Raw genomic sequence first — 71485 nt, 5'->3', positions numbered from 1 at the left:
CCACTCAAACCCACGTATCCACCCTATACCCGTAACCCAACAACCCCCCCCTTAACCTTACTTTTATTAGGACACTACGGGCAATTTAGCATAGCCAATCCACCTAACCCGCACATCTTTGGACTGTGGGAGGAAACCGGAGCACCCGGAGGAAACCCACGCACACAGGGGGAGGACGTGCAGACTCCACACAGAGAGTGACCCAGCCGGGAATCGAACCTGGGACCCTGGAGCTGTGAAGCATTTATGCTAACCACCATGCTACCCTGCTGCCCCTATGTTGACTCTGAACTCCTCTCGAGAGAAACGAGGGGAGAACAGCCAATCCTGATGCTGCTAATGATGCCCACGTCCCAGGCAATATTTGGTCCAGAATCAGGGGAGGGTTAGTCATCTTATTCCAGAGTGAACAGGCATAAGAGGTAGAAATCGTGCCATACATTCTGGAAATGGTGGGTTGGAGGGTGGGTAACGGTTGGGGCACGAGTTCCCGACCGAGCGGGGGACGTGTGGCCTCAGCGGTCGGTAACCCGGCGTGGCGGCTGCGGACTGTGTCCAGCGCTGCCACACTCGGCCGGGGTTCCTGCCGCTGGCCGGGAGATCATCCGTGCAGTTGGGGGGGGGGGGGGGAAGAGACTGGTGGAGGATGGCCAGGGGGCGGCCAGAGGGTGGCCCGAGGATTCATGGATGGCGGGTCGGGTCCGTTGCACACCTGGTACCATGTTGTGCGGCGCGCCCACTGCCAGTCGCCAACCTGCGCATGCGCGGCCAGGGACCCGCCCATTCGCCAACCGTTTGTGGCACAAGAGCCGGGAGTTTCACCCGGCGCGGCTGCTAGCCAGTCCTGGAATCGGTGAGGATTCGGCACCGATTTTCGGGTTGTGAATCCTCTGTTTGAGTCGGTCCTTAGCTGCTGAAACAGAGAATCCAGCCCCGTGTCCGGCTCATTCCCCATCTCAGGGTGTTCACTCACTCATCCTTCAGCGGTAGCAGCGAGAGCAGTAACCAGGGGGCTGTCGGGAAGGTAAGTTTGCCGTTTTAAAAACGTACCTTACAGGAGAAGCGGCCTTTGTTTTTGAACTAACTTTTTTTTCCGGAGTTGTTTTTTTTTGTTTCAGAGCAGCAGGAAACCGGAAGTCGGCCGTGGGGATTTCTGGGAAGGTGTGTAGTACCTGTATACAAGTTGGGCGGTTGAGTGAATATCAGGTAAGCTCTTCCTTTCTTTTTCTCGTTTTATCTAGAGGGGATGGCAGGGAAGGCAGTGCAATGTTCCTCCTGCAGAATGTTTGAGGTGAGGGACGCCGATTTCACCTGTGGGAAGTGCACCCATCTCCAGCTCCTCAGAAACCGCGTTAGGGAACTGGAGTTGGAGTTGGATGAACTTTGGATCATTCGGGAGGCAGAGGTAGTCAGAGATAGAAGCTTCAGGGATGTAGTTACTCCGAAGAATGAAGATAGATGGGTGACGGTGAGAGGGGCTGGGAGGAAGCAGTCAGTACAGGGATCCCCTGTGGTCGTTCCCCTTACCAAGAAATATACTGCTTTGGATACAGGTGGGGCGGTGGGGGGGGGGGGGGGGACTTACCAGGGGTAAGCCATGGGTACAGCTCTCTGGCACAGAGGGGAAGGGGGGAGAGGAGTAGAGCATTTGTCATTGGAGACTCCATAGTTAGGGGGATAGATAGGAGATTCTGTGGGAACGTGAGAGACTCGCGGTTAGTGTGTTGCCTCCCAGGTGCCAGGGTCCGTGATGTCTCGGATCATGTTTTCAGGATCCTTAAGGGGAGGGGGAGCAGCCCCAAGTCGTGGTCCACATAGGCACCAACGACATAGGTAGGAAAAGGGATAGGGATGTAAGGCAGAAATTCAGGGAGCTAGGGTGGAAACTTAGAGCGAGAACAAACAGAGTTATTATCTCTGGGTTGTTACCCGTGCCACGTACGAGTGAGACGAGGACTAGGCAGAGAGAGCAGTTGAACACGTGGCTACAGGGATGGTGCAGGAGGGAGGGTTTCAGATAACTGGATAATTGGGGCTCATTCTGGGGTAGGTGGGACCTCTACAAACGGGATGGTCTACACCTGAACCAGAGGGGTACCAATATCCTGGGGGGGAAATTTGCTAATGCTCTTTGGGAGGGTTTAAACTAATTCAGCAGGGCATTGGGAACCTGAATTGTAGCTCCAGTATACAGGAGGTTGAGAGTAGTGAGGTCGTGAGTAAGGTTTCAAGGTTGCAGGAGTGTACCAGCAGGCAGGAAGGTGGTTTAAAGTGTGTCTACTTCAACGCCAGGAGCATCCGGAATAAGGTGGGTGAACTTGCAGCATGGGTTGGTAACTGGGACTTCGATGTTGTGGCTATTTTGGAGACATGGCTGGAGCAGGGACCGGAATGGTTGTTGCAGGTTCCGGGGTTTAGATATTTCAGGAAGCTCAAGGAAGGTAGTAAAAGAGGGGGAGGGGTGGCATCGTTAGTCAAGGACAGTATTACGGTGGCAGAAAGGACTTTTGATGAGGACTCATCTACTGAGGTAGTATGGGCTGAGGTTAGAAACAGGAAAGGACAGGTCACCCTGTTGGGAGTTTTCTATTGGCCGCCGAAAAGTTCCAGAGATGGAGAGGAAAGGATTGCAAAGATGATTCTGGATTGGAGCGAAAGTAACAGGGTAGTTGTTATCGGGGACTTTAACTTTCTAAATATTGGCTGGAAACGCTATAAATAGAGTAATTTAGATGGGTCCGTTTTTGTCCAATGTGTGCAGGAGGGTTTCCTGACACAGTATGTAGATAGGCCAACAAGAGGCGAGGCCACATTGGATTTGGTACTGGGTAATGAAACAGGACAGGTGCTAGATTTGGAGGTAGGTGAGCATTTTGGTGACAGTGACCACAATTCAGTTGCGTTTACTTTAGTGATGGAAAAGGATAGGTATATACCGCAGGGCAAGAGTTATTGCTGGGGGAAAGGCAATTATGATGCGATGAGGCAAGACTTAGGATGCATAGGTTGGGGAAGGAAACTGCAGGGGATGGGCACAATTGAAATGTGGAGCTCGTTCAAGGAACAGCTACTGCGTGTCCTTGATAAGTATGTACCTGTCAGGCAGGGAGGAAATGGTCGAGCGAGGGAACCGTGGTTTACTAAAGCAGTTGAAACACTTGTCAAGAGGAAGAAGGAGGCTTATGTAAAGATGAGATGTGAAGGTTCAGTTAGGGCGCTTGAGAGTTACAAGTTAGCTAGGAAATGAAAAAAAAATGAAAATCGCTTATTGTCACGAGTAGGCTTCAATGAAGTTGCTGTGAAAAGCCCCTAGTCGCCACATTCCGGCGCCTGTCCGGGGAGGCTGGTACGGGAATCGAACCGTGCTGCTGGCCTGCTTGGTCTGCTTCAAAAGCCAGCGATTTAGCCTGGTGAGCTAAACCAGGAAGGACCTAAAGAGAGAGATAAAAGAGCCAGGAGGGGACATGAGAAGTCTTTGGCAGGTAAGATCAAGGATAACCCTAAAGCTTTCTATAGGTATGTCAGGAATAAAACAATGACTAGGGTAAGAGTAGGGCCAGTCAAGGACAGTAGTGGGAAGTTGTGCGTGGAGTCTGAGGAGATAGGAGATGTGCTAAATGAATATTTTTCATCAGTATTCCACAAGAAAAAGACAATGTTGTCGAGGAGAATATTGAGATACAGGCTACTAGACTAGAAGGGCTTGAGGTTCATAAGGAGGAGGTGTTAGCAATTCTGGAAAGTGCGAAAATAGATAAGTTCCCTGGGCCGGATGGGATTTATCCTAGGATTCTCTGGGAAGCTAGGGAGGAGACTGCTGAGCCTTTAGCTTTGATCTTTATGTCGTCATAGTCTACAGGAATAGTGCCAGAGGACTGGAGGATAGCAAATGTTGTCCCCTTGTTCAAGAATGGGAGTAGAGACAACCCCAGTAACTATAGACCAGTGAGCCTTACTTCTGTTGTGGGCAAAGTCTTGGAAAGGTTTATAAGAGATAGGATTTATAATCATCTAGAAAGTAATAATTTGATTAGGGATAGTCAACACGGTTTTGTGAAGGGTAGGCTGTGCCTCACAAACCTTATTGAGTTCTTTGAGAAGGTGACAGGTGGATGAGGGTAAAGCGGTTGATGTGGTGTATATGGATTTCAGTAAAGCGTTTGATAAGGTTCCCCACGGTAGGCTATTGAAGAAAATACGGAGGCATGGGATTCATGGTGATTTAGCAGTTTGGATCAGAAATTGGCTTGCCATAAGAAGACAGAGAGTGGTGGTTGATGGGAAATGTTCAGCCTGGAGTTCAGTTCCTAGTGGCATACCACAAGGATCTGTTTTGGGGCCGCTGCTGTTTGTCATTTTTATAAATGACCTGGAGGAGGGCGCAGAAGGATGGGTGAGTAAATTTGCAGATGACACTAACGTCAGTGGAGTTGTGGACAGTGCGGAAGGATGTTGCAGGTTAAAGAGGGACATAGGTAAGCTGCAGAGCTGGGCTGACAGGTGGCAAATGGAGTTTAATGCAGAAAGGTGTGAGGTGATTCATTTTGGAAGGAGTAACAGGAAGACAGAGTACTGGGCTAATGGTAAGATTCTTGATAGTGTGGATGAACACTGGAAGGTTGCACTGGAAGTCCAGGCCTAGTAGTAGGGCAGCGCAGAGCTTAGGGAGGACGTAGAGGCGGAAGCCGCTGAATTCTACGCCCTGGATCGTGAGTGTGACCTTACAGTACCCCTGGATCGCCACGGAATGGGATCCGGAGGCCAGGGAGATTTTTTGGTTGGCGGGGTGTACCACGAGTGTTGGCGGGGTTGGCGGGGTGTGCCGTATCCAGGTGGGTGAAGCTTTCGGTGCTCCCGGAGTCCAGCAGGCAAGAGGTCACGTGTCCGTTGGTTTTAACGCTGGTCAATGCGGTGGCCAGGTTGTGCGGACGAGACTGGTCGATGGTCACTGAGGCGAGTCGTGGTCGGCCTTCGCTGGTGTCGGATGATGGGGAGCCCGGGGGGGGGGGGCACAGGTCCTGGAACGCTGGCGGTGCCCATGTGCCGTGGGGGAGACAAAATGGCGGCATCTGAAGATCTTGAGGAGGACAAAATGGCGGCACCGATGGGCCGCATGTGGCGGGGGTTGAACAAGATGGCGGCGCACATGGGCCACACGTGTTGCTCGGAGGGAAAGATGGCGGCGCCCGCCGGCCGCGCTTGGTCTGAGGGGGGGAGAAGATGGCGGCGCCCATTGTCCATACACGAGGGGGGTGGGAGCGATAGTGGCGACTGCGCGGGCCTGGCACACCGTGGCGGTGCCCCTTCCTGCCGCAAGCCTTACAAAGGGCAGTGTCCGAAAAACAAATTCCCGTAACAAACGTGTCCCGCATGAGGAGGTTGGAATGTTCAGTGCCCGTAACGGCCTGGCAGTCACAGTCCCGGACGAGTGGGATTAGGGCCCACCAGAAGTCTTCTATGGACTCACCAGGGTGCAGAAGAGAGTTACCAGGATGTTGCCTGGTATGGAGGGAAGATCGGGGCAGCAGGGTAGCATGGTGGTTAGCATAAATGCTTCACAGCTCCAGGGTCCCAGGTTCGATTCCCGGCTGGGTCACTGTCTGTGTGGAGTCTGCACGTCCTCCCCCTGTGTGCGTGGGTTTCCTCCGGGTGCTCCGGTTTCCTCCCACAGTCCAAAGATGTGCGGGTTAGGTGGATTGGCCATGATAAATTGCCCGTAGTGTCCTAATAAAAGTAAGGTTAAGGGGGGGTTGTTGGGTTACAGGTATAGGGTGGATACGTGGGTTTGTGTAGGGTGATCATGGCTCGGCACAACATTGAGGGCCGAAGGGCCTGTTCTGTGCTGTACTGTTCTATGTTCTATGTCTATCTTATGAGGGAAGGCTGAGGGACTTGAGGCTGTTTCCGTTAGAGAGAAGAAGGTTAAGAGGTGACTTAATTGAGGCATACAAGATGATCAGAGGATTAGATAGGGTGGACGGTGAGAGCCTTTTTCCTCGGATGGTGATGTCCAGCATGAGGGGACATAGCTTTAAATTGAGGGGAGATAGATATAGGACAGATGTCAGAGGTAGGTTCTTTACTCAGAGAGTAGTAAGGGCGTGGAATGCCCTGCCTGCAACAGTAGTGGATTCACCAACATTAAGGGCATTCAAATGGTCATTGGATAGACATATGGATGATAAGGGAATAGTGTAGATGGGCTTTAGACTGGTTTCACAGGTCGGCGCCACATCGAGGGCCGAAGGGCCTGTACTGCGCTGTAATGTTCCATGTTCTATGTTCATTCTCACCCACTGGGTAACTGGGTGTGATTGAGTGTTGGTGTGGGGGGGGGGGGGGGGGGGAGCGATGAGGGTCAGTGGGGGAATCAGGAAACTGTGATTTAAATGGAGACATAACCAATCTCTCTCTCTCTCCCCCACGCTCACTCACTCTCTCTCTACCCTCACTTCTTCAATAAGCCCGATGGAAGCTCGCTGATCCAAAAGCCCAGATGTATTTCACGGCCAGACGCCGGATCTGTGCCGTGTCTGAAGCGATGGGGATAAACTGATGAAAGCAGGTGGGGTGGGGGGGGGGGGGTCACATCAGCTGCTGAACGGCTCCGACACACGACTTGTTCATTTAATTTTAAAACCGCCCGTGCCCGTGTGTGTGAGATCTCAGCAATGTGTGGGGACTGACAAGCTGCCATGTGTCTGTTATTACTGATTCCAACTGACGCACCGTGCTGTCTGGCTCTCCAACACACAGCATTTAGGCATTTTCCAAACTGTGCACAATGTTGGAATGAGCAATATCGCAACATCTGGTCAAGCAGAAAGAGACGAGTGTAACTGCATTGGAAAGACACCTGGCTGAATCGGACGGAATGATATTCGGAAGTGTCAAGGGGGAAAACATTAACAAAGGAATAATGGACACACTTCCATTTCCACAGTGCCTTGGCTGGCCCCACGACATCCCAACCTGCTTTCCACCCAATAAAATACTTTAAACATCTAGTCACTGCTATCCAATGGGAAACATGGCATTAATCTTCAGGCTACAGGCCTGGGAGGGTGGTCATGGCGGGTAGGAAGGGCAGGGAGGGGGTGAGAGACCCCCCCCCCCCCTGTCAGAGTGGTAAGGTGGCACATACCAGGGTTTGGGGGGGGGGGGGGGTACTGGTGGAGAGAGCTTCCTCGCATTTAAAGAGCCTGGAAGTGGACTTGCAGCTGTGACAGGAGACCCGTCTGAGGGGGGGGGAAGGACCACACCAGGCCGAGGAAGGGATGGGTGAGCCACCAGTACGTGCGGTGCACCCGAGGATCGGCTTTTCTGTGGTGGGGAAGGTGGAGGATTCGGCGATCGCGATATCGGACCGTGCTCCTCACTGGGTGGATGTGGTTTTGGAGAAGGGTCCAGTCGAGAGGCTGGATGTGGGCTTGTTGATCCAATGATATGTATCTTGGCAAGCTAGTGAAGGGTTAATTATTACATCTCTGTCTAATTCAAACACTAGAGGGCACCACCATATCTCTGTATATAAACCAGACCTCAGGGAATGCTGGGTGAAGGAGAAATCCTGGGAACAGCACCAGGAGAGTATTAGATTAGAGAGAGTTAACTCAAGGTTATTAGTAGTGACTATTTATATTATTTTTTAAAACATTTAAAGTACCCAATTCATTTTTTTCTTCCAATTAAGGGGCGATTTAGCCAATCACCCTCCCCTGCACATCTTTAGGTTGTGGGGGCGAAACCCACGCAAACATGGGGAGAATGTGCAAACTCCATACAAACAGTGACCCGGGGCCGGGATCGAACCTGGGACCTCGGCTCCGTGAGGCAGCAATGCTAACCACTGTGCCACCCTGCTGCCCTGTCTATTTATATTATTGATTACTGCCAGACAGATTCACAACTACTTTAGTATTAACTATAGCTCAGTAGAGTGCGCGGACTTCATTTAATTAATTGTTATCCAATAAATTAGTTTTGTTTCAATCTAATCATTGGTGGATTCTTTGTCATCAACTCAGCGGACCATTCTGGATCAAAAGACAAAGGACACAACATATTACCACCAAGTGTAATATAACAGACCTGAAGTTTTGCATTAAGAGTGGGAAGGTGATGGAAGAGTATGTGGAGTCACTCTGAAATGGGGAGGTCTCGGGCTTGGTGGTCTGGGAGGCATTGAAGGTGGTAGTGAGGGGCGAGGTCATCGCATTCAAGGGGAAGGTGGATCGGGAGGCACGGGAGGAGCGGCAGCTGCTGATAGAGGAGATGTTGGAGGTGGACGGAAGTCATGCGGAGGATCTGCAGCCAGGGCTCCTGATGAGGGGGAGGAGTTCCAGGCGAAGTTTGACCTCCTGTCTACGGGGAAGGTGTGTGGATAACTGAGACGAGGGCTGTGTCCGAGTGTGGTGAGAAGGCCAGCTGGGATGGCACGGTGGCGCTGTGGGTTAGCCCTGCTGCCTCACGGTGCCGAGGTCCCAGGTTCGAATCCCGGCTCTGGGTCACTGTCCGTGTGGAGTTTGCGCATTCTCCCCGTGTCTGCGTGGGTTTCGCCCCCACAACCCAAAGATGTGCAGAGCAGATGGATTGGCAAAATCGCCCCTTAATTGAAAGTGAGAGAGAGAGAGAGAAAGAGAAAGGGACTGAGAGAAACAGAGGGAGAAAGAGAGAGAGAAAGAGAAAGGGACTGAGAGAAAGAGACAGAGAGAGAGGGAGAGACAGAGAGAGAAAGAGAAAGGGACTGAGAGAAAGAGAGAGAGAGAGAGAGAAATAGAGGGAGAAAGACAGAGACAGAGAGAGAGAGAGAGAGAGAGAGAAAGAGAAAGGGACTGAGAGAAAGAGAGAGAGGGAGAGACAGAGAAAGAGAGACAGAGAGACAGAGAGAGAAGAAAGAGAGACGGAGAGACAGACAGAGAGATGGAGAGACAGACAGAGAGAGACAGACAGAGAGAGAGAAAGAGAAAGGGACTGAGAGAAAGAGAGAGAGGGAGAGACAGAGAGAGACAGAGAGAGACACAGAGATGGAGAGACAGACAGAGAGATGGAGAGACAGACAGAGAGAGACAGACAGAGAGAGAAAGGGAGAGATGGAGAGACAGACAGAGAGAGAAATAGACAGAGAGAGATAGAGAGAATGGGAGGTAGAAGCCAGATCCCAAGGTAAACAGAAACAGACAGCACAGTTTCACGTTACAATATTCCCCCCGGCAGGCCCTGCCTGTAGCCGCCGTGATTGAAGAGTTGGCTCATTGCGAGAGGTTGTGTGTGTGGGGTGACTATCTCACACAGCCAAAGAAAGGAGCTTCCGAGAAATACTGAGGATGCACTCACAGCCCAGAGCATTCAGCCTTTTAAAAACCCAATCGATCAGCAGGAAGGTCAGCATCCCACATCAAAGGAGAGATTGACACACGGTCAGTAGCCCAGGGGACAAAGGCAACGGTGGCAAATGAGTCACATCTCAATTGCAAATCAGATGGAGATGCTGAAGGAACTGGGCCAAGCCAGAACTCACTCACTTCCAACAAATGGCTTTTGCTCAAAGTGGGACAATTAGAAAATGATTCATTTCATTTGTTACCATTGACAGCAGAAGCAGTTAGAGAGTTTGAGGGGGACCAGATGACACGATCAAGCCACAAGACCGCAGTTTGAATGGGTTTCCAGTAACAGTTGAACCCAGAGATTTAGTCACGGTGGTTTATATACATATATATATATATATATAATTGTTAGTCTGTATTTAGTGTCTCAATCCGTGTCAGGCCTGCAGGGAATCCATCAAATTCACTGGAATTCTTTTCACTGGTTACCCAAACGTGGTGGTGGGGGGTGGGGGGGGGGGGGGGGGGGGGGGGAGAGAGTTAAAGTGGTACCACCTTGAAGAAACAGTGCTTTGTAAATTTTAAACCCAGCAAACTGTTCATCGGCCATGCTTGGCTTTGCATCTTGCTCAGAGGGACTGTAGAGAGGCTCAGGCTTTTAAAAACAATTATTTCCACTGTGAGCAATATACACAAGGTGCGTTACTGAGTGGGCACATCTCCTCCGAGTGCTGGCCGGACAAAGTCCCTCGAGCACCTGAGTGCTGGTGCCAAAGATACATCATTGGGGCAGCACGGTAGCATGGTGGCTAGCATAAATGCTTCACAGCTCCAAGGTCCCAGGTTCGATTCCCGGCTGGGTCACTGTCTGTGCGGAGTCTGCACGTCCTCCCCGTGTGTGCGTGGGTTTCCTCCGGGTGCTCCGGTTTCCTCCCACAGTCCAAAGATGTGCGGGTTAGGTGGATTGGCCATGCTAAATTGCCCGTAGTGTCCTAAAAAAGTAAGGTTAAGGGGGGGGGTTGTTGGGTTACGGGTATAGGGTGGATACGTGGGTTTGAGTAGGGTGATCATTGCTCGGCACAACATCGAGGACCGAAGGGCCTGTTCTGTGCTGTACTGTTCTAATTCTAATCATGGTCCGCATCACTCATTGGCAACATATCACACGACACAAATTGTCATGGTATGCAGGCACACACGTAATGATACACAGACAAGCAGCTAATGGACACAGAGAACAGGACATGACCAATGAGCAGGCAGGAAACTCAGGGCTGGGATCGGACTATAAAAGGCACGAGGCCTCTTTCCACTGATGAAGATCTAGAGAGTCAGTCAAGGGTGTTGTTACAATCTCACACCTCCAGCACGTGGATAAGAGCTAGTCTGGTTCAGTCTGACAGAGTAACCACACTTGGGTTAGCAGAGAGTCGAACTCACAGAGAACTGTGCTAACTGTGCTACTGGTTCAATAAACCTGACTGAACTAACTTCAAGGTCTGGAGTATCTTTCTGATCTAAGCTGCATCCAGTTGCAGCCAGTGTTAGACCAGTGTACCTAACACAACACAAATGACGCCATATTTAAAGTTTTAAGACTTTTACTCTTAAAACAAAATCCTAAAACTAACGTTGATGAAGCATTACTTAGCCAACCACCGGTACGTACACTGACCTGCAGAAAAGGTTCTCCCGCCATTGAATCCGCGGGAAGCGGGACGCATAGACGACGAGATAGAAATTAACAAACGAGATTTATTGAGACAAATCCAAACTTCCCCACTCCCCGAATGGCCTGCTTCCCCGACCTGCACACAGGCCCAGTTTTTTTATGAGAGTTGGGGCTCTCCTTGTTAAAGGGATGCCCCGCCCCCGTAAAGGGGAAGTTCATATCCCGGGGAGGTCATGGCAAACCGCACGATCCTGATATCGGGATCTCCTTTGGGGTTACAACACCCGGTAACTAATTGACACAACTGGAAATCCCAAGCCGCACTTATACATTCCGCCACATTTTCATTCATGTTGCAATCCTGGCTCTTGTTGCCGGTGAGGGTAGCTCTTACCAACTGGGGAAAAGTTTGGGCGTTTTTCTTAAGTATGTATAAAAACTGGTTTCACCTGCTGGGTTGGAAGTGGGAGGGAGGGAGAGAAAAAGAGGGAGACAGACAGAGAGAGGGAGAACAGAGAGAGAGTCAGAGACAGAGAGAGAGACAGACAGACAGACAGAACGAGAGAGAGAGAAAAAGAGAGACGGAGAGAGTGACAGAGAGAGCGAGAGAGAGACAGAGTGAGAGAGACAGAGAGAGAGAGAGAACAGAGAGTGAGTCAGGGCGAGAGAGAGAGAGAGAGAGAGATACAGAGACAGGAAGAGCGACAGGAAGAGAGTGACAGAGAGAGTGAGTGAGAGAGACAGTGAGAGAGAGACAAGAGAGAGAGAGAGACAGAGAGACAGAGAGAGAGACAGAGAGAGAGCAAGACAGAGAAAGAGAAAGAAAGAGACAGAGAGGCAGAAAGAAAGAGAGACAGAGAGAGAGAGACAGACAGAGAGAGAGAAAGACACACACAGAGAAAGAGAGAGAGAGAGGGAGAGAGACAGAGAGAGAGAGTCATAGAGCGAGAGAAAGAGAGAGAGACAAAGAGAGAGAGAGAGAGAGAGAGACAAAGAGAGAAAGAGAGAGAGAGAAAGAGAGAGAAAGAGAAAGAGAGGGGCAGAGATAGAGAGAGTGAGAGAGACTGCCTCCACATACCTCTTTTGGCCAGTTAGCAAGCAATGAATTAGGACATCCTCAGTTGTCTCGTGGATCAAGTCCCAAACATCTGCCGCCTCTTCCACAGGCTTAACTCTCTCTGTCACATGAGCACAGGTATTCTCCCAGCGCACCTCAAAAATCCATCACTCAATCTCTTCAGCCTCAAGGAACCAGCAACAAGGCGCATTCCTAAAATTCTCTACAATTCCCACCTCTTCAAACAGGATGTCCGTTCTCAACACCAGGTGGTTAACACACACACACACACACACACACACAAAAATCTTCCCTCGACCTGCAGCCGTTTCTGCTCCTTCTCTCGAGGGCTCTCCGTTTGACTGAGAGTCAATGTCCATCAAGACCAACGTTCCCTCATTCCTGGTCAAAACATGAAAACTGGCTGTTCGCTTTCTCTGGATTCTGCGCCCCCCCCCCCCTCCTCCCCCCTCCCAATAGCAGCCAGATCACATGGGCCTGTCTCCATGTTCAGGAAAATCGCCCGCAGTCAGGGCTCATAAAGAATTTGTTGGCGAGTGACATCAAATCGACCCAACGCACATTCCGCGAACGATGAAAAAGGAATGGACGATGGATATGGTTAACCGCCCAGACTTCGAGTGCTGGGGCCTTCCACCAGGCTTGGCAAAGCCTCAGCAGTTTGAACAACAGCGAGTCAGGATTTGGGGAGCGCTGTCTGAAGGGCGGTGGAGGGAGAATAAACTTTCAGAAAGGAGATGGCGGATAATGTTTTTTAAAAAAGGAAAGTTTTGCTGGGCTACCGAAACTCAGCAGGGAAGTGGCATTAATTAGAGGTGTCTTGCAAAGTGCTGACACACGATCGATGGGCAAAATGACCTCCTTCTGTACTGTGTGAATGGACAGGGTCACAGCGTCCAATGAAATTAATACTTCAGCCAACCGGGGGACATGGAAAGGTGCAACACAAACTAATGCAGTTCAACGTGCAAAGGGAGAGAGAGATAGAACAGTACAGGGGGCCTCACGGTAGCATGGTGGTTAGCATCAATGCTTCACAGCTCCAGGGTCCCAGGTTCGATTACCGGCTGGGTCACTGTCTGTGTGGAGTCTGCACGTCCTCCCCGTGTGTGCGTGGGTTTCCTCCGGGTGCTCCGGTTTCCTCCCACAGTCCAAAGATGTGCGGGTTAGGTGGATTGGCCATGCTAAATTGCCCGTAGTGTAAGGTTAATGGGGGGATTGTTGGGTTACGGGTATACGGGTTACGTGGGTTTAAGTAGGGTGATCATTGCTCGGCACAACATCGAGGGCCGAAGGGCCTGTTCTGTGCTGTACTGTTCTATGTTCTAGTACAGCACAGAACAGGCCCTTCGGCCCTCAATGTTGTGCCGAGCAATGATCACCCTACTCAAACCCACGTATCCACCCTATACCCGTAACCCAACAACCCCCCTTAACCTTACTTTTTAGGACACTACGGGCAATTTAGCATGGCCAATCCACCTAACCCGCACATCTTTGGACTGTGGGAGGAAACCGGAGCACCCGGAGGAAACCCACACACACACGGGGAGGACGTGCAGACTCCGCACAGACAGTGACCCAGCCGGGAATCGAACCTGGGACCCTGGAGCTGTGAAGCATTTATGCTAACCACCATGCTACCCTGCTGCCCTTCATGATGATTCACACTTTGCTCCAACGTCGCCGGGTCGAATAAATATCTGAAATTAAGTGCAGCGAGTGCGTTCAGGTGGAAAGGGGGGCCGTTTTGAGCACAGGAAGATCCCGCAAAGAGAAAGCAAGAGATGGAAGAATGAGACCTGTCACGGGTTGAGATTTAGTCCCTCGTCTGTTGGTCGAATGTTGTTGGCCGGCGCAACTGGGAGACGGGAAGAGCAATCACAACGCAGAAGGAGGCTATTCTGCCACTCCTCTTCGCGCCGCACTCTGGAAGACGTCGCATCCATCAGACGGACTGCTCCTGCTCCAAGGGCTGGACCTCTGACAAGACTGCCCGCCCTTCGAGTCCCTCTCGTTCCAGGTCGAAAGAGCTTCACCGATCAAAACCTTCCAATTTCCAATGGGCCCCTCGACACCACTATTCAGGAGGGTGTTCCAAATTTGTACCCCTCCCAGACCTTCCCTTCTTGTTAACGGGGGCAACCCCATACAAACATGCCCGATGGCCATCGAAGCGTGACTTGACAAATGCAGCTCACCCGGTTTGATGGCTAGTGAACTGTGACGACATCAAGCAAAGTTAAGAGAGGGAGCAAGTTCCTGAAGAGCAGGTTGTTGGAGACTCAATACACTTGGCCTGTCTCAACCCCTCCAGAGGCTTGGGTAAATCGGGAAGGCCTCAACGAGGTGAGGTTGCTCGCATTTCTTTGATCAGCGCCTTCATAAGTGTTGGTGATTGAGATACATCCCCAGCAATCTCTGACTTTAGACAACCTGTTCACTCTCTCCGAACACTTGCATAGATTCGGAAGATAAAACAGGCCAGGGAGATGTCCACTCGTCACATCTTGCCTGTGTTCTGCCTTGGGTTTTCCTGTCTAATTAATCCCCTGCACTTGCCCCATCCCCATCAATGATTCCCCTTCACCTTCCTTTTGAAGTTTACCATGGAATCTGCTTCCGACAGTGCCTCCCAGCTCTCAAAAAAAAACCCCCCTCTTTGCTCATATTGCACCTGTCGTGTTTGCCAATCTTCTTAAATTTGTGCCCTCTGCTCACTCGCCCATCTTCCTTCACGCTCTAGTTGAAAGAGAGAGCAGAAACCGTGGTAAACGAGAAACAGCTTCACCCCATTCACTGATTAGACCCCCCCCCCCCAAACCTCAGGCAATTTGAATATCTTCAATAAAATCCTTCAAAGATTGGGTGGGGTTACGGGGGGGAGGCGGGGGTGTGGGCCTCGGTAGGGTGCTCTTTCCGAGGGTCGGTGCAGTCTCGATGGGCCGAATGAACACCACTGTAGGGGTTCCATGATTCTGTGAACCGTTGCTATTATTTGTTCTCTTCATGGCATGTGGGCGTCGCCAGGCTGGGCCATCATTTGTTGCCGTCCCCAATTGCCCTTGAACAGAGCGTCTTGCTCGGCCTCATCCAAGGCTTTGACATCTTTGCCAGAGTTCAACCCAAATTGAACTCCAGCAGAGGCCTCCCCTGTGCTGTATAAAGGTTTTAGCTCTTGGACTTGACACCACCCACTGAGCCAAAGATGCCAGGCTCTCTAATTCAAAGCTGTCTCAATCGGCATCTCGAAAACCCCCTCCCAACGCCCCTCCCCCCCACCCAGAGCGTTCCTATTCATCAACACTTTCTACAATTGTATTGTGCCGTTTATACTGAGTCACTTCGCTCCTCAAATCGAGATGTATTTATTCAGATGGCTGCACCTTAAAAGACGTGGCGAATATAAAATACAAGGTGTAGTCTGCCCAGAACACGGTTTCAGGACTGTTCAATGAGATAGGCAACACCGTGAAGCACTCCATTCATTTGGACATCTGAGTATCCAACTTTTAGCCTTCAGCTTAGAAATTCCTTCCCCCCATTGACGCCCTGCGCACCATCCAGAGACAGACACTGCAGCAACATGCCAAGTCTCATTCAACAGCACCTTCCATACCCACCACCTGGAAGTACTTCCAACACCAGGTTAAAGTCCAACAGGTTTATTTGGAATCACGGACTCTCGGAGGGCAGCTCCTTTATCAAGGGCCAGGGGAGCAGATGATTGGGAACAGCACCCTCCCACACACATACTCCCCTGTCTGAGACAGGTGCCAGCCTCATTGTGGCTGGGCGAGGGTGCTGGAGCTTCCCACCATCTCGGCACGGTGGTCCACCACCCATCCTTCAAGGGCATTCCAGGATGGGCAGTAAACGCTGGCCTCGTCAGTCACCCTCGCACCCCGAGGATCACTTTGTCCATCGCTGGTGGGCGCCAATAACGTTGGGCTTCTTTCCCGCATCAGAAAGCTGCCTGCTTCCCGAAACAGAAGTGAAATGAAGCCACTTTGAAGTTGGTAGTAGTTGTACGAAGCATTCTTTAGGTTACAAGGATTGGAAGTCGAGCTGAGAGCGGCAGTGGTTCAAAGATCAAGTCTGTCCTTTCTCAGTCTGCTGACGAGGACGTTGGCACACGGGTATGACCGTCCCCAATAAAGGTGGTGGATTGTGAATAAAGGTTTGAGTGAGAATCGAGGCGAGGGTCGAGCATTCCGAGCCCCCTACATTTCGCAGTGACCTCTCCATCTTGTGCCGAGTGATCAGATACAGATCCAGCTCGCCCGTTGACGCACCCGCCAAGTGTGCGACCTCAGTGATGACATCGAGACGGAAAGCTGCAAAGAACTCAGGCGTTTACTTCATAACAAAGAGGCCCCGGGGGTATAGGATGTATCAAAGCGGGAGTTGACATGGATAAAAAACTTTCTCACATACTGTTGGGAGTTAAAACTGAGTCAGGCACCTGGAAACAAGCTGGCCGACCATCACTTGGAGAGTGGGAGTGGGAAGAGAGGGGAAAAAATGACGCAGACTTGGAGCTAACGAAAATCCAAGGGTCTCCTGTCAGAATTGTTCAATCAGGATACATTCACAGGGGAAGTGCAGCCCATTGCCTGGTTGATTAATAATGAATGGAGCGTGCTAAGAAATATTTAGTGTCGACACGGATACAAATGGGAATGGAACAAGTAGATTTCTCAACAGATGGTGCTCATTCTTTGCCATTATGTGGCTTAGGGTTTGTATCGTGCTGCAGTGTTTTACACGGAATACTGAGCTCTAGTTTCAATGTGGCGAGATCCAAGGGCATTGCCTGCAGTGGAAGCAGGACGCCAGAGTTCTACCTCTTTGCTGTTTGCATTGAAGGAACACTTTCAGCCTGCGATCCCCTTCCTCCCTCATCCATACAGATAACCCAAGACACACTGCACCCGGAGAGAGAGGGCAGGAGAGGGCGAGGGAGAGGGCAAGGGAGAGAGAAAGAGAGAGAGAGATAGTTACAGCACATCTCATAAACGTGATACCACATGACACACTTTGCACCACTTCAGGCTGTTGTGACATTGGCAAATCCAGCTGTCATTGCGCACAGAGAGATCCCACAAACCGCAAGACTGAACATAGAACATAGAACAGTACAGCACAGAACAGGCCCTTCGGCCCTCGATGTTGTGCCGAGCAATGATCACCCTACTCAAACCCACGTATCCACCTTATACCCGTAACCCAACAACCCCCCCTTAACCTTACATTTTAGGACACTACGGGCAATTTAGCATGGCCAATCCACCTAACCCGCACATCTTTGGACTGTGGGAGGAAACCGGAGCACCCGGAGGAAACCCACGCACACACGGGGAGGACGTGCAGACTCCGCACAGACAGTGACCCAGCCGGGAATCGAACCTGGGACCCTGGAGCTGTGAAGCATTTATGCTAACCACCATGCTACTTCCCACATCCCCTGCAAACTCACTGCTCTTGTTCAAATAATACAGTGGAGGTGTTAGTACATAGGGACAGAGGAATTAAGAGCAGAACTCAGCAGTTCGGCACTTCGAGGCTGCTCCGCCGTTCAATCAGATCATGGCTGATCTGCCTCCTGGCCTTAAATCCAAACCTTTCCACTTGTTCCCCATATCGCTTTAACCCTTTTTCGATCAGAAATATATCCGTCTCCTTCTTGAAACCATTTAATGACTCAGATTCCACCGCACTATGGGGCAGGGAGTTCCACAAACTCACCACCCTCAGCGAGAAGCAGTTCCTCCTCATCTCAGTCCTAAATCTACCGCCTCTAAACCGACATCTATGGCCTCTTGTTCGAGATTGCCCCACAAGTGGGAAATCAAACATACAAAATAGGAGGAGAAGTAGGCCATTCGGCCCCTCAAGCCTACTCTGCTATTTAATAAGATTATGGCCGATCCGTCTGTGTTTCGAATTCCGCATTCCCATCTACCCCCGATAACCTTTGATCCCCCGCCTCACCAGAATCTATCTACCTCCGCCTTAAAGATACTCAGTGACCCGGCCTCCACCACCCTCCGAGGGAGAGAGTTCCAAAGTCACACAACCCTCCCCGAGAGAAACAAATTCTCCTCATCTCTGTCCCCGAGGGGTGACCCCTAATTTTAAACCAGTTCCCCCGGGTTCTGGACTTACCCACAGGAGGAAACATCCTTCCCACATCCACCTTGTCCAGGATCTTACACACTTCAATCAAGTCACCCCTCACTCTTCTAAACTCCACTGGAAACAGTCCCAATCTGTCCAACCTTTCCTCCCAGCACAACCCGCTCATTCCGGGTATCAGTCTGGTCAACCTCCTCTGAACCTCCTCCAGCACATCTACATTGTGTAGTCTCACCAACGTCCTGTACAACTCAAGCATAACATCTTTACTTTAATGTCCAATTCCTCCGGTAATAAAGGGCAGCATTCCATTAGCCTTCTGAATACTTGCTGCACCTGCATACTAACTTTTTGTGACTTGTGCCCCAGCCTGTTCAATCTGATTACATTCTGGCTCCTTATAGAAGAGACGTCTATAACTCTGAGCTCCGTTCTCCGTCTCTCACTCTAAAGATTTGGCAGCAAAGGCAAGACAGTACTGAGGGAGTGCCGCACTGTCAGAGGGTCAGTACTGAGGGAGCGCCGCACTGTCAGAGGGTCAGTACTGAGGGAGTGCTGTACTGTCAGAGGGTCAGTACTGAGGGAGTGCCGCACTGTCAGTGGGTCAGTACTGAGGGAGTGCTGCACTGTCAGAGGGTCAGTACTGAGGGAGTGCTGCACTGTCAGAGGGTCAGTACTGAGGGAGCGCCGCACTGTCAGTGGGTCAGTACTGAGGGAGTGCTGCACTGTCAGAGGGTCAGTACTGAGGGATTGCTGCACTGTCAGAGGGTCAGTACTGAGGGAGTGCTGCACTGTCAGAGGGTCAGTACTGAGGGAGTGCCGCACTGTCAGAGGGCCAGTACTGAGGGAGTGCTGCACTGTCAGAGGGTCAGTACTGAGGGAGTGCTGCACTGTCAGAGGGTCAGTACTGAGGGAGTGCTGCACTATCAGAGAGTCAGTACTGAGTGAGTGCTGCACTGTCAGAGGGTCAGTACTGAGGGAGTGCTGCACTGTCAGAGAGTCAGTACTGAGTGAGTGCTGCACTGTCAGAGGGTCAGTACTGAGGGAGTGCTGCACTGTCAGAGGGTCAGTACTGAGGAAGTGCTGCACTGTCAGAGGGTCAGTACTGAGGAAGTGCTGCACTGTCAGAGGGTCAGTACTGAGGGAGTGCGGCACTGTCAGAGGGTCAGTACTGAGGGAGTGCCTCACTGTCAGAGGGTCAGTACTGAGGGAGTGCTGCACTGTCAGAGGGTCAGTACTGAGGGAGCGCCTCACTGTCAGAGGGTCAGTACTGAGGGAGTGCTGCACTGTCAGAGAGTCAGTACTGAGTGAGTGCTGCACTGTCAGAGGGTCAGTACTGAGGGAGTGCTGCACTGTCAGAGGGTCAGTACTGAGGGAGTGCCGCACTGTCAGAGGGTCAGTACTGAGGGAGTGCTGCACTGTCAGAGGGTCAGTACTGAGGGAGTGCCGCACTGTCAGAGGGTCAGTACTGAGGGAGTGCCGCACTGTCAGAGGGTCAGTACTGAGGTAGTGCTACACTGTCAGAGGGTCAGTACTGAGGGAGTGCTGCACTGTCAGAGGGTCAGTACTGAGGGAGTGCCGCACTGTCAGAGGGTCAGTGCTGAGGGAGTGCCGCACTGTCAGAGGGTCAGTACTGAGGGAGTGCTGCACTGTCAGAGGGTCAGTACTGAGGGAGAGCCGCACTGTCAGAGGGTCAGTACTGAGGGAGTGCTGCACTGTCAGAGAGTCAGCACTGAGGGAGTGCTGCACTGTCAGAGGGTCAGTACTGAGGGAGAGCTGCACTGTCACAGGGTCAGTACTGAGGGAGCGCTGCACTGTCAGAGGGTCAGTACTGAGGGAGTGCTCCACTGTCACAGGGTCAGTACTGAGGGAGTGCTGCACTGTCAGAGGGTCAGTACTGAGGGAGTGCCGCACTGTCAGAGGGTCAGTACTGACGGGAGTGCCGCACTGTCAGAGGGTCAGTACTGAGGGAGTGCCGCACTGTCAGAGGGTCAGTACTGAGAGAGTGCCGCACTGTCAGAGGGTCAGTGCTGAGGGAGTGCCGCACTGTCAGAGGGTCAGTACTGAGGGAGTGCTGCACTGTCAGAGGGTCAGTACTGAGGGAGAGCCGCACTGTCAGAGGGTCAGTACTGAGGGAGTGCTGCACTGTCAGAGGGTCAGTACTGAGGGAGTGCCACACTGCCAGAGGGTCAGTACTGAGGGAGTGCTGCACTGTCAGAGTGTCAGTACTGAGGGAGTGCTGCACTGTCAGAGGGTCAGTACTGAGGGAGTGCTGCACTGTCAGAGAGTCAGTACTGAGGGAGTGCTGCACTGTCAGAGGGTCAGTACTGAGGGAGAGCTGCACTGTCACAGGGTCAGTACTGAGGGAGCGCTGCACTGTCAGAGGGTCAGTACTGAGGGAGTGCTCCACCGTCACAGGGTCAGTACTGAGGGAGTGCCACACTGTTAGAGGGTCAGTACTGAGGGAGTGCTGCACTGTCAGAGGGTCAGTACTGAGGGAGTGCCGCACTGTCAGAGGGTCAGTACTGAGAGAGTGCCGCACTGTCAGAGGGTCAGTACCGAGGGAGTGCCGCACTGTCAGAGGGTCAGTACTGAGGGGGTGCTGCACTGTCAGATGGTCAGTACTGAGGGAGTGCCGCACTGTCAGAGGGTCAGTACTGAGGGAGTGCCGCACTGTCAGAGGGTCAGTACTGAGGGAGTGCTGCACTGTCAGACGGTCAGTACTGAGGGAGTGCCGCACTGTCAGAGGGTCAGTACTGAGGGAGTGCCGCACTGTCAGAGGGTCAGTACTGAGGGAGTGCAGCACTGTCAGAGGGTCAGTGCTGAGGGAGTGCTGCACTGTCAGAGGGTCAGTACTGAGGGAGTGCCGCACTGTCAGAGGGTCAGTACTGAGGGAGTGCCGCACTGTCAGAGGGTCAGTACTGAGGGAGTGCCGCACTGTCAGAGGGTCAGTACTGAGGGAGTGCCGCACTGTCAGAGGGTCAGTACTGAGGGAGCGCCGCACTGTCAGAGGGTCAGTACTGAGGGAGCGCCGCACTGTCAGAGGGTCAGTACTGAGGGAGTGCCGCACTGTCAGAGGGTCAGTACTGAGGGAGTGATGCACTGTCAGAGGGTCAGTACTGAGGGAGCGCCGCACTGTCAGAGGGTCAGTACTGAGGGAGTGCCGCACTGTCAGAGGGTCAGTACTGTGGGAGTGCCGCACTGTCAGAGGGTCAGTACTGAGGGAGTGCTGCACTGTCAGAGGGTCAGTACTGAGGGAGTGCCGCACTGTCAGAGGGTCAGTACTGAGGGAGTGCTGCACTATCAGAGGGCCAGTACTGAGGGAGTGCTGCACTGTCAGAGAGTCAGTACTGAGGGAGTGACACACTGTCAGAGGGTCAGTACTGAGGGAGTGCTGCACTGTCAGAGGGTCAGTACTGAGGGAGTGCCGCACTGTCAGAGGGTCAGTACTGAGGGAGTGCCGCACTGTCAGAGGGTCAGTACTGAGGGAGTGCTGCACTGTCAGAGGGTCAGTACTGAGGGAGTGCTGCACTGTCAGAGGGTCAGTACTGAGGGAGTGCCGCACTGTCAGAGGGTCAGTACTGAGGGAGTGCTGCACTGTCAGAGGGTCAGTACTGAGGGAGTGCCGCACTGTCAGAGGGTCAGTACTGAGGGTGTGCTGCACTGTCAGAGGGTCAGTACTGAGGGAGTGCTTCACTGTCAGAGGGCAGCACTGTCAGAGGGTCAGTACTGAGGGAGTGCCGCACTGTCAGAGGGTCAGTACTGAGGGAGTGCCGCACTGTCAGAGGGTCAGTACTGAGGGAATGCCGCACTGTCAGAGGGTCAGTACTGAGGGAGTGCCGCACTGTCAGAGGGTCAGTACTGAGGGAGTGCCGCACTGTCAGAGGGTCAGTACTGAGGGAGTGCCGCACTGTTAGAGGGTCAGTACTGAGGGAGCGCTGCACTGTCAGAGGGTCAGTACTGAAGGAGTGCCGCACTGTCAGAGGGTCAGTACTGAGGGAGTGCCGCACTGTCAGAGGGTTAGTACTGAGGGAGTGTTGCACTGTCAGAGGGTCAGTACTGAGGGAGTGCCGCACTGTCAGAGGGTCAGTACTGAGGGAGTGCCGCACTGTCAGAGGGTCAGTACTGAGGGAGTGCCGCACTGTCAGAGGGTCAGTACTGAGGGAGTGCTGCACTGTCAGAGGGTCAGTACTGAGGGAGTGCTGCACTGTCAGAGGATCAGTACTGAGGGAGTGCCGCACTGTCAGAGGGTCAGTACTGAGGGAGTGCTGCACTGTCAGAGGGTCAGTACTGAGGGAGTGGCGCACTGTCAGAGGGTCAGTACTGATGGAGTGCCGCACTGTCAGAGGGTCAGTACTGAGGGAGTGCCGCACTCTCAGAGGGTCAGTACTGAGGGAGTGCCGCACTGTTAGAGGGTCAGTACTGAGGGAGTGTCGCACTGTCAGTGGGTCAGTACTGAGGGAGTGCTGCACTGTCAGAGGCTCAGTACTGAGGGAGTGCCGCATTGTCGGAGGGTCAGTACTGAGGGAGTGCTGTACTGTCAGAGGGTCAGTACTGAGGGAGTGCCGCACTGTCAGAGGGTGCTGTCCTTCAGATGAAACTTCAGATCAATGCCCAGTTTGTTTTGCGGTTAGAGTATACTTTGACGATATTTTCCATCTGTGACCGCGTTTGTCAAAATGTCCTCATCTATATTCAATGTGTGTGGACCTTCATGGTGACTTCCTGCATATCCTGAGGAGGAAGATGTCATTTCAAAAGTATTTCTCCTGATTAGTCCTGGCTTTGGCACCTCTCCAAGGCAGTCCCACAGCTCCAGGCAGGGGTAGAGGGAGAGGCTGGGGGGTTTGGAGGGGAGAAGGGGGGAGGTGCCTAGAAAGTAGCTTGTCACGAGGCATAATAATAATAATCTTTGGTGTCACAAATCGGCTTATGTTAACACGGCAATGAGGTTACTGTGAAAATCCCCTAGTCACCACATTCCGGCGCCTGTTCAGGTACACGGAGGAAGAATTCAGAATGGCCAATTAACCAAACAGCACGTCTTTCGGGACTTGTGGGAGGAAACCGGAGCACCCGGAGGAAACCCACGCAGACACGGGGAGAACGTGCAGACAGACAGACAGTGACCCAAGCCGGGAATTGAACCCAGGTCCCTGGCGCTGTGAAGCCACAGTGCTAACCACTTTGCTGCCACGTCACCCCAAAGTATGATACATTAAAGTAACACTGCTGGCTGGTGAAATGTCACGTGTTAGGCAGTGACGTCGGCGGAGCGTTTGGCGGGCTTTTGGGCGAGTTCACCATTTTCCCCATGCGGAAGCAATGTCTCTGAATAAACCCCCCGCACTGCCTTTTTACCCACTCCAAGCGTGTCCCCTCTGCTCCTTTTCCCACTTTGCAGCAACAACAAATATATAACACTAAGTTTTGAGCGTGCTGAACGGACTAGCGGAGTCTTTTCCAGCCATTTACTCTCTTTTCCTTTCCCTCAGGTCAAGCCGTGGTGATCACCGACAGGGCTCCGCTGCTCCTGTTAAAGATTTCACAAAGCAAAATGCGAGCTGTGTACCAGAGCATCTCAAAGTGCCAGCATCATTTTGTTCCCCTTTGAGAAAGGACACGACTGGATGTCAGTGGACATGGACGACAATGGGGCAGCAGGGTAGCATGGTGGTTAGCATAAATGCTTCACAGCTCCAGGGTCCCAGGTTCGATTCCCGGCTGGGTCACTGTCTGTGCGGATTCTGCACGTCCTCCCCCTGTGTGCGTGGGTTTCCTCCGGGTGCTCCGGTTTCCTCCCACAGTCCAAAGATGTGCGGGTTAGGTGGATTGGCCATGCTAAAATTGCCCGTAGTGTCCGAATAAAGTAAGGTTAAGGGGGGCGTTGTTGGGTTACGGGTATAGGGTGGATACGTGGGTTTGAGTAGGGTGATCATGGCTCGGCACAACATTGAGGGCCGAAGGGCCTGTTCTGTGCTGTACTGTTCTATGTTCTATGGATATATTTAAACATGGTTCAGAAAAAGACACACAGTGGATGCGAGAATATGGCCAAAGGCAAATGACTAACTTGTTTCGGGAAAAAAAGACAGTCTGGATGAAATGCTTTGTAATGACAATAAAATGAATGTCCTCTGTCAATGTTGAGATTCTGATTATCCCTTGCAGTTCCTTTTGCTGTTGTTGAACTGCTTGCCTGAGCTATTATTGTCAGGATATTATCTACAAGTGAGTCAAATCCTTCAAGACTTTTCCTGACTTTTTGTCCCATTCCCTTTTTCCAAGTAACCAGCGTTCTCACAATCCATTTCTCTTCCCGGACACTCCCCTCGCCTCCTCCCACCCAATGCCTCCCTCACCTCCTCGGCTGGCAGTGCGATCATCCTGAATAAATGATCAAATGAGACACCGCCCCATAAGTTCCTCAGGAGCCCCTCCGCGTTCACAACATTTCCCACCTGCCGACAAGCAATCCCACTCCCCTTCCTTGCCTCCCCTTAAATATCGATGGCCCATGTTTCCGCTGTTGCCCCCAGTCGATGAGCACCAACGCTCTGTCTCTCTGTCTGGTGAACTTGCAGAGAAGACATGCACTGTACACTGACAGAGAGAGATTGCAGCCTCCACAAAGCCAGAACCTGGCGTTCAACAACAGATCGTTCATTCTCTGCAATAGTCAATGTCCAAAAATAGCTGGCGGATCAAATGTGCGGGTGAAAATTGTGCCACGACAACTGGTTTCCGGCAGGCTCTGACGCTCAAGGACCTGGTGCTGTGCGAGAAACGTCAGGGTTGTTTTGCATCGAGCCTTGAGCTGCTCCGAGAGACAGAGGGGAGCCACGTCAATCAGCCATTGTCCCAGGCACCGTCCTTGGGCCATTTGAAACAGCCACCACCTCCGCATTGTTCGCAGTCCTCAAGAGCACAGAGCAATGGGTCGTGCTCAAGGCAACAGCAAAAGCAGCACAGGGTCGCTGACGTCACAAGGCACAAAGTACAGCACAGAACAGGCCCTTCGGCCCTCAATGTTGTGCCGAGCCATGATCACCCTACTCAAGCCCACGTATCCACCCTATACCCGTAACCCAACAACCCCCCCCCTTAACCTTACTTTTATTAGGACACTACGGGCAATTTAGCATGGCCAATCCACCTAACCCGCACATCTTTGGACTGTGGGAGGAAACCGGAGCACCCGGAGGAAACCCACGCACACAGGGGGAGGACGTGCAGACTCCGCACAGACAGTGACCCAGCCGGGAATCGAACCTGGGACCCTGGAGCTGTGAAGCATTTATGCTAACCACCATGCTACCCTGCTGCACATTTCCATCACACAGTCATTGAAAGTCTTCAGCCGCTGTTCGGCATGCAGCCATGGCAGAGAAACAGCCGCCATCGCTTTCTCACACTGACTCAACAGGGTGAGCTATTTCAGAAAAACCATTCTCAGCACTGCAAACAGTGTATAACTTTCCCGCTCCTTCCTTGGAATCATTGCAGAGTATGGTGAAAAGCCAAGGTTCCAGCACAGATCCCTGGCAAAGGTCATGTGTCACACCCCAACCATCACAACACGTTTCCTTTATCCCCTGCCTGGCCAAAAATGTTCATCCGGAACCCATAATTCCACCTACTTGCATTTTTGCTGACAACCGCTTTTGCAAAACCTGATAGTCTGCCTTCTGAAAGCCGCTGAACGCCCACCTATCCCAGCTTGCAAGGACCTCGAAAAAATTCAACCATTTTGATCACACTTGATCTCCCTCTTCACAAATGCCAAACACAAACGTTTCCCTGATTTGACAAGTATTGTAGTAATCCACGGGAGGCAGGAGTTCAGTCACCACACCAATATTTATTTACAATAACGATATTACAGGAGCAGCTACAAACAGTGCTGCTAGCAGTCCAGTCAACTTAAGACTGGCTCACAAAGCCTACACAGGTGATTATATGGGCCCCTCAATGAGCTATCATTGAGGGAGCTCATACTCCAATTGGCCAACCAATAAAGCCAATTGGAGTTCATTACACCCCTCGCCCCCAAGGTCCTGCCAGCTGGCATTCCTCTGAGCTTCTTCCTGCTCATGTCTGGGTCTGTCACCTCTGTGTCGTCCGCCGGGTCGTTCTCCGAAGTGGGCGGGGTGTACCTTATAGGTGCCCGTCTTTTCCTTGACGACCTCCTTGGAAGTTGTTCTTCCTCCTCCTCGGGGAGAGGTGTCGCGGCGGCCTCGTCGAGTGTGTCCATCTCCGACTCCGATGACTGGATGACAGGGTCTGGAGAAATTGCTCGGGGCTGGGGTGTGGGTATCCTTTCTGTCTGGGCTATCCCAGCTTGAGGCGGTCCTGCTTCGCCTGCCTCCAGGTGTGGTCCCGCTGCCCTTATTTGGTCTGGTGTTTCTTCAGCACCTTACCTCCTATTCAAACCTCATAGGATATGGGCCCTGTTTGGGACTCTACCGTGCCTTTGACCCACGTTGGTCCATTCCCATAATTCTTGACCCAAACCAGTGCCCCCACCTGGGTTCGAATCCCATCCTCGTCGCCACTGTAGTAATCCACGGGAGGCAGGAGTTCCGTCACCAACACCATTATTTATTTACAATAACGATATTACAGGAGCAGCTACAAACAGTGCTGCTAGCAGTCCAGTCAACTTAAGACTGGCTCTCGAGCCTACACAGGTGATTATATGGACCCCTCAATGAGCTATCATTGAGGGAGCTCATACTCCAATTGGCCAACCAATAAAGCCAATTGGAGTTCATCACAAGTATTATGGACCAGGGTTTAGAGAGCCCCAAAGTATATCATGGAGTTTACCTGACTCACAAATTTAAATACATTTTGGTTACAGGGAGCACAAGGGCTCACTTCACAGGTGTGATGCAACAGAGAGCTCAAGTATGTCTAAACAAAAACAATGTTTATTCTATGAATCCGGTTAACATTTTTAAACACACACAGTAAACATCATAGCAACTATCAACTCAAATATTCCCCCCAAAAGAATACAGTACTCTATAAGTAACCTTTAATCTTTCCTTGTAACACCCATCAGGCAAAAGACCCGTTTTAACAGAAGGGCACCAGGTTTAAATTCTCGACTGAGAGCAGTTATCACTGTTAAATTAGCAAGTGATTTAAAGACATTCCTTTCAGAGTGAGATCAGAATCACCCCTCGTTTTGCTGGGTGCAGCTCCCAATCTGCAAAACGAAACCAAACACACCCTGTCGCTGACAGCCCAAAGCGAAAGTAAAAGCAGACAGTCAGCCCAGCTCCACCCACACTCTGACATCACTGCAGCTATTTGACAAACACCCATTTCTTAAGGATACTCTCATATGACATAAGGAGGAGCTTTCAGGCATTGCCTCAGTAACATCAATTAGAAGTCTCGTCCCGTGTTGCAGAAGTGAAGGAAAGTCACTTTTAGCCTTGCTTGACATGCTCCTTTTCCTGTCCATTTCTGCTTTGGACCGTGCAGACCTGTGGCACGGCCTGACGGTCTATTTAGCCGCTAAGTTTGAACAGGACGCATCGCTGGAACTTCCATCAAAGGGGGACGGTGCGGGGTATTCCAAAGCCTGCTAGGACGTCTCCATGCCATCCCACCTGACCTTGTTGAGACTGTTTTATTAATAATGTGAGAGTTATTTCCTTCTGCTGAGTAACTCTATTCATGAGTTAAGCTGTTTGGTGACTTTCGGCTGTAGCAAAGAGTGCTTTGGCTGGCCTGATATTATGCATCCTGCAATGTGACAGCAGGCTGGTGGGACTGCTACAGCAGTGTTTGAATAGGCCTATTGTTCTCTGGGGGTACATTTCATCGGGAAATAAGGGGTGGAGTTGCTCTCCTTTGTGCCTGGCAGCAGTCTACCCAAAATATCCAAGTCAGAAGCTCCCCCCGTCTCACCGAGACTCCCCTCAGGGAAATGTCAATGCCCCCCCACGGCACAGAGAACAGAGGGTAATCTCCCCTCAAACAAAACTACTGAAATAAATGCCTGGTCGTTTTCACAGGGCTGTGTGCAAGGGGCTTGTTGTGCACAAACTGGTGTGGACGCGCAAACTCCATGTCAACGCTTCAGAGAATGATTTTCATTAGCTGTCAAGCTGTGTGGGATAGTGGCTGTGCTGAGGTGGTTGTAATGATGTGTGTAATGTAGGGAGCGTCAAGAGTTAACAAAGTGATGTTCATGTATCTCAACACTAGATGGCACCACACAGTAGTCTTATAAAAGCCTGCGTCTCTCGGTGTTCTGGCAGAAGGTGAAGGTTAGTGAGAGGTTGAGATAGATTGTTAGCTGTACTAAAAATACATTATAGATTCTGTAACTTAGATTTAACACTGTTGTTTTATGAGCTATTACTTAGAGTGTGCAAACCATTTGAAGTAGTGTAAAATAAACTAGCTTTGTTTCAAAGACATAGCTTGATATACGACTTTAGCCATTTCGGAGAAGGATTGTAGAAGTCAGGTATTTTAAATACACTTAATATAGGTAAAAAGCTGTTTAAAGCATAAATATTAATTCCCAGTTCTAAAATGAAAGAAACATACAATTTCCAAACTCAGTCATGAGTTTGGAAAACACAGAACCACTGATAAAAACATCACATTTTTCCAAGGACAGGGGCTGAATCCCATGGCAATAAGGTGGAAGCATTAAAGGCTCCATTGTTCTGATTTCAGGCCACTTGTGATAACAGCCTGAACCACATTCCATAACGTATGCAAGCCGAAACATTTTAGACTGTGTTACAAGACAGTTTCAATTATATTTTCGGAATTATGCCTCGCATAGTATGATGAGATGACATAACGTCTCCATTGTTGCAGACAAGCAACAATTGGAAGTAACGTTACATCGTGAAGATGGGCGGCTTGTTATCAAATCAAATGTGTTTTGAGTCTAACTTAAACCAATTAGGATTATATTGGGGTGTGATCGGATCGCTTAAGACAGATATGAAATAGTATATCCATGGATGATTTGGCCACCATTACAGAGAAAGAGACAAAGAGAAAAAAGAGACAAAGAGAAGAAAGAAGGAAAGAGACAAAGAGAAGAAAGACAGAAAGAGAGAGACAGAGAGGGAAAGTAAAGGAAGAGAATTAGAAAAGAGTTCTGTATTCATATTTCATTTTCAGACTTTGACTTCAGCCTTTGACTTTTAAAGTTGTGTTCAGGCTATTGTCTCAGAAGATAATTCCTGTGATTCTTTGAAGAAAATCAAATTGTCTACAAACTACCTTTTAAATGATTTTCAAGTTGTAACCAATGAACTTCAAATAAAACAATTCTTATTTGCACCTGACAAGTTTTTAACTTGAATTTCTACTGAGTTTCAGCAATGTCTCAAGAACAACCGGTAACCATAAATTGAACAAAACTTCACAATCCTAAGATCCTTCAAGGATACAAGGAACATCACAGTGATGATAGGTGCCACATCAATGCAAGTTATCCCTCCTCCACCACCACCGTGGCTGAATGAGATGGGACAGTTCCCCGGTCTTTCCGTGGCAGTCAGTGAGATGGATTCCTTGACCCGAGTGTGTGAGAATGCCCGTCGCGTGGTCCCTCTGGAATTATCTTGCGGGGAGTTGAGAGGGATGACTTCAGGGAAACGTGGGACTGACTTGCCCAGTCTCGTTGAGTCACCACCATCAACAATAGTTTTGTGGTCATCGATCGCCTTTTAATTCCAGATTTTTTACGGAGTTCAGATTTCACCAACCTGCTGTGGTGGGATTGGAACCGGGTTCCCAGGAGGAATGCCCCTGGGTGATGTCTGGTTACTAGCCCAGTGACAATGCCAGTAAGTCACCGCCCCCTGAGAAGGTCTACAGGTAAAGCTGACGGCTGGGAAAAGGAGGAAAGGTCTGCATTTAAATAGCGCCTTTTCACAAGCTCGGGGTGTCCCGAAGCAGCTCACAGCCAATGAGGTACTCGTTTGACTGTTGCAGAGCGAGAAACACGTCAGCCAACATGAACACAGCAATGAGATCGTGACCAGAGGGTGCGATGTCTCTTCTGAAACCCAGTACCCCCCTGACGGCAGCACTGTCTGAGCGTCAGCCTCGATCAAAGCCTTTGTAATCGGACCTGGACCCACAACGTATCCATCAACGTATCTGACACAAAAGAGTTTCGTTCGGCGTAACGGCCTTCAAATGCCCCACCCCCCCCCCTCGAGCAAACTGGGCAGGGAGGGCAGGAGGGTGCGTGCTGTGTGGGCGTGAGAGAGAGTCCCATCGGCGATGAATAATTTCTGTCCTCGGACAGTGCAGAGTTGGGATGGAGGGCGATGCGAGTCACTCTCCCTGCCCTCCTTCACTGGAAAACAACGCCGTCCAATTTAACCAGGGGAAAATCTCATGGAATTGGTACACGCTCTTCCAGAGAAATAAAATGGAATAGCTCAGGGTGCCACAGGCTCTGGGAGCTGGAGGGACAATTCTGGGTCGCAAGCCCTGGGTATTGCATGGAACACGGATAAACCATCCCCCACTCTTCTCCAACAATGTGACATGTCCACAGGAATTGTTCTTTGCAATCCTCTCCCGAACCACGACTTCCGGCATGGAGGAACAGGCGTCCACCGAAATCCGCAGGCGAATTAACAGTTTGGGAGCACACGGCTATCTCTTCCGCTCAAAGGTGATAAAGGAGTGGATTGTCAGAAGGCTGCTCTTTGCAATGACTAAGTAATTAAACAGCTTCACGCCTTGAAAATAGCCAACGCCCAACTTGAAAATTCACAAGTAAAATTGGCAGCGTGAAGATTTTAGCTCAAGGTGGATCCCACGGGTTGACCTGGAATCTTTGTGCAGTTTTTAAAATGGGATGTACTGGGCACAGGCCGTAGCCACCACGACGGGTTCCCGACCGCTGAAACTACACGCGTCCCTCGCCGTCAGGAACTCAGCCCATCAGGGGCGGAGCATCACCGAAGGGCCAGCCAATGGTGCGCGAGGCCATGACGCCATTTACGAGGAGGACGGGCATGGCTGACCGCTGTTTTGAACACATTGGGCATGTCACCAACCATCGTGTGGCACGTATTCGTGTTTCAAAACAGAGAAAAACGGAATCCCTTACAATCCTTGCAATGCAAGTCCAGTGATAGCCAGCCAACATTTCCCCGAGACAGCCCAGGCAGTCTTGACCATCTGAAGAATTGGTGAACCTGGTTGGAGACACATAAGTGCCGTCCGAGGAGGCCTTTGAGACAGAGGAAATCGGAGATGAATCTTCCGAGACTGAATACGGCTGAGTTAATTATCCTTCAGCAACGCAGATAGAAAGTCGGCAGTAGCAGTATTTCCGATGGTGTCGCAGTGCTTCAGTTAATGAGCATTTCACCCCCCGACTCTTGTTCGTCATCGAGCTGTCAATTCCTTCCTTCAGAAGCACGAAACCAGCAGCTGGCATGAGTCGGTGACCAGTCAGTTCAATCCCACCGGCTTCGTCATGAACCAGTGCGAGCGCGTGAAAGCTAATTGGTGTCCTCAGGGCTGCCTCATCTCCGGCAAGTGAGCACAAAGTGGGCTGACGGCGTGGAGTGCTTCAGCCAGTCTAATTTTAACTCCAAAGTTGCCACGGGGACAATGGGCAGAGGGAGAAAACACTGCCCCTTGCCACATCGCGGTGGAGTGTGCTCGATGAATCATCAGTTGCGTGGGCGGGGTCTTTTCGTTCTTGTGCTCACCCACAAACTTGGCTGAAGTTAATAGTTGAAAAGTTAGCACTTTAGTCAGCACTGCTGCCTCACAGTGCCAGGGACCAAAGTTCAATTCCAGCTTCGGGTGACTGTGCGGAGTCTGCACGCTCTCCCCGTGTCTGCGTGGGTTTCCTCCGGGTGCTCCGGTTTCCTCCCACAGTCCAAAGATGTTCAGGCCGTGATCATAGAACATAGAACGATACAGCGCAGTACAGGCCCTTCGGCCCTCGATGTTGCACCAACATGGAAAAAAATCTAAAGGCCATCTAACCTACACTATGCCATTATCATCCATATGCTTATCCAATAAATTTTTAAATGCCCTCAACATTGGCGTGTTCACTACTGTTGCAGGTAGGGCATTCCACGGCCTCACCACTCTTTGCGTAAAAAACCCACCTCTGACCTCTGTCCTATATCTATTACCCCTCAATTTAAGGCTATGTCCCCTCGTGTTAGCCACCTCCATCCGCGGGAGAAGGCTCTCGCTGTCCACCCTATCTAACCCTCTGATCATTTTGTATGCCTCTATTAAGTCACCTCTTAACCTTCTTCTCTCTAATGAAAACAACCTCAAGTCCATCAGCCTTTCCTCATAAGATTTTCCCTCCATACCAGGCAACATCCTGGTAAATCTCCTCTGCACCCGTTCCAAAGCTTCCACGTCCTTCCTATAATGAGGCGACCAGAACTGTACGCAATACTCCAAATGCGGCCGTACTAGAGTTTTGTACAACTGCAACATGACCTCATGGCTCCGGAACTCAATTGTCCCTTAGTGTCCGAACATTAGATGGGGTTACGGGGAGGGGGTGGGGGTGTAGACCTAGGATAGGGTCCTCTCTCAGAGGTTCGGCGCAGACTCGATGGGCCAAATGGCCTCCTTCTGCACTGTAGGGATTCTGTGACTCTGCAAACAGTTTCTCGGGGACTGGGTTGCTTGTGATGGAAGCTGGCTGAGGAAGGGCCTTTGTACGATTGTGTCACACGTCTGATTGGTTGGGGGGGGGGTGTAAGTCAGTGATTAAAGGTAGTCCTGGGCACCAGAGATTCCTTCACCAAATCGGGCCACCCCTGGGAGGACTGTGGGCCGCACGTGCGTGCGCAGTGAGTGCTCAGCAGCCTTGTGGAACCTTCCAATGGGCTGCAGATGATGAAGAAACATCTGCGTGCTTCAGCGAGCGTGCGTCCTGTCAAACTCAGCATCACAGGGTAAAGCATCGGCAAAAACGCAAAGCAGCAAAAACATTTGTTCGCAAAGAAGGCAAAAGTAGTCTTTCAGTCCTGTGAAAGTGAAGGATTTTAGTGAGAGAGGTTTTTCTCCTCCCTCCTGCAACGTGCTAATCTGACCATATCTCATACCGAGCGGCTTTTCTCACTGTGCAATTATTTCCTAGGACTCACTAATGCTACCATTGGGGTGGTCGCCACAGCGAGACACGTGCACAATGGCCAGCGCGAGTCATTGCTATGGATTGATGATGCTCACTTTTCCAGCCTTTCTTTAGGGGCTTGGGAAAGTTGAAAACTCTTTCCCAGAGTCTCTGAAAAGGTGCAAAAAAATGATTACACTGCGGCAGCATTGTTAAAAAAACATACACATGCACCGTGGGCAGCAGGGTAGCATGGTGGTTAGCATAAATGCTTCACAGCTCCAGGGTCCCGGGTTCGATTCTTGGCTGGGTCACTGTCTGTGCGGAGTCTGCACATCCTCCCAGTGTGTGCGTGGGTTTCCTCCGGGTGCTCCGGTTTCCTCCCACAGTCCAAAGATGTGCGGGTTAGGTGGATTGGCTATGCTAAATTGCCCTTAGTGTCCTAAAGAATAAGGTTAATGGGGGGGGGGGGGCACTGGTATAGGGTGGATACGTTGACTTGAGTAGGGTGATCATTGCTCGGCACAACATCGAGGGCCGAAGGGCCTGTTCTGTGCTGTATTGTTCTATGTTCTATGTTCTATAAAAGTCGAAACTGAGGACCCGTGTGGAGTTTGCACATTCTCCCCGTGTCTGCGTGGGTCCCAAAGATGAGCAGGGTCAGTGGATTGGCCATGCTAAATTGCCCCTTAATTGAAAAAATAAATACAACCCAATCGAATCCTCCTCTCAAACCATATACTGATTGAGCCAATCAGGAAACAATCATTTTACTTTGTTCCAAAAGGTGAAATCGACATTTATTACAAAGTAGAAAACATTTCCTCTCCATAAAGTTTCCACTTTGACACAAACAGATGAAATCAGAGGGAATACAAGTCGGGAGTCAATTGGGACCTGGTGACTGCTCAACCATTCAATACGATCATAGCTATCCTTCCATTGCAACTTCACTTTCCCGGAATGTCCCCAAATCCTTCGATGCCCTTAATTTCCAAACATCTATCAATATCGTTCTTGAATACACCCAATGACTGAGCCACCTGGGTTAGAGAAGGACATCATTTCAACCTTGATAAGCTAACTCCTCCAGCAGAGTCTGAGAGTCTACAAAACAATAGCTACCCAGAACGTGGTAGCTCTGATATTCGGGTCAACATTCTCCAAAGACACGCGATGACGCAGAATTGCCGAGCAGAAACTAGGAGCCAGGTTCCGCACGCTTGAGGACGGCCTCAACCGGGATCTCGGGTTCATGTCACATTGCAGGTAACCCCCCCAGCATCCTATCAGTTATCAATGAAGTCAGAGCAGCGCATTTGGAAAATAATAGTCTCATCGAGCAGTCAGCAGGGCTTCACGAAACGGGAAACGGTGGCTGACTAATGTATCACAGTTTTTTGAGGAAGTCTCAATCAGAGTGGATAGAGGGGAACCAGCAGATGTGGTGTATTTAGACTTCCAGAACGTGTTCACCAAAGATTAAGTCACAAGACAAGAGACCTTGGTGTTGGACGTAGCATGTTGACATGGATAGAGGATTGACTAGGAGGCAGGAAACAGAAAGTAGGGATAAGGGGCTCTTTTTCAGGATGGTGACCGATAAGCAATGGGGTTCCGCATGGATCAGTGCCAATTTATATCAGTGACTTGGAGGAAGGAAAGCAAACATACTGTGTCCAGGTTTGAGGATAACACAAAAATAGGTGGAAAGGCAAGTTGCGAGGGGGGGATATGGATATACTGAATGGGTGGGCAAGGGCTTAGCGAATGAAGTACAATGTGGGAAAATGCGAAGTTTCAAAGGGGGAACAAAAGAAGAATATTATTCAACTGGAGGAAAACTGCAGAAAGCGGCAACATAAAGGGACTTGTGCACGAGATGCAGAAAGCTAGTGCACAGGGGCAGCAGGTCATCAGGAAGGCTAATGGAATGTGGGGCTTTATTCCCAGGGGGTTGGAGGATTTGAGTCAGGAAATCTTGCTGCAGCTGTACAAGGTACTGGTGGGACCACATCTGGAGGGACTGGGAGCAGTTTTGGTCCCCTTGTTTGGAGAAAGATACTATTTGACTGGTTCAGGGAACCGGGTGGGATGATCCCTGGTACGGAGGGATTGTCCTGTGAGGAAAGGTGAAAGAGAGACTCTGCTCAGTGGAATGGAGAAGGGTGAGATGATTCCTGGAGGGGCTGACAGGGTCAATGCTGAGAGGATGTTTACCCCCCCCCCACGGGAGAGTCTGGGACCAGTGGGCGGAGTCTCAGAATAAAGGTGGGCCAATGTAAGACTGGGATGAGGAGGAATTTCCTCTCTCAGAGCATTGTGAGTCTTTGGAACTGGTGCCACAGAGAGCTGTGGGGGCAGGGTCCTCGTGTACGTTTGAGGCTGAGGTAGATTCTTGATCAGGAAGGGTTCAAGGGTTACGGGGGAAAAGGGCAGAAAAGTGGACGCGAGGAATATTGGATCAGCCCCGATTCTGTTGAGTAGCACGGCAGGCTCGAAGGGTCGAATGGCCTTCCCCTGTTCCTATTTCTTGTGGTCTTCTGGAAGAGGGGAAGTGAGGTTGGAAGGGGAACGCAAGGATCTGATTCAGAGATGGAGGGAGAGGTTAAGGGAGGACAGGAGAGCAGTAGCTCAAAGGAACAAGAGGTCGGAGAGCTAAGAGGCGACCTGGAATCATTACGAGCGAGCGTTATTTGGAACAGAGGCTGACGTTGGACAGACACGTGGTGGTGAGGAGTGAGGATTTCAAAGAAGAGACTCAAGAGGTTGAATGAATTGAGGAGTGAAGAGGTGGAGCAGGTGGAAGGGAAGTAGAGGGGGACACAGCAAGGTGGGATTTGGGGAACCCGGCCACATTGCCACCCGGTGAGGCTTCAGTTAGGGTGAAGGTGCCATCGACTCTCAACCAAGTTAGCTCCAAAGTCCGCAGCTTGACGCAGTCATCCGTATTGATGAGCTCACGGATGAGAGGGAAATTCTGGAGGGAGATGAGGACAGATCTGCTTGCCAGGGATGACTGACAAGAGCATCAATGGAGCCTCCACATCATCTGTCAGGAAAGGGGCACAGGGAGTTTGTGTTCTTATCCACAAGTTGAGTCTGGGGCAGTGAGAGGTGGGGTGGTGGGGGTGGGGGGGAGGGGGGCAGTGAGTATGGGAAGGTCAAGGAACAGTCAAGAGTTGTAAGGAGGCACTTGGGAAGGGAAATGTCCAAGATGGGAGAAATGAAAGGATCCCTTACTGAGGGACGAGCAAAATGAGGGAGGCAATTGAGGAGTTCAGATGGTTCAGATGGGGGCAGCACGGTAGCATGGTGGTTAGCATAAATGCTTCACAGCTCCAGGGTCCCAGGTTCGATTACCGGCTGGGTCACTGTCTGTGTGGAGTCTGCACGTCCTCCCCGTGTGTGCGTGGGTTTCCTCCGGGTGCTCCGGTTTCCTCCCACAGTCCAAAGATGTGCGGGTTAGGTGGATTGGCCATGCTAAATTGCCCGTAGTGTCCTAAAAAGTAAGGTTAAGGGGGGGGGGGGTTGTTGGGTTACGGGTAAAGGGTGGATACATGGGTTTGAGTAGGGTGATCATTGCTCGTCACAACATCGAGGGCCGAAGGGCCTGTTCTGTGCTGTACTGTTCTATGTCTATGTCCTAGGTTCATATACAGAATAACGGACGCACACGAGTGAGTTAGAGACTGGAATCTAATGGAGGGGTTTGACAGAGGTGAATCGCCAGAGCCAAGGTGTGGGAAGCACCGTAGCACAGTGGTTAGCACCGTGGCTTCACAGCGCCGGGGTCCCAGGTTTGATTCCCGGCTTGGGTCACTGTCTGTGCGGAGTCTGCACGTTCTCCCCGTGTCTGCGTGGGTTTCCTCCGGGTGCTCCGGTTTCCTCCCACAAGTCCCAAAAGGCGTGCTGTTGGGTGAATTGAACATTCTGAATTCTCCCTCCGTGTAACCGAACAGGCGCCGGAATGTGGCGACTAGGGGCTTTTCACAGTAACTTCCCTACAGTGTTAATGTCAGCCTACTTGTGACAATAAAGTTTATTATCATTATTATTATTAAAAAGCAGGAATTATTTTCCGCCACTCATCTAAATATTGGGTCTTATTGGAATGTGTGCTTCCCGTACCCTTTGTAAAGACAAGCTTGTGTGGGACAGTTTTATGCAGCAAGGCAAGTTGTATCTGTGACCTCCGCTCCGAACTCTTGACATGGGCTCTCGTTTGTTCTGGTTCCTCGTAGCCGTGCCACCAAGACAGCCTCTCGCAACGCACACAACTGGTTATTGTCGTTGCCCATTCCAAAGAGCTCGGAAAAAAGTGAAGCATTCCGAGAGGTCTTCAATTGGAAACACATGTTGGCAGAGGTGACCCAGGCTGATTGCCAAACATTTCCCCAGCATTCCTGAATAATGCGAACTATATAAGGCTGGCATGAGATGGTTTGGGAAGGAAATGAAGCATTTTGAAAACTATTTATAGTTTGTCTTCAAATCACGCTTTCTTTCCTCAAATGTTACAAGTTCTCGTGTAAGTGATAATTCTTTCAAGCAACCCATCGAAAAGGGCAGCACCAACAGCCCGAGCTGTCACTCGAGCGTCTCCGTGAGTATCTCAAATGTTTGTTTCTTTAATCTGACCCAAGCAATCGTGCACAGGAATGGAAAATTCCACCAATTGTTGGGACAGCTCCAGCCTTCCAACACAAACTCAAACAGCACCACCGACCAATCATAATGCCACAGCACAAAGACACGGGGGCCTGGTATACTTGACAAAGAGCAAAGAGCAAGATGGGGCAGCAGGGTAGCATGGTGGTAAGCATACATGCTTCACAGCTCCAGGGTCCCAGGTTCGATTCCCAGCTGGGTCACTGTCTGTGTGGAGTCTGCACGTCCTCCCCCTGTGTGCGTGGGTTTCCTCCGGGTGCTCCGGTTTCCTCCCACAGTCACAAAGATGTGCAGGTTAGGTGGATTGGCCGTGCTAAATTGCCCTTAGTGTCTAAAATTGCCCTTAGTGTTGGGTGGGGGTTACTGGGTTATGGGGATAGGGTGGAGGTGTTGACCTTGGGTAGGGTGCTCTTTCCAGGAGCCGGTGCAGACTCGATGGGCCGAATGGCCTCCTTCTGCACTGTAAATTCTATGAAAAAATAAAACCCAAAGATGTGCCGGGCAAGTGGATTGGCCGCGTTAAATGGCCCCTTAATTGGAAAAAATGAATAGGGTACTCTAAATTTATTTTAAAAATAACTCCAAACAATTTTTTTTCAAATTGTTACATTTTGTCTGTACTGTTATGACGAGGACAGGGTAAACTCCAGCTCACCTTTGACCCGGAATCCCAACACAATTGAATCAATCAATCAATCAGTCCAAAGATGTGCGGGTTAGGTGGATTGGCCATGCTAAATTGCCCGTAGTGTAAGGTTAATGGGGGGGATTGTTGGGTTACGGGTATACGGGTTACGTGGGTTTAAGTAGGGTGATCATTGCTCGGCACAACATCGAGGGCCGAAGGGCCTGTACTGTTCTATGTTCTAATAACTCTTGGGGAAAAAAACAAGGTTCAGAAGGAGGGGGGGTGGGGGGGTGGTAAGAGAAGCAAAGAGTGAGTTTGAAAAGAGACAGGCAGCTAAAGTAAAAGGGAATCCCAAAGCTTTCTATCGGAATATAAATAGTAAACCAGTGGGGAAAGGAGGAATGGGGTCGATTCGGGGCCAAAAGGGTAAGTGAGCATGGTGGCAGGAATTTCAGCTAAGGTTTTAAATGAATATTTCGCATCTGTCTTTACCCAGGAAGAAGAGGCCAGAATGACAGAGGGGGTCATTCAGAAACGAGAAGGGTTTAAAATGGAGGAGGAGCTGGTCCTGGAGAGGCTAGTCTGGACTGACAGTGGATGAAGCCCTGGGGCCAGGTGAGGTGCAGAAGGTGTTAACTGCAGAGTTACTGGGATAACCTTTCCCTGCTTTTCTTGACAGTCAGGGGCGAGAGCAGATTTCTCAATGCGAGTGGACAACTCAAGAGAGGGAGCAGTGTGCATTCCAGGCAGGTGATGTGATCGACCTCGTGTACCGGATAGATATGCTGACGCCCCACGGAGGGTAAAGACAAGGTCCAGGGAAAGGTCACGCAAAAGGACCTGGGTCACCCGAGGGGTTAAAAGAGCCCACTCCAGTGGAAACAACACCCCCCCCCCCCCCCCCCGCCCTCAACGCCAGCACAGAGTCTCAGCCCATGTGGAACCCTCAGGTCATCCAGCCCCACCCCACTCGCCCTCCCCCCAGTTGGGAAGACTCAGGATTCGGAATGGAGGGCGGAGGAGACTGGTTTTTATCCAGAGTCCAGCTCCGAGGACTAGCCACCCCCCCCACCTTCCGTGACCCCCGGAGCGCTGGCCGAGGATACTGAGAGCCCCCCCACCCCGCAGTCCGCTTCACCCCGTGCCTTTGTTTTGTACTCCACGGCGGCGACTTTGCGTTGAAGAATAAACCCGCTTTGCGAGAAACTCCGTCTCTCCCTCCCGGGCCTTTTCCTCTAAACAAACCACCTGCAGCAACAGTGTTGAGCACAGTCTATAACATTCCTGCTACCATCACATCTCTGTCCTCCACCTCGGTTTGCCCACGTGGGCAGACGGTTTACCACGTGTCGACAGAATAGAGGCTGCGATAAAAAGGCGGAGAATCGAACTCTGTCAGACGCTCACTTTTTCACTCAATCAGACGCACACTTATCAAGTTTGACACCGTGCTGCGGGACACGCATGCAGAAGAGGATCTTTAGTCTGTGCGTGGGTGTTTCAAGGAACTCAAAAGCAATCTCCGAGGGAGAATTGAAAGTGCGTGGGCTTTGCACTAATAACCAAACTGCATGCGAGAACAGGAACTATTATGGGAGCTTGCGAATACGTGGCTGCAATTTTAAACAGCCATGCCAGAAGAAGACACACATCAATTTGGGTACTCACGGTAGCATGATGGGTAGCATCAATGCTTCACAGCTCCAGGGTCCCAGGTTCGATTCCCGGCTGGGTCACTGTCTGTGTGGAGTCTGCACGTCCTCCCCGTGTGTGCGTGGGTTTCCTCCGGGTGCTCTGGTTTCCTCCCACAGTCCAAAGATGTGCGGGTTAGGTGGATTGGCCATGCTAAATTGCCCGTAGTGTAAGGTTAATGGGGGGATCGTTGGTATACGGGTTACGTGGGTTTAAGTAGGGTGATCATTGCTCGGCACAACATCGAGGGCCGAAGGGCCTGTTCTGTGCTATACTGTTCTAAAAAAATCCTTGCGTAAAAGATTTAAGATCGTTTGTTCATCAAACCGCCTTTGCCCGTGCCAGCGTTGTAGCAATGCTGGGACAGCTTGGCCAGGGGGGGGTGGCAAGTTCCGGGGCACAAGTCTTCAGTGCTATTGCCGGAACATCGTCAAGGCCCAAAGAATGACTAGGGTAAGAGTAGGGCCAGTCAAGGACAGTGGTGGGAAGTTGTGTGTGGAGGCTGAGGAGATAAGCGAGATACTAAATGAATACTTTTTGTCAGTATTCACTCAGGAAAAAGATAATATTGTGGAGGAGAATGCTGAGACCCAGGCTATTAGAATAGATGGCATTGAGGTGAGTAGGGAAGAAGTGTTGGCAATTCTGGACAAGGTGAAAATAGATAAGTCCCCGGGGCCTGATGGGATTTATCCTAGGATTCTCTGGGAAGCCAGGGAAGAGATTGCTGAGCCTTTGGCTTTGATTTTTAGGTCATCATTGGCTACAGGAATAGTGCCAGAGGACTGGAGGATAGCAAATGTGGTCCCTTTGTTCAAGAAGGGGAGTAGAGATAACCCCGGTAACTATAGGCCGGTGAGCCTAACATCTGTGGTGGGTAAAGTCTTGGAGAGGATTATAAAAGATACGATTTATAATCATCTAGATAGGAATAATATGATTAGGGATAGTCAGCATGGTTTTGTGAAGGGTAGGTCATGCCTCACAAATCTTATCGAGTTCTTTGAGAAGGTGACTGAACAGGTGGACGAGGGTAAAGCAGTTGATGTGGTGTATATGGATTTCAGTAAAGCGTTTGATAAGGTTCCCCACGGTCGGCTATTGCAGAAAATACGGAGGCTGGGGATTGAGGGTGATTTAGAGATGTGGATCAGAAATTGGCTAGTTGAAAGAAGACAGAGAGTGGTGGTTGATGAGAAATGTTCAGAATGGAGTTCAGTTACGAGTGGCGTACCACAAGGATCTGTTCTGGGGCCGTTGCTGTTTGTCATTTTTATAAATGACCTAGAGGAGGGAGCAGAAGGATGGGTAAGTAAATTTGCAGACGACACTAAAGTCGGTGGAGTTGTAGACAGTGCGGAAGGATGTTGCAGGTTACAGAGGGACATAGATAAGCTGCAGAGCTGGGCTGAGAGGTGGCAAATGGAGTTTAATGTGGAGAAGTGTGAGGTGATTCACTTTGGAAAGAATAACAGGAATGCGGAATATTTGGCTAATGGTAAAATTCTTGGTAGTGTGGATGAGCAGAGGGATCTCGGTGTCCATGTACATAGATCCCTGAAAGTTACCACCCAGGTTGATAGGGTTGTGAAGAAGGCCTATGGTGTGATGGCCTTTATTGGTAGAGGGATTGAGTTCCGGAGCCATGAGGTCATGTTGCAGTTGTACAAAACTCTAGTACGGCCGCATTTGGAGTATTGCGTACAGTTCTGGTCGCCCCATTATAGGAAGGACGTAGAAGCTTTGGAACGGGTGCAGAGGAGATTTACCAGGATGTTGCCTGGTATGGAGGGAAAATCTTATGAGGAAAGGCTGATGGACTTGAGGTTGTTTTCGTTAGAGAGAAGAAGGTTAAGAGGTGACCTAATAGAGGCATACAAAATGATCAGAGGGTTAGATAGGGTGGACAGCGAGAGCCTTCTCCCGCGGATGGAGGTGGCTATCACGAGGGGACATAGCCTTAAATTGAAGGGTAATAGATATAGGACAGAGGTCAGAGGTGGGTTTTTTACGCAAAGAGTGGTGAGGCCGTGGAATGCCCTACCTGCAACAGTAGTGAACTCGCCAACATTGAGGGCATTTAAAAGTTTATTGGATAAGCATATGGATGATAAGGGCATAGTGTAGGTTAGATGGCCTTTAGTTTTTTTTTCCATGTCGGTGCAACATTGAGGGCCGAAGGGCCTGTACTGCGCTGTATCGTTCTATGTTCTATGTTCTATGAATCGAATCGGCTGGAGACCGACATCTGTGATGCTGGGGACCTCCGGAGGAGACCCAGATGGATCATCCACTCGGCACTTCTGGCTGAAGATTGTTTCGCGAATGCCTCGGCCTTGGCTTTTGCACAGATGTGCTGGGCTCCTCCAACGTTGAGGATGGGGGTTATTTGCGGAGCCTGCTCCTCCAGTGAGCTGTCTAATTGCCCACCACCATTCACGGCTGGATGCGGCAGGGCTGCACAGCTTAGACCTGACCCGTTGCTTAAACAAACATGATTGTGCCGTTTTGGCTGGGGCGGGGTTCGTGGCAAGGATGGCAGTGCCATACCTGGATGGGGTGTGCTTCATAAGTAGATGTTTCTTCCGATGCTTTCTCTAGCACCAACCCTGCCGATACTCCCTGTCTGCTATCTTATCAGTAAAATAACACACTCCATGGCTTGAAGAGGTTTGCAATCGATCTGACCTTCCAAAGTACACCGTTAACCTATTGACCTCTTCCAAACCTATTTGAGAGAACATATTTCTCTAACGGGGGAAACACTGTTGGTGAAGGTGCTCCAATCTGCGTACAGGCGGTCAAAGTGCTGACAGAGGTCGTCCAGAACTGTTTTGTGGCATTATTCCGTACATGTCCAATATAATGCTTACGCCCACGCGGTTGCTGAACGTTGGAGTTCATTTTCTCCACTTCCACAGTGTGCAGCAAGGTTTATTGTTCAACCTGGTTTTATTTAATCACCTCTCAGATGTGCAAGGTGTGCGCGCGTGTTTGTATATGAAAGAGCGTGTGCGTGAGTGTGCGCGCTCACGAGTGTGTCTGAGGGAGCGTGGGTGACGACGATTGTGTTTGTGTGTGAGGCCATGTTTTTAATGTGTCTATCAGATGAAAGGGTGTGAGTGAGTGAATGAGTGTGTGTGCCTGAGGAGAGTGTGTGTGAGTACGAGAGTGTGTGTGTTTGTGTGTGAGTACGTGAGGCAGTGTGTGTGTGTGTGTATATATACACATATGTATATATGTGTGTGTGTGTGTATATATATACATACACACATGTATATATGTGTGTGTGTGTGTGCCCCTTCAGATAGTCCCGCAACACGAGTTCTAAAGAGTTAAAAGTCAGGCAACTGCCTGATGGAGATTTATCATTCCAACATCTCAGGTCTAAAGTGGTCCAGGAGAAGAGGAGGGACGTGACTCCTGAGAGGGAATTGGCTGCTGCCATGCCCCATGTGGGCCAGCTTGCCATGTTGCTGGAGGCGAGGTACGCTTTGGCACGGCAGTGTGCATGATTTACAGGAGGAAGATGCTGTCTGACTCCGAGCGTCCCCCCTCACCCTGATCCCAGACGTTCCCAGTCAAATCCAGAACAGCGGACAATGCCAACTTTCGCAGCGTGAGGAATTTGGACAGAGGGATCGCGAGCGGAAAGCTGAGAGAGTTCCTCTGGGCAGGAAGAGCAGCTTGCAATTCAACTGATGACGCTTGCAATTCCCAAACACTTTACGAGGTTGCCACATATTAAACCCAACTGTTGTTGGCAGTTAAGATTTATGATGCATAAGGGTTGTTAAACAGGAGAGCATTTCTTCTGTGCTCCTCTGTGCACAAAGATTTGCTTTTTATTGTCCAGTGCAAAGATGCTGTAGATTGGAGATATAGCACACTGCACCGTAATTATCCTTTCTCACACATTATATAGTTGTTTGGAAAGAACAATCCGAGTTTCCTCATTGTGAAGCATGCCAAGGCCTGGAGGAAGCGAGATGCCAGGGTGTGAGGTTGCGTTGGTGAAATCGGCACATGAATGGTCAGCCATTCTTACAATGCTGTGGAAGAACTAACTTGCATTTCGATCACGCACTGCACCTCCCCAGCACACAATGGAGAAGGGCTCCCGGTCACTGCTGTAACACTGAAAACACAGCCGCCAATTTTTGCAGAGCAAGCTCCCACCGACACTAACGGTAGACGAGGTGACAACTTGCTTCTGCTAGAGCTGACCGGGGAGAAAGTTTGACAGGAGAGTCAGAGGGCAATGGCAGCGAAACACTGCTGTGGAACCTTCCACATCTCGTGGAGCTGCTGACTCAAACGTCATTGAAAAGAGAAGGGAACATTCCCCTCAAAAATGCACACTGTTAAGAAAATAGAGGTAATTTTAAGAGATTCATGTTTGTCTTGGTAAATCAGGTATTGTTTTAAATGTCTTTAATTTAATGTATTGGTGCCTGGAAAGGTACAATCTATAGTTAGATTCATACTGGGCAAAGGTGTTTGTATGTGAGGGGGTTGGTTCAGTTCAAACTGTGTTTCTATTGTGCTTGGAGAGGGCTTCAGCATGAAGTAGCTATCGTTGCTTAGCAACCAGAGGACCTTGCAAGGTAAAAAAGCTTTTAAGTTTCAGTTTTAGCTGGCTTTATATTGCAATTGTGGACAGGACAAGGAAGTTGCAAAGACACAGGCTTCCAAAGGAACAAGTTACAGTCCCGATAACCAGGGAATTGGGATAGAAAGACTGTCTTAAGACAACTGGAATTAAGAGAACAGAGACCAAGGCAGTGTTCAGAGGAACTCAGGGAAGAATAAACAAAACGTTTTAAGTTAAAAGTGTGATGATTTCAGGGGGCAGCACGGTGGCTCAGTGGGTTAGCCCTGTAGCCTCACGGCGCCGAGGTCCCAGGTTCGATTCCGGCTCTGGGTCACTCCGTGTGGAGTTTGCACATTCTCCCTGTGTTTGCATGGGTTTCGCCCCCACAACCCAAAGATGTGCAGGCTAGGTGGATTGGCCATGCTAAATTGCCCCTTCATTGGAAAAAATGAATTGGGTACTCTAAATTTTTTTTAAAAGTGTGATTTCAGTACCTAGATTTAAAGTGGGACAGCAGACTTTAGAGGTGGATGAATCGTTTGGTGTCATTTTAATACAGTCTGGGAATCGAGAGTTAAAGCAATTGGGAATAGTTTGCACGGCGGCCAAGACAAAGAAATGCAAAAGAGGTTGGTGTAACTCCTGGACTGCCAAAAGTGGAGTGGAAGCTTTGTTTAAAAGAGTAATTTGTAAAAGCGGGACTGGATTTCGGAATGCAAACCACTTGGGGAAAGCATTATTGTGGAAGGAGATTTTAAAGCGTGTTGTTGGGGGAGTGGAGTTTTGAACTCTCATGTGACAATATTCTGGGGGGATTCTGAGGAGACATTCCCACTTAAGGTTCAGAATGGAGAGTGTATTTGACCGCAGTCATCTTGTATGTTTAAAAAGGGACTTTGTGTTAATGGAACCATTGTAGTTTAAGATACACTTTGTAATCTTCAAACCTGTGAGTAATTGTTAAACTAAGGGCGGAGTAAAGAATATTGCATCAAAATCCAATTTTTCCATGTTTAATAAATGTTGTTAAAACTAATTAGCGGCCCTGTGATTCTGTTCCTCCACATTTCATTAAAAAAAGAACATAACATAGAACATAGAACAGTACAGCACAGAACAGGCCCTTCGGCCCTCGATGTTGTGCCGAGCAATGATTACCCTACTCAAACCCACGTATCCACCCTATACCCGTAACCCAACAACCCCCCCCCCCCCCTTAACCTTACTTTTTAGGACACTACGGGCAATTTATCACGGCCAATCCACCTAACCCGCACATCTTTGGACTGTGGGAGGAAACTGGAGCACCCGGAGGAAACCCACGCACACACGGGGAGGACGTGCAGACTCCGCACAGACAGTGACCCAGCCGGGAACCGAACCTGGGACCCTGGAGCTGTGAAGCATTGACGCTAACCACCATGCTACCGTGCTGCCCCATAAGTTACAGTCTTTTGAGTCAGGGTTTGATTCTGGGATCTTCCCATCCAGTTATAACATTAAGAGGATGGCGGCACGGTGACGCAGTGGTTAGCATTGCTGCCTCACGGCGCCGCGGACCCGGGTTCGATCCCGGCTCTGAATCACTGTCCGTGGGGAGTTTGCACATTCTCCCCGTGTTTGCGTGGGTTTTGCACCCACAACCCAAAAGTGTGGGCAGGGTAGGTGGGTTGGACACCCTAAATTACTCTTAATTGGACAAAGTAATGAAAATAACACGGACAGGACAAGTGGCCCACGCCTGGAAGAGACTCCACAAATAGAACACCTCCAACCTGGTGGGGGTGGTGAAGAGGGACCCGGATGAGGACTCGCTCACTCTTTCAATAGCTGGAATTGTACAGATGGTCAAAACAAATGTGCTGTCAAGGTTCCTCTTCGTATTCAGATCACTCCCGACCTTCATCCCCAAATCCTTCTTCACCAGGGTCGACAAGTTAATCATGACCCCCATCTGGGGGAGGTGCGGGGAGGGAAGAGTTCCTTAGATACGCAAGTCCGTTTTCCAACGGGGGAGGCACGTGGGCAGCCTGGCCCTACGAAATCTTATATTCTGCCACAGGGCGGCCAACGCGGAGACGGTGAGGGAACCGGAGACGGACTGGGTCCGAAACGGGGAGGCCTCCTGCACTGGGACATCTCTCCGAGCAATGCCCACCACCCCTCACATACACACACTCAAGGAGCCCAGTGGTAGAGGCCACCCTAAGGACATGGAACCAGTTTAGACGACATTTCGAACTGGGACACCATCTTCAACAACCCCAGGTTGGCACCGACCAGGATAGACGACACATTCTGGCCGTGGAGAGCGGGGCGGGACAGAGGGACGCTGACGGTTGAGGACATGCACGTGGATGACAGACTGGCAACTCTGGGGAACTAACGGAGAAACTCGAACTCCCGAAAGGGAACAAGCTCAGATATCTGCAGCTGCCTAACTCTATCGGTAAGGTGACAAAAATGTCCCCCCAGAGACCCCCACGCACATTCCCGGACACGGTGATAGGACTGGACTGCTTCGGAGATGACAAATGCGGCGACATGTATAGACGACTTGTCAAAAGGGCCAAGACTCCAGTGGAAGTGGGGGGGAGAAGACAGGCATTGAGACAGGGGGAGGACTCTGGATTGAGGTGATACACAGAGAGCACCTCACCATGACATGTATGAGCGGGTTCTTGCAGGAGGCGCAGGACAAGTGAGTGCGATGTGAGGGGGGGCCCGGCCAACCACACCCACCTATTCTGGTCATGCCCCAGACTCAGGGAATACTGGACAGCCTTCTTCGAGGCTGCGTACAAGGTGGAGGGGGGGGGGGGGGGGGGTCGAGATGGAGCCCTGCCCGTCTGTGGCGGTCTTTGGGGCGTCAGAGAACCCAGAGCAGACGCCCTGGCCTTCGCCTCACTGATCGATTGCCAGACAGACACATCTCCTGGGTGGAAGTCGGCAGTGCCACCCCGTGCCTCGCAACGGCTCTTAGACCTCCCGAGGCTGGGAAAGGCAACATTCACACTAAGAGGGTACGAGGAGAGGGTCCACAGCACATGGAACAAATTCACAAGCCTCTTCGCATACCTGTTTGCAACCAGCAGCCAATCGGGTGGGGGTGGTTTAGGGTTGGGGGGGGGGGGGGGGGGCACACAGCCTTGACAAACCACTGTAAATACCGAACTATAAATAGATGCCAATGTCAAGTAGCATTGGCGCTCCAGTCACGGTGACAGTGACGGGCTCACATATTCTTGCTCCTATCCTGGGTCATTATTATTCTTGTCGCATTGCCCGTTACAGGCGAAACGCACTTCCTCCTTTAGGTTTGCCGTATCTGTAACTCCGAACTCCCATCAAAATATCTTTGGGAAACCAGAACAACAGCCACAGGAATCTGAACAACATCTCGACGCTCTGCTCGAGGCATTCTCCCATCCCACCCTCCCGAAGTTCAGAGGTCGCAGTTTGGCCAGAGGCCAGGTGGCCATGGGCTGATGTGCCCCCTCCAGAAACTCAAGGACAGAATGCAGACTGGCACTGATGCAGCTTAAGGCAGGTTTTCCATCTACCGTACTGAGGCTTTCTCACCAGCGGGCGGGATTCTGTGATCGCACGGCGGAGTGTCCACGCCGTCGTATACGGCGTGAGTGGGCCGCTGCCAGGACTAATTCTGGCCCCTACGGTTTGCGCCGTCCCAGCTGCCGATCCCGCCACGAACTGTGCACCGCGGGATCCGCGCATGCGCAGTGGACCCGGCACCGACGCATGCATGCACAGTGGCCTCCTTCAACGCGCCGACCCCGATGCAGGGCTACAGGGGCCGGCGCGTAGGAAAGGAGGCCCCCCCCCAGCCAGATAGACCAGCCCGCCGGTCGGCGGACCCCGATCGCGGGCCAGGCCACATCGGAGGGCCGCCCCCTCCCCGGGTTCAGGCCCCCCCCCCCACACAGGCCACCACCTGACCTTCACCGCCGAGGTCCCACCAGCTCAGAGCGGGTTCGAACGGCGCCGGCGGTTCTCAGTTTTTTTTTTAACGGCCGCTCTGCACAGAATCGCGTGCCGGTGTCGGGGCGGCGTGGCTCGGTTTGCGGGGGATTCTCCGGCCCGGCCCCCCGGTCTGGGACAATCCCGCCCAGGATCTTCCAATTCTCCTGGCTCTCACAGATCTTTCCGACACAGTTGTCCCGGCAATGTGGACAACATGAGCAAGGGTAGCCTGCATTGGCCACCCCGAGCTGGCTGGAGACAACACAGACAGTCAGCCTCACAGCGAGTGACCGGACTCACGTGTGGGTCGGAACAGGAAGAAGAGGCAGTTTCCCTTTCCTGAAATCCCGTGCGAAAGCCTGCAGATCACTTTTCCTTCCTTGGCACCCTCCCACTGCCTTGGGAAAGTGGACAAAGATCCCTCCCACCCGGGGTATTCACTCTTCCAACCTCTTCCATCGGGCAGGAGATACAGAAATCTGAGAACACACACAAACAGGCTCAAAAACAGCTTCTTCCCCACTGTCACCAGACTCCTAAACAACCGTCTTATGGACTGAACTGATCTCTTTACGCGTCTTCTCTAATAGAACATAGAACAGTACAGCACAGAACAGGCCCTTCGGCCCTCGATGTTGTGCCGAGCAATGATCACCCTACTCAACCCAAGTATCCACCCTATACCCGTAACCCAACAACCCCCCCCCTTAACTTTACTTTTATTAGGACACTACGGGCAATTTAGCATGGCCAATCCACCTAACCCGCACATCTTTGGACTGTGGGAGGAAACCGGAGCACCCGGAGGAAACCCACGCACACAGGGGGAGGACGTGCAGACTCCGCACAGACAGTGACCCAGCCGGGAATCGAACCTGGGACCCTGGAGCTGTGAAGCATTTATGCTAACCACCATGCTACCCTGCTGCCCTCATGAGTAGTACTACACTCTGTATGCTTCACCCGATGTCCATGTATTTACATTGTCTATCTATTGTATGTCCTATATTTTTCATGTGTGGAACGATCGGTCTGGACTGTACGCAGAACAATACTTCGCACTGTACCTCGGTGCACATGGCAATAAATCTAAATGATGACGGACTTCACTTTATCAACTTCAGTTTCACAACTTGCGGTGCTGGGAATTGAAATTTGCCTTCTGTTGAAAGGCCACCGTACCATGTGGAGGGCAGAGTGGAGCGTGGACAAGAACTGACACCTGACAACACCCCCAGAAAAGAGGATATCAATACCTGCTTGAGTTGCCCAGGAATCTGACACGAGACCTGGCTGCTTCACCCAGTCCATGTTAGTCTTTCACAAACTGACTGATATGTGAAAGAGACAGAATCAGGGAGCACTCCCCAACAGTCTTCTTGGACTTGTGTATATTAAACACCTGTCCTTCTGTCCTTCCCCATCTGCCAATAAGCTTTCATCCATACCTTCACAGAAACACTCAATCCAACACTTTCATTCCTAACCTCCACCTGAGCAGGGGTCCAAATCCCCTGTGTGTCAATCCCCGCCTGAACTGCAGGCATCCTGTCACAGGAAAGACTGAAGGGGACTTTCAGACAGTTCAATATTTAATGTCACGACAGAGCTCTGAGTGCACAACGCCAGCCTGTCAGAGAGTTGAAAGAAAAAATATTGTGTATTTCACACAATATTGAAAATACTGGATGGATTAGGGCAGCACGGTAGCATGGTGGTCAGCATACATGCTTCACAGCTCCAGGGTCCCAGGTTCGATTCCCGGCTTGGGTCACTGTCTGTGTGGAGTCTGCACGTCCTCCCCGTGTGTGCGTGGGTTTCCTCTGGGTGCTCCGGTTTCCTCCCACAGTCCAAAGATGTGCGGATTAGGTGGATTGGCCATGCTAAATTGCCCGTAGTGTAAGGTTAATGGGGGGATTGTTGGGTTACGGGTATAGGGTGGATACGTGGGTTTGAGTAGGGTGATCATTGCACGGCACAACATCGAGGGCCAAAGGGCCTGTTCTGTGCTGTACTGTTCTATGTTCTATGATTGCTGCAATGTAATATCCAAGAGATAAAAGCCAACAGATCTCCAAGTACAGTACCTGACAAGGGGCTCAGGCAACGGAATGTTTCTGTCAAGCGTGAGACTCTGCAGGCAGCAGGGACTGCAACGGGCAGAGGTGATCAAGGAGAGAGACAGACAGACAGAGAGAGACAGAGACAGAGAGACCAAGATAGAGAGAAACAGAGAGAGAGAGAGAGAGCGAGACAGAGAGACCAAGATAGAGAGAGACAGAGAGAGAGAGAGAGAACGAGAAAGAGAGAGAGAGAGAGACAGAGAGAGACAGAGAGAGACAGAGCAAGAGAGACAGAGAGACAGAGAGAGAGACAGAGAGAGAGAGAGAGACAGAGACAGACGGAGAGCGAGAGAGAGAGGCAGAGACAGAGAGCGTGAGAGAACAAGAGAGAGAGAGACAGAGAGAGAGAGAGCAAGAGAGACAGAGAGAGAGAGAGAGACAGAGACAGACGGAGAGCGAGAGAGCGAGGCAGAGACAGAGAGAGACAGAGAGAGACAGAGCAAGAGAGACAGAGAGACAGAGAGAGAGACAGAGAGAGAGAGAGAGACAGAGACAGACGGAGGGCGAGAGAGAGAGAGAGAGAGGCAGAGACAGAGAGAGGAAGAGAGAGAGAGACAGAAACAGAGATAGAGAGAGGCAGAGAGAGAGAGAGGCAGAGAGAGAAACAGACAGAGGCAGAGAGTGAGGCAGAGAGAGTGAGAGAGGCAGAGAGAGTGAGAGAGGCAGAGAGAGTGAGAGAGGCAGAGAGAGTGAGAGAGGCAGAGAGAGAGAGACAGAGAGAGACAGAGAGAGACAGAGAGAGAGTGACACCAAGAAACAGAGAGAGAGAGAGACAGACAGAGACAGAGAGAGAGAGAGGAAAAGAGAGAGACAGAGGCAGAAAGAGAGGGAGAGAGAGAGAGAGAGACAGAGGCAGAAAGAGCGAGCAAGAGAGAGAGACAGGGAGAGAGAGAGAGAGAGCGAGAGAGAGAGAGACAGCGAGAGAGACAGAGAGCGAGAGAGACAGAGAGCGAGAGAGACAGAGAGAGGCAGAGGGAGCGAGGCAGAGAGAGTGGGAGAGGCAGAGAGGCAGAGAGAGCGAGGCAGAGAGAGCGAGGCAGAGAGAGAGGGAGGTAGAACGAGAGAGACAGACAGATAGACAGAGAGAGACAGAGAGACAGAGAGAGAGAGATGGCATGGTAGCACAGCGGTTAGCACTGTTGCTTCAAAGCTCCCAGATCAATTCCCGGCTTGCATCACTGTCTGTGCGGGGTCTGCACGTTCTCCCTGTGTGTGCGTGGGTTTCCTCCGGGTGCTCCGGTTTCCTCCCACAGTCCAAAGATGTGCGGGTTAGGTGGATTGGCCATGCTAAATTGCCCTTAGTGTCCTAAAAAAGTAACGTTAAGGGGGGGGTTGTTGGGTTACGGGTATAGGGTGGATACGTGGGTTTGCGTAGGGTGATCATGATGTGCATATTAGGTGGACTGGCCATGCTAAATTGCCCCTTAGTGTCCAAAAAGGTTTGGGTGGGGTTACTGAGTTACGGGGATAGGGTGGGGGTGTGGGCTTGGGTAGGGTGCTCTTTCCAAGGGCGGGTGCAGACTCAATGGGCCGAATGGCCTCCTTCTGCACTGTGGATTCTATGGTTCCATAACTGAGGCTGACCTGAGTAAGAAAACATCAAACCACAAGGCTCTGGTCAGGCAGGAATGCTGCCGTGGAAGAGCAGATCACGCAAACAAATGAGTGGACAGTTAGAGATGGAGGGGTGGGTGGGCACGGAAGGTGGTCACACCAGGAACACAAGACAAAGCGGGTAAAAAGCTGAGCTGGACAGGCACAAAACAGACACGAGACCTATTTGCCTGTCAATCTCACGCTCGCCTGTGATGAAGTGTTGAGCCATTTCCGGTACATAATGACGATGGTTGTCCTCTGACAGGAGACATGCCTTTGGGCACTGTGGCATTCCACAGCCGTTACTTTCCAGGGGATGGACATATTTTGGCGTGACCATGGATTGTAGGTGGCTGAAATGAGAGTACAAAAACTCATGGAGCTCCGTGCTTCTCCAATTTCAACCCCTTTGCAGATTCATGGAAGGAGGTGGCGTCGTGGTAATGTCACTGAGCTACTACTCCAGAGTAATGCTTCTGGGGCCCCAGGATCCAATCTACCACTGCAGGTGGTGATTTCAGATAAACCCACCTGGTTAACCCATGTCCTTTAGATAGATAGAACAGTACAGCACAGAACAGGCCCTTCGGCCCTCAATGTTGTGCCGAGCCATGATCACCCTACTCAAACCCACGTATCCACCCTACACCCGTAACCCAACAACCCCCCCTTAACCTTACTTTTATTAGGACACTACGGGCAATTTAGCATGGCCAATCCACCTAACCCGCACATCTTTGGACTGTGGGAGGAAACCGGAGCACCCGGAGGAAACCCACGCACACAGGGGGAGGACGTGCAGACTCCACACAGACAGTGACCCAACCGGGAATCGAACCTGGGACCCTGGAGCTGTGAAGCATTTGTGCTAACCACCATGCTACCCTGCTGCTTTAGGGAAGGAAATCTGGCCGACATGTGACTCCACACCCACACAGCAATGACACCTCTTCAAACACTTGGGGACATAGAACATACAGTGCAGAAGGAGGCCATTCGGCCCATCGAGTCTGCACCGGCCCACTTAAGCCCTCACTTCCACCCCATCCCCGTAACCCAATAACCCCTCCTCACCTTTTTGGACACGAAGGGGCAGTTTATCACGGCCAATCTACCCAACCTGCACATCTTTGGGCTTGTGGGAGGAAACCGGAGCACCCGGAGGAAACCCACGCAGACACGGGGAAAACATAGAACATGGAACATAGAACAGTACAGCACAGAACAGGCCCTTCAGCCCTCGATGTTGTGCCGAGCAATGATCACCCTACTCAAATCCACGTATCCACCCTATACCCGTAACCCAACAACTCCCCCCCCTTAACCTTACTATTAGGACACTACGGGCAATTTAGCATGGCCAATCCACCTAACCCGCACATCTTTGGACTGTGGGAGGAAACCGGAGCACTCGGAGGAAACCCACGCACACACGGGGAGGGCGTGCAGACTCCGCACAGACAGTGACCCAGCCGGGAATCGAACCTGGGACCCTGGAGCTGTGAAGCATTGATGCTAACCACCATGCTACCCTGCTGCCCCCAATGTGCAGACGTGCAGACTCCCGCACAGACAGCGACCCAAGCCGGGAATCGAACCCGGGACCCCGGAGCTATGAAACAACTGTGCTAACCACTGTGCTACCGTGCCACCCCAGAAGTGGGCAGCACCAGAGACAGACAGACCCCCCCCCCCCCCCCCCCCTCTGTGTGAGGCCCGGCCGGGTAGAATCGCTGACTGGACAAGCTTGTTGCCCCAGCAGTGTTTCTGTGGGTGCTGGATGGGGTGGCTGTCGTTTTGTTTTGTTTTTTTTTAATCCCCTGACCGCTGAATCTAATCACATCCTCAGGAATGACACGTTCCCGAGAAGCAGCATCGGTGACATTGACGACTTTCCTGCAAGTTGGAGACGGGAGTGCGGCATCCTGTCCTGTGCTGTCTGCAAACAGAAACATTGATCAGGCCATCAGGCAGCCAATGGTAACAGGCCGGCACGTTTGCACCTGGAAGCGCGATCTGCCGCCTTGGGCAGGTGTGGAGACACCAGTTTGAAGAGTCTTCTCCGTTTCAGCAAAAAAAAACAGAAGGTGTCCCGTCAGCTCGAGGTTTCCGTGTGGCTCCATTTCACACCCCGATTGCTGTGTCACCTCAACTTAAAAGACCAACTTTCAGAGTGGAGGTCCCCAACTGGAGGTCCCCCCACCTCCCCCCCCTCCCCCCCACCTCTCCCCCCCTCCTCCCCCCCCACCTCTCCCCCCCCTCCTCCCCCCCACCTCTCCCCCCCTCCTCCCCCCCCCACCTCTCCCCCCCCTCCTCCCCCCCCACCTCTCCCCCCCCCCTCCCCCCCACCTCTCCCCCCCTCCTCCCCCCCCCACCTCTCCCCCCCCTCCTCCCCCCCACCTCTCCCCCCCTCCTCCCCCCCCACCTCTCCCCCCCCGCCTCCCCCCCACCTCTCCCCCCCCCTCCCCCTCACCTCTCCCCCTCACCTCTCCCCCACCTCTCCCCCCACCTCTCCCCCCACACCACCTCTCCCCCCCTCCTCCCCCCCCCACCTCTCCCCCCCTCCTCCCCCCCACCTCTCCCCCCCCTCCCCCTCACCTCTCCCCCCCCTCCCCCCCTCTCCCCCCACCTCTCCCCCCCCTCCCCCCCACCTCACCCCCCCCCTCCCCCCACACCACCTCTCCCCCCCCACCTCTCCCCCCCTCTCCTCCCCCCCACCTCACCTCCCCTCTCCTCTCCTCTCCCCCCCTCCTCTCCCCCTCAACCCCCACCCACCTCTCCCCCCCACCTCTCCCCCCCTCAACCCCCCCACCTCTCCCCCCTCCCAACCCCCCCCTCAATCCCCCCTACCCCCCCCCCCTCCCCCTCTCCCCCCTCTTTCCCCCCCCCCCCCCTCCCCCTCTCCCCCCCTCTTCCCCCCCCCTCCCCCTCTCCCCCCCCTCTTTCCCCCCCCCTCCCCCTCTCCCCCCCTCTTTCCCCCCCCCTCCCCCTCTCCCCCCCCCTTCCCCCCCTCTTTCCCCCCCCCCCTCTTTCCCCCCCCCCGAGGCAGGGTGGGACCAGCTTTGCTCGTCAATCAGACAACAATCTATTTCTCACATGGGGGGGGGGGGGGTGATGTCAGGGCGGCCCGGAAGGGTGTGTATTTGTGAATGTTTGTGGGGTACTCCAGCACTGCGCCATTACTTGGGGCAGGTGCGGGAGGGGGGTGGCGGGGTAACTGAAATTATTGGCTGCTGAATTTCAACACTTCAAAAGCTCTTGATTGGCTGCAGGGGCTTTGGGACAGCCATGCAAAAACAATGTACAGATAGAAGTTATTTATTCATTCATGGCCAGCATTAATCGCCCATCCCTAATTGCCCCTTGAGAAGGTGGCGGTGAGCTGCCTTCTTGAACCCGCTGCAGTCCACGTGGTGCAGGTACATCCACAGTGCTGTTAGGGAAGGAGTTTCAGGATTTTGATACAGCGACAGTGAAGGAACGGCCGATATATTTCCCAGTCAGGGTGGCGAGGGGAACATGCAGGTGGTGGGGCTCCCATGTATCTGCTTCCTTGTCCTTCGAGGGGTGAGGTGTCACAGGTTTGGAAGGTGCTGCCTCAGGAACCTTGGGGAGTTCCTGCAGGGCATCTTATAGATGGTACACACGGCTGTCACTATGCGTTGGTGGTGCAGGGGGTGAATGTTTCCCCAAGAAATGAAAATGAAATGAAATGAAAGGAAAATCACTTATTGTCACGAGTAGACTTCAATGAAGTTACTGTGAAAAGCCCCTAGTCGCCACATTCCGGCGCCTGTTCGGGTACACAGAGGGAGAATTCAGAATGTCCAATTCACCTAACGGCACGTCTTTCAGGACTTGTGAGAGGAAACCGGAGCACCCGGAGGAAACCCACGCAGACACGAGGGAGAATGTGCAGACTCCGCACAGACAGTGGCCCAAGCCGGGAATCAAACCTGGGATCATGTGTGCCAGACCGAGGGGCGACACGGTGGCGCAGTGGTTAGCACTGCTGCCTCACGGTGCCGAGATCCCAGGTTCGATCCCGGCCCCGGGTCACTGTCCGTGTGTGTGGAGTTAACACTTTCTCCCCGTGTCTGCGTGGGTCTCAACCCCCCCCCCCCCACAACCCAATAAGATGTGCAGGGTAGGAGGATTGGCCACGCTAAATTGCCCCTCAATTGGGTTAATTAAAAACGTGTGCCAGAATGGGTACATTCAGCAGCGTCCACACCCTGTGATGCCCAGAAAACTATTCCCAGGGCAATAGGATACATCTATTCCTGAACAAAAGCAGGCACCCCCACATGGTGGAATTGAAGAGAGGGCTGAGGGCTGCAGTAATTGAGGGCATCCACTTCAGGAAAGGGGGTAAAGCTGTATCTAAGGGGGGGGGGGGGGGACCAGGAGAGGCAGAAGGCTGCACAGAGGAGTTCAGCATAGTGTGATAATAAAACTGTTAACCTGCAGAATTATCCCGAGGGAATGGGGACATGGCTCCTGCTGTCCCTTCGCAACCAGCTCCACATGTCAAGCCAACAGCCTGGGATATTGCTGCAGCCAATTTCAAACCGATGCCACTCTGTCAACAGATAAACGCAACTGCAGGATGCAATTCAACATCTGGGCTGCAATCAAACATCTGGGCTGGAGTGTCACTTTGAGTGTCACTCCAGTTTGCAAACATCTGGGCTGGGAGGGTGGGAAGCAGATGGGGATGAGGAATGGCCTGGAAAACTTGCCTGTCACCCATCCCCTTCCTCCAGCTCCCCCCCCCCCCCCCCCCCCAACCATGTGCACTGCATTTCCAACTTTGGGACAATTATTGAGCGAGTGGAGCGCGGCTGTCGGATTGTGAATGGACAGTTCCAGCAAGATGCCTGTCATTGGCAGCTGGGAGGCTGCTTACGATTCCATGGAGATCTTCCCACCCAGATAACACTTGTATAAATGTGCCTTTGCAGTTCACAAACTCACACACACACACACACACACACACATGCATCCATCCAGCTAGATTCACACTTAAACTGGAGATAGAGAGAGAGAGAGACTCACTTGTCCTGATTCCCTCTGTAGCGATGTTGCACAAGTCAGCTCTCTTTGCCTTGCTGGTGTCGGTACAGCTGGGAGCTCGGTCTGCTGGGGATGAAATAGCTCCACCTGTTGAGGACAAGGACTCCCTGACACCCAGAAGGACCAGACTTTCCGGCCAGAACTCAGGTAAATACAAAGTGCCTTCTCTATCTGTGTGTGTGTGTGTGTGTGTGCTGCCCAGGAGTCAAACCCCCCTCCCCCACCCCTCCTCCAGTTTGCAACTCAAGAATTAAAAATCTACCTGCTTCTGGAGTTAGTGTGCAGGCTTTGGCACAGCACGATTGGTACCTCTAACCTCAGCTGCCCATTCACCTCCACCCCGGAATGCGTGTTGCTGTTCTGCAAACACATTTGTTACTGTTTAAATAAAACACACTGGTTACTTTCCAGCTGAAACTTGTATCCTTTGAATGCACATTTCGTGGATTTGTATATTTAGACGTTTGTTTGTTTTTTAAAAATGAACTTTTACCTGTGACAGTGTGGTGATGGGGTTTGAGTGAAGGTGTGTGTGTGTGGGGGGGGGGGGGGGGGAGCAGAGGATGGGATGTGGGGGGGGGGGGGGGGTCTGCACTGAGTGCCAGAACTGACATACAAACTGCAGTATTGTGTTCTCAAACCTTCTCATCTGCAGTACCCAGGGTGTGTGTGTGTGTGTGGTGTGTGTGCTCAGTTGCCAAGGGAAACCAGGCTGAATCACACCTCGAATAAAAGGAATTGTTAAGTTTCATTTTAATAGCCAAGAAAAAAATCAAAGAACGTGATGTCAAGTGCCACCTCTCCATTGTGGCAGAGTCCACCAGCATCTCAATTCAGCACAACTTCAGGCTGTGCCTTGGAGGTGACCTTGACTCCCTGAAGACTGTGTCAGCGAAGACTGTCTTGCATCTTTGGGCAGCACGGTAGCACGGTGGTTAGCACAATTGCTTCACAGCTCCAGGGTCCCGGGTTCGATTCCCGGCTTGGGTCACTGTCTGTGCGGAGTCTGCACGTTCTCCCGTGCCTGCGTGGGTTCCCTCCGGGTGCTCCGGTTTCCTCCCACAGTCCAAAGATGTGCAGGTTAGGTGAATTGGCCATGATCAATTGCTCTTAGTATCCAAAATTGCCCTTAGTGTTGGTTGGGGTTACTGGGTTATGGGGATAGGGTGGAGGTGTGGACCTTGGGTAGGGTGCTCTTTCCAAGAGCCGGTGAGACTCGATGGGCCGAATGGCCTCCTTCTACACTGTAAATTCTATGATTCTATTATCTTGCTCTGGTTGCTTTCCCATTCCTGCAGCTCTCCTGGGGGTAGAGTCAGATCTGCTCTGAGCTTAGGTGGTCCTTGTTGGGGTTTTGTTTTGGCAATCTGGATCGAGGAATCTGCTAGAAGTCAGAACCAAATGATTTTGGAGTGTAGCTCCTGTGCGACAGAGGCATATTCTATTGTTGCAGTGTTTGTGACACTGAATGCTTGCAATGCCATTGCCGCAGATACAGCTGTAGAGTTGTCTGAGAAAACACTTCAAACATTCTTTTCAATGCGCCGCTCAGCTCTGCAGCAGCCTGCATGAACACCAGCTATTATCAGACGGGGTACAGCCTGATGCACCAAAGCGCACCTCACCTGTTATTCTCTTCCTTCTGCAATAATTCATTTTTAAATTGCAACGTGCCTTCCAACAGTGCAGTTCACAATATTGTGCCGATGGCTCAGCAATCGGAGTCTGTGTAGCTTCAGCTGAAACAGCACACCGAGCGAGTGCAGTACTGCCAGAGCAGTCAGTAAGATGTTGGACTGAGATCAGATGAGATGTATGGGGAGGGAGGGGGGGAGGATTTGTAAACAATCTCATGGCACTATTCGAAGGAGAACAGGCAACTTCCTCCTGGTGTTCTGGCCAATAATTATCCATCAAGCAATGGCTTGAAAAAAAAACAACTGAGTTACACATATATCTCATTCACTCTTCATGGGAACTTGCTGTGGAGAAATTGACTGAGTGTAAAGCATTTGGAATCTGATTGAAGCCCTAGACAGCCTTATCTAAATGCAAATCCTTCCACTAGCGATACTGGGTTGAGCAATCTGCTTGCTGTCGTCGCAGTGCTCTATCGTTGTAAATGTGAGTGAACAGCAAGTACTATGAGGATGAGACAGGAGCCTTCAATACAATTCATGATCCATCAGGACCAGTTTGCCCCTTGTGCGTTCTCTAATATTTACAGTGCAATGCACAGTGCCCCTTCCTCCACCTCTCAACTGACCGCAACAAGATGTCTTTTATAGAAGTATTTTTTTCTCTTTTTTTAAAAATTGAGAGTACCCAATTCATTTTTTCCAAATTAAGGGGCAATTTAGCGTGGCCAATCCACCTGCCCTGCACATCTTTGAGCTGTGGGGGCGAAACCCACGCAAACACGGGGAGAATGTGCAAACTCCACACGGACAGTGACCCAGAGCCGGGATCGAACCTGGGACCTCGGCGCCGTGAAGCAGCAGCGCTAATCAAAGAAGTAGTTTAACCTCGCGAGTGCTGTGACGCTCAAGAACAGGGCACAAGAGAATTCCAAGTTCTTGTAAATTTGGAAAGAAAAAGAATGAATGTTTATTTCTCAACAACCAAACGTATTCACAACACACACAGACAAGACACACACACACGCGCACAAGGGTGATTTCAAAAGAGGCAGCATGCTTTTTAAAACATCTAAAAGTCTTTTGAAATGTTTTTTCAGTCCAAAGATGCACCCCAGGCAATTTGGTGCAAATTGGGATTGGGCCAATAGGATTGAAGCTGCCATTATATTGCTAAACATTCAGTGTGGTGCAAGATGAAAGAGATTATTTTAACAATACAGATCCATCAGTTTGTGATCCTATGATCTTTTATTGCCATGTTCCTGATCAAATCTGAAGACATTTGCTGGGGAGTAGCGTTGTCAATGCTCCAAGATTGTCCTGAGGTTGCAGGAACTGGAACGGCGATGAATTTCCCGGATGCTGCTGGGAGCACCTTGGGGAGGTTGTTGCCAACAGTTTTCGGGAGATTCATCCTCAATTGCTGAAGAGCACCAGGAGGAATGCTTCCCCTGACTGAGCTCCCTTTCCGCCGCGTTAACTCTCAGTTTCTTCTTCTCTCCCCCCCCCACCACTCCAGCCGAGATAATCCGATGCCTGAACAACGCACTCCACGTGGGCTGCGGAGCCTTTGCCTGTCTGGAGAACTCAACCTGCGACACCAACGGGATGTACGGTATCTGCAGGTCCTTCCTGTACAGTGCTGCAAAGTTCGACACTCAGGTAAGGGGGCCTCACGCACGTGGGGGCGAGGCTGGCCCTGTGGGGGAGGAGTGGAAGCTGTGGTAATCCCTCTCCCCTGCAGTTAGCCACTTGTGGGTTCAGGGTGCACACCAGAGACGGTCACTGGTGTGCTGCACTGTTGGAGGTACTGAGATTTTCAACCAAAACCCTCTCAGATGGACAGGGAAGATCCCACGCCATTATTTTGTTTGAAGGGCAGTAGGTGAGCTTCGGAATAGGGGGCAATATTTATCCCTCGATCGACATCAGTGAAAAGGATTATTTAGTTATCACATTGCTTTTTGTGGGATCTTCCTGTGCACCAATGGCTAGTCCTGTTGCCAAGGTTACAGCGGTGACTACACCTCAGAAGTGCTTCCTTGTCGGGCAGCACGGTGGCCTAGTGGTTAGCACAACCGCCTCACGGCGCCGAGGTCCCAGGTTCGATCCCGGCTCTGGGTCACTGTCCGTGTGGAGTTTGCACATTCTCCCCGTGTCTGCGTGGGTTTCACCCCCACAACCCAAAGATGTGCAGAGTAGGTGGATTGGCCATGCTAAATTGCCCCTTAATTGGAAAAAATAATTGGCTAATCTAAATTTTAAAAAAAAGAAAAAAAAAGAAGTGCTTCCTTGTCCACTGTGTGCTTTGGGACAAAAGGTACAGTATGTTCATGAGGGGTTGGCACGAACGTCACTGGCCGAGTAATTCAAGACGCAGGTTCGAATCCCACCCCGCCAGCTGGCAGGGTTGACATTCAATTCACAAATCTGGGAGATAAAGTCAGTCTCCGTTACGATGGCCAGCAAACCATTGGCGATTATTGTAAAAACCCATCTGGTTCACCGATGTCCTTTAGGGGAGGAAATCTTCCCTCCTTACCCGGCCTGGCCGACACGTGACTCCAGATCCACAGCAATTGTTCTGGGCCAGGGTTTAGAGAACACCAAAGTATATCATGGAGTTCACCTGACCCACAACTGTTTATAGATTTTGGTTCTGACGAGTATCAGAGCCCACCATTCTGGTGTTATTCAGTGGCCCTCAGCACTTTTAATCTACAAATTCAGTTAACTTTTTATAAACACACACAGTAAGCATTTTTATCAACTACTAACATAAATACCCCACACAGCTACAGTTCTCGAAAAACACTTAATAACTTCCCTTTCAACTGTTTCAATTTGATAACAACAAGCTTTTTCCAAGAGTGGGGGTGTCAGTTACAAGGGGTCACGATTTCAAGGTGAGAGGGGGAAAGATTAAGGGAGATGTGTATGGAAAGTTTTTTACGCAGAGGGTGGGGTGGGTGCCTGGAATGCTTTGCCAGCGGAGGTGGTAGAGGCGGGCACGATAGCATCATTTAAGACGTATCTGGACAGGTATATGAACGGGTGGGGAACAGAGAGAAGTAGACCTTGGAAAATAGGCAACAGGTTTAGATAAAGGATCTGGATCGGCGCAGGCTGGGAGGGCCGAAGGGCCAGTTCCTGTGCTGTAATTTTCTTTGTTCTTTGTTCTATCCACTAAACCAGGAAAACTCTTTTACCAAAACAGTAGGTTTCAGTTCTTTCCAGAAAACAGTTGTCACTTTTAAATTATCAAGTGATCTGGACACCTTCTAACATGCAGAGGTAGACACACAAGACAAACCTTCTTTGTCTGAATCCAGCTTCCAAGTGTGCAAACCGAAAGTAAAACTCAGAGCCACAGCCAGCTCCCAGCTCAAAACAAAAGTAAAACCCAGAGCCACAGCCCAGCTCCACCCACACAATGACATAACTGAAGACATTTGAAAATACACACATTTCTGAAAGGGACACTCCCATGACACAATGGACAGCAACCTGTCCCGCCACTCAGTTAAGGTGCAATTCGGGTTGGGCAACAAACAAATGCTGACCCAGCCAAAGGTGCCCACAACCCATGAAATTCTTTCACACCCGAGCCATTTGTGCATCTCTGGGTCGAGTGCAGACAGGAAGATCCATCAGGTGGGACTGCAACTCAGCAATGGGAGGAATATTTCAGTGGGCTCCAGTGGGAGTCTGATGCTCGCTCCTCGATTCTCCGCTCCGCTGAGCTCCCAGGCTGTGAGCACAAAGCCCCATCCTTCCTTCTGTCAGCAGTGTTTAATGCATCCAAACGTAAGTTAGAGGGAAGTTTAATGAACTCTGTTCAACGCCAACCCATTCCTGTTGCGTAAACGAAACTGCTGGGGTGATAGGGAGCCTCAGGATTGTGTCCGAGATCCCTTGCACCTTGAACCACTGTCAGAGACCTCGCCATTTCTGAAGGAGAGTAGCCGAGGTGGCAGTTGTAACCGGGGAGAGGAGTAATCGGACAAACGTAAAGGAAGGGAGACTCAATGTCACACCTCTGGTGACCACCAGATGTCCTCCAGCCAGTGAGATGCCTTTGAAATGAGGTCACTGGAACGGTAACTTCTTGCTGGGCTAGTCTGGACTGGACCTGCGCAGCCCAGGCACGGACACTGGGAACGCTCTGGGAACAGGGCGCCCTTCTGATTTAATGTGCCGCCGAAGGAAAATAAGATGAAGAGGAGACTGCCCTCGTACAGCTTCGCTCTAATGCCAATCTTTTGGAGCCTGGCTGATCAAACGCAGATTGTCCCAGAACTCCTCAAGCTTTACCTTTTCATGGTTTGTGCTGCTGGACAATTAAATGTCCAGTTTTCAGAGGCACCATTGTATGAGCAGTGACTCAAGATGTGGGCAGTGGTGATGGCCATGGCTGTACTTGTTGAAGATCACGGCCCATTGACCTGCGAATGTTTCTGAGTTTAGTTACATCTCCTAATCATAGCAGTAAGGGAAACATGGGCAAAACCTCACGACAAAAATTATAACGTGCCTCGAAACTGCGAGGTATGAAATAAGATTGTTACCCTGACCAATGATCCCTACTGGACAACTAGAACATCATATTGGATACAATGGTCTTACCAAGAATTCTTTGGTCTTTGTGATGCCTTCTTCATTTTCATGTTAAGCTTTGACATTGGTTAAAGACTCAACATCCCAGGAGTCATGATGAATGCAGGGATTTCAGACAGCTATTGTAGTTTTTGTATCTGCTGCCACTTTGCTGAAAAGCCTGGTTAGTGCGTGTATGTATCTACTGCAATCAGGGTGTTCAAACATTCTGGTTCAAAAGACAGGCAGACACTGTGGCTACAAAAGGGATAACTAAAGCATTGTAAATATGAGATCATCATTCATTCCAACTATGGAAAGTAATTACCTGAATAGGGCTCATGGAATTTTGTTTATATAAAGAAGGGTCACTGGGGTTTCGATAATTATGGGGTTGTGGTTAGATTTACTAAGATGGTTATAACCCAATTAGTGGGATAGAGATGATTGGTTAATGGGAGGAGCCCGGGGCTGAAGCAGCCAGGTGTTGAGTTGCAGTTTAGATTTTGCTGTGAACAGAACAGGAGATTTTTGCCAAACGCTGGCAGGTTGGACAGTAGTTTGACACAGGCAAGAATCGACAGGCTGTTTCCTGAATGCTCCCTCTAAAAGCGGTTTCTCCAAGACATCAAGTATTCCTGTGTTTGCTAACTGTATTTAAAATGGATTTTGACCTGAGATGGGTTTTGCCTGATTGGAGATAAAAAGTTAGCAGTTGGGAGTTAAAGTGTTTTGTTTTATTGCTAAGTTTTGTTTAAATAGTCATTGTAAGCTATTTCTTGTATGATGTTAAGCTTAGTTTAATACTGTGTTAGTAGTAACGTTTCGTTTAATATATCGTGTCCCTATTTGTGAATGGAATCACCCCTGGTGCAAAGCATACTTTCCTGAGTCTTCCAAATTAAAATAAAACATTTTGTCCAGTATCCTAGCAACTGTTAGGGTCTGGTCTGAGATTTGAATATTGTAGATCTGCTGATACGCCTGGATACGAAACGGACGCTGTTTCAATTATGTCTTACATAGTATTCTATCACATTGCATTGTACTTGTAGCACACAAAGAAAGTAGTCATAAGGGAGGTGGAATCGTAAACACACGCTTGCAACAATGGGCCAGAGGGCGGATCTGGAGGAGATTAGGGTAACATATCCACAAGCTTTCTCTGATCTTGGGAGTAGCCTTTGGAGAAAGACTTTGAAGCACTCAAAGATCGTTCCATTGAAACTTTTGAGATTCATTGAGATGCCCGCCGCTCACCGTTTTCATTTTCTATTCATCCATGGGGATGGAGAGATTGACAAAGTCAATATCTGCCGTCCATTGAGAAGACAGCGGGCCATCTCATCCAAATGCTGACATCCATCGCAGTGGTTTTCCCAACACCTGGGAGCCTCGCTCGACCGTTTCAGAGGGGGGGGAGGGGGTTCAGAGTCAGTCACATGGCTGTGGCTCTGGAGTCACATTTGGGTCAGACCGGGAAAGGAGGGCAGAGTTCCTTCTCTAAAGGACATGAGTGAACCAGATGGGGGTTTTTTTTTGCCACAAAGCAGTAGCTTCACGGTCACTGTTACCGAGACTTAGCTTGATAGTCCAGGTTTATTAATTATTAACGTACAGGTCCCGTGGACTACAGACTGCACTGCCTCACCTGTCAACCTTCAGCCCGCGATGAACGAGGGAACCAGCAGCATGTTAGGGAACCAAACCTGCATCCAGGAAACTCAAGGTCAAGGTGGGAGCAAGAGAAAGAGCCTCTAAAGATGGACTTCTTTCTGCTCTGTCCTGCACGTGTATCTATCATTGTGTCTACTTTACTCAAGTTAGCATTAACTCTTGGCACAACAGGCAGGGAGAAGATGTTAAAAATGTAGGACAGGCATTGGTTTTGTGAATGAGACCATGATGATAGAATCATAGAATTTACAGTGCAGAAGGAGGCCATTCGGCCCATCGAGTCTGCACTGGCCCTTGGAAAGAACGCCCTACTTGAGCCCCCACGCCACCACCCTGTCCCGTAACCCAGTAACCCCACCTATCCTTTTTGGACACTAAGGGTAATTTTTATCACGGCCAATCCACCTAACCTACACGTCTTTGGACTGTGGGAGGAAACCGGAGCACCCGGAGGACCCACGCACACATAGAACATAGAACAGTACAGCACAGAACAGGCCCTTCGGCCCTCGATGTTGTGCCGAGCAATGATCACCCTACTCAAACCAACGTATCCACCCTATACCCGTAACCCAACAACCCCCCCTTAACCTTACTTTTTAGGACACTACGGGCAATTTAGCATGGCCAATCCACCTAACCCGCACATCTTTGGACTGTGGGAGGAAACCGGAGCACCCGGAGGAAACCCACGCACACAGGGGGAGGACGTGCAGACTCCGCACAGACAGTGACCCAGCCGGGAATCGAACCTGGGACCCTGGAGCTGTGAAGCAACAGTGCTAATCATGATATTAATGGAGTGATGCATTAGCCAAATGACCAGAAGCCTCCAAGAAAACTAGAAGTAGAATAGTCAGTGTCCTGAAGATCATGTGCCTCCCCCAAACTTTTTTTCCGGGGACCCATTTTTACCAACCGGCCGAACTTCGCGACCCACGCCGGCCAAACTTCGCGACCCACCATTTTCTCTAACCTTGTTTGCTGCTGACAAAAATGGAGGAAATGGTTTTGGGTCCCTTTGGCCCCTCGTACACGCTCCTCCAATGGAACCATGTTGGATGAAGGTGAAGCCTTCCAGTGTCGGAAAGTATGGAGTCTCCATCTGTCCAAAGTTTTTTCCCGGTAAAATCTTTTCAGAAACCCCCCCCCCCCGAACTTAAAAAAATTAAATGAATAAAATAAATGAACAAAACCCTCGCCCAAACTTGTAAAACGAAAAGTTGCGACCGTTTAAAAAAAAGGTGGCCGCACTGCGCATGCGTGGCAGATCATCGGCGCACATGCGCAGTGCGGCCGCATTTTTATTTTTTACGTGTTCGCAGCCATTTTGAAGGCCGCTTGCAGCTGCCGTTATTAACAGGCGGCACAGATTTGCGCGATCGGGAGCGCCGTCACGGACGGCTCCGCGACCCTCCCATGGGAGGCGCACCCGAGTTTGACAATGCCTGCCCTAACCTTTAATTACTTTACTGCTCAAAAATCTATCTATCGTTGCCTTGACGAGGCAGCCTCAACTGCTTCACTGGGCAGGGAATTCCACAGGTTCACAACCCCTTTGGGTGAAGAAGTTCCTCCTCAACTCAGTCCTAAATCTGCTTCCCCTTATATTGAGGCTATGCCCCCCAATTCTAATTTCACCCGCCAGTGGAAACAACCTCCCTGTTTCCACCTTATCCATTCCCATCATAACTTTATACGTTTCTTGCCAAGCCTCATCATGGTTCGGTAGGATTAGAAAGCTTGGTATCAGTGAACATCAACAGTCAGCAACAGGTTTGAAACATAAACTGTAGAGGGGAAGGGTTTTCTTGGGGTGCAGGCTGAATGAGGCTAAAGATGCATCCAAAACAATGGAACACTTTACATCTGCCATCAGCAAGCCTGTGGCCTCAAGTTGGAGTAGAAAGCTCCAAGGGGCAGCAGGGTAGCATGGTGGTTAGCATCAATGCTTCACAGCTCCAGGGTCCCAGGTTCGATTCCCGGCTGGGTCACTGTCTGTGCGGAGTCTGCACGTCCTCCCCGTGTGTGCGTGGGTTTCCTCCGGGTGCTCCGGTTTCCTCCCATAGTCCAAAGATGTGCGGGTTAGGTGGATTGGCCGTGATAAATTGCCCGTAGTGTCCTAATAAAAAAGTAAGGTTAAGGGGGGGTTGTTGGGTTACGGGTATAGGGTGGATACGTGGGTTTGAGTAGGGTGATCATGGCTCGGCACAACATTGAGGGCCGAAGGGCCTGTTCTGTGCTGTACTGTTCTATGTTCTATGATGTTAGTCAACAGAACTCGGGCCATTAGACTGGTTGAGATCAGGGAAGGGAGGAGCTTGGGACATTGACATTGCTGATGCTTTTGATTTGAACGTTCTGGGGCAAGGTCTTTTTTGAGGTTATTTCCAGTGCACAGTTGACGCACAGACCACGTTTACGGACTGACGAGTATTTCTACAATGCAGGGAAAAGCCTTCGTCAAGGACAGTTTGAAGTGCATCGTTAACGGGATCACTTCCAGAGCTTTCTTCACCATCCGCCGGTGCTCTGCTTTTCAAAAGATGATCGCGGACATCCAGGAGGAGTGTTACAGGAAACTGAACATTTGCACCATGGCGAGACACAACACTGCCGCTATAACAGAGGTCATCCAGCTCCCTGCCTACTTCAAAAACAGGTACGGTGTTGCAAATACCATCCATGGATAAACTTCAGGGTCCCAGGTTCGATTCCCGGCTGGGTCACTGTCTGTGCGGAGTCTGCACGTCCTCCCCCTGTGTGCGTGGGTTTCCTCCGGGTGCTCCGGTTTCCTCCCACAGTCCAAAGATGTGCGGGTTAGGTGGATTGGCCATGCTAAATTGCCCGTAGTGTCCTAATAAATGTAAGGTTAAGGGGGGGTTGTTGGGTTACGGGTATAGGGTGGATACGTGGGTTTGAGTAGGGTGATCATGGCTCGGCACAACATTGAGGGCCGAAGGGCCTGTTCTGTGCTGTACTGTTCTATGTTCTATGTTCCTTTTGTCCAACATTCCCAATGATCCCATCAGTGAAAGGAAAATGTACTTTTGACTCATTCACCTTGTCTACCTGAATATTTTCTGGGCCAGGTTCTAGCTGTGAGGCACGACATCTCTAAATATCCGTCCCACTCTTACTGGAGTGCCTCTGCTCGCCATCCGTGCATCGCACGGCCAAATTAAATCATCATGGCCATTGGCTGATTCATCTCGGAGCTGCGAGAGTGACCCCCCCCCAGGACCGTGCTTTTGGACAGGCCATGGAAACTGTGTCGCGGACATTGCCAAACCCTGGCTGACACTCCATTGCCGTGGCTGAGGGAGCGCTGCAAGGTCACATGCGGTAGATTGAGATGGACGGATAGCCATCCTAGATGTCCCAGGATCCTAGTTGAAGGAGAATAGGGTGTGGGGGGGGGGGGGTGTCCTCGGTGCCATGAGGTAGCACCAAATATGTGAAGTGGTCGCCTCTCTTTGTGCGACCTGACTAGGCACAACCCAGCTTAGGCGGTGGGCGACACTTTTGACAGTGGTTTATTGACCCTGTGGGACATTCCAAGGACGTACAGAGAGTCAGAGGCTTTCCCACAGCTGCACAAATAATAATAGTGACAGAAGGTTCTCACACACAATTTGTTGTCCTTCGGGAGAACATGTTATCATGATAAGGCCGAGAATAAAATATTAAGCAGTATTTTGTTTACGTTATCTGACCTTCTGAGTTTTGTCCAGAAGCATTGTTAAAATATAGTCAAGCAATCCCATCATGCTTTTGCACGCTTTTTCTTTAATAGCAACTAATATTTTTTTTTTAGAAATTTAGAGTAACCAATTGATTTTTCTCCAATTAAGGGGCATTTAGCGTGGACAATCCACCTACCCTGCACATCTTTGGGTTGTTGGGGCAGCACGGTAGCACAGTGGTCAGCACAATTGCTTCACAGCTCCAGGGTCCCAGGTTCGATTCCGGCTTGGGTCATTGTCTGTGCGGAGTCTGCACGTTCTCCCCGCGTCTGCGTGGGTTTCCTCCGGGTGCTCCGGTTTCCTCCCACAGTCCAAAGACGAGCAGGTTAGATGGATTGGCCATGATCAACTGCCCTCAGTGTCCAAAATTGCCTTTCGTGACGGGTGGGGTTTCTGGGTTAAGGGGATAGGGTGGAGGTGGAGGTTAAGGGGCTAGGATAGGGTGGAGAACCTGGGACCTCGGCGCCGTGAGGCAGCAGGGCTAACCCACTGCGCCACCGTGCTGCCCCACAGCAACTAATATTAATGGATTCTATAAGCGGCCAACTAATCCTCACATTAACTTCCCTTCCACACCCGCCACTAAACCTTGGTCAACACTGAAAGATATGTCTTCATTGAGGGTCCTCGGTGATAATTCTTGGCTTTGAATTCCCCTTTCGACATGTCAAGGCGAGCTCCAATGACATCTGTCTCTGCAATTCTTGTCTTGCCTGCAGGTATTACAACAAGCTGCTCAGGAGTCTTCTGGAATGTGATGAGGAGACGGTGAACAGCATCCGAGAGAATATGATGGTCGGCTTGGGCACCCACTTCTCCGGCTTCGTCCACCTGCTGCAGAGCGACCACTGTTTGCCCTCGCCGCCCAGGGCCAGCTCCGACAGCCGCCCGCCCAGCCAGCGCCAGAAACTGCGCACCTTCCTCCAAAACCAGGGCGGCAGCGAGGCAGCCGGCCGACCCGGCCCGAAGCTGGGGTCAGGCGAGAACGAGTGACGGCGGCGGGCGGTAAGGGGGAGGGCGCCTGGGCCTGCCTGCAGAACCCCAGGTGCCCCCAGTGTCATCCGTCAAACTGGTAACTGTCCATATCATAGCAGCTTACGGCGAGCAAGTGCCAAATCCGACCGCGTGGTGGGCATCGAGGCGCAGCAAGCTCTCTTAGAGAGTGACCACGAGTCAGAGCATCTGCTTTCTTTCCCCCCCACCCCCCCCCCCCCCCCCCCCACCCCACCCACCCAACTGAGGGAACACCAGCCAAATACAAGTCAGCTTGAGTCCAGTCCCCGTCAAAGAGCAAAGGTCACATTTCCAAATGCCGCAAACCAACCTCCCTCCCAGCTTTCCCACCTGGTAACGTTAGCCTTCGGTCCGGAGCAGACGGGAGCTGTTAGGCTGTGGGCAGGTTGTATTGGGAACTGGTGAATGAATACCTGTGCTTGAACAGCGGACACAGGGGGGATGCTGCGTAGAGTAGGTGAAGCATTCAGTCCCCAGCAGCACCGCCTCATTCCAGACCTGGTAGTGGGGTCAGCCCTCTTCAGAGGAAGCTCTTTGGGGAGTCTGCCCTCCCCACTCGGTGGGCAAGTGATTTAATCGCACAATTCAAGGAGAGACAGTCACAGCCGTTCGCAATCCCATTCCCGCAGATCGCCAAGACAAGGCCAGCTTTCATCAGGGACTAGGGAGCACACTCTGATAGAACATTGTCTTTGTATCTTGGGCGGGGTCGGGGAGAAGGGGGTTTGTTCATGGTAACGGATAGAAATCTTCCCTCTGCACACTGCCTTGATCCAATTCACAGTGTCAGGCACTGTGGAAGGAGGCACATAATGGCTGGATGGGCTCCAGGTGAGAGACGATGAGCTCAAATTACCCAGCTTTCCCTGATTCAGAACATGACATTATCCAATTCCCTCCTCGGAGTCAATCTGGAGGCAGATTCCAAGCCACGTGTGAAAGATTTCTCTCCAGATAATAGTGTTACAAGCTACGCAAAACTCAACAAAATTCCTCACCTTAGCACGAAGCGTTGTTATTCAAGAGGGACAGTCTTTCCTTGTTTTTGGAGTGGACTTGAATGCTGAGGAACTCCTTGTCCCAGTTCCATTGGCGTTGCAGCTGGAGGTTGTCAAACACATG

The 71485-nt window shown here is 51.0% G+C and overlaps 1 protein-coding gene across 1 annotated transcript; it reads left to right on the top strand.

The window, feature by feature from the left end:
- Positions 1 to 57625: 57625 nt before the first annotated feature.
- stc1 (stanniocalcin 1) lies at positions 57626 to 70516 on the top strand. Its single transcript, XM_038785685.1, has 4 exons — positions 57626 to 57837; positions 60850 to 60992; positions 68054 to 68265; positions 70069 to 70516. The coding sequence occupies exons 1-4, from the start codon at positions 57696 to 57698 to the stop codon at positions 70340 to 70342; spliced, it is 771 nt and encodes a 256-aa protein (XP_038641613.1). The 5' UTR covers positions 57626 to 57695; the 3' UTR covers positions 70343 to 70516.
- Positions 70517 to 71485: the final 969 nt, after the last annotated feature.

This window comes from Scyliorhinus canicula, chromosome 26, assembly GCF_902713615.1.
Source record: "Scyliorhinus canicula chromosome 26, sScyCan1.1, whole genome shotgun sequence".
Classification (NCBI taxonomy): domain Eukaryota; kingdom Metazoa; phylum Chordata; class Chondrichthyes; order Carcharhiniformes; family Scyliorhinidae; genus Scyliorhinus; species Scyliorhinus canicula.
The sequence above is the reverse complement of the archived record's forward strand: the minus strand, read 5'-3'. Positions and strand labels throughout refer to the sequence as shown.

Coding starts and splice junctions, on each gene's coding strand:
- stc1 (XM_038785685.1), top strand. CDS start 57,696: ATGTTGCACAAGTCAGCTCTCTTTGCCTTGCTGGTGTCGGTACAGCTG. Junction 57,838..60,849: donor ACTTTCCGGCCAGAACTCAG/GTAAATACAAAG, acceptor CCACCACTCCAG/CCGAGATAATCCGATGCCTG. Junction 60,993..68,053: donor CTGCAAAGTTCGACACTCAG/GTAAGGGGGCCT, acceptor TCTACAATGCAG/GGAAAAGCCTTCGTCAAGGA.